The 72089-nt window shown below is 41.3% G+C and overlaps 1 protein-coding gene and 1 pseudogene across 1 annotated transcript; both read right to left on the bottom strand.

Annotated features, from left to right (window-relative positions):
* Positions 1-15492: 15492 nt before the first annotated feature.
* Positions 15493-53819, bottom strand: LOC149233937 (beta-phenylalanine coenzyme A ligase pseudogene; annotated as a pseudogene).
* Positions 53820-55708: 1889 nt separating this feature from the next.
* On the bottom strand, positions 55709-57217 carry LOC149233936 (uncharacterized). The gene has a single exon (XM_089368101.1). The coding sequence runs from the start codon at positions 57215-57217 to the stop codon at positions 55709-55711; it is 1509 nt and encodes a 502-aa protein (XP_089224227.1).
* Positions 57218-72089: the final 14872 nt, after the last annotated feature.

Here is a 72089-nt window from a genome sequence, read left to right as displayed (position 1 = left end):
CACACCTAGGTATGTAATGTGTAGGAAGGAGAAATCATGGTACATGAGGTGCCCTTATCTTGATTTTTACACCCTTCTTTATATTCCTTTTTCATTTTATGAATTTCTTTAATTAACTGCTCCGGGCTCAAAGGACAAGAGCATGATATGTAAGATATAACAATGATTACCACCTTTTAGGTAGGGTGGTTCATTGCCCTCAAGGGGTTGGAACAATCATGGGTTCCTGAATGATAAAGGAGGTTCATCTAGGTCCTATGGAACTAGGGTGATGGCCATGGATTGGGGTAGAGCTCATGCATTGGCTTTTGCCCACCTGCTGATTATTTTGTCCTGACCATATTTTGCATTTTGTGGTACAATTTATTGTTAAATGTGGCCAATTATGCTTTTCACCTTTTCTTTTAATTGCTTCAACCTTTGGGGCATCATTCTAGGCCTTACCTAAGGTGGGGGCAAGGGGATAGGGAGGTTGGCCCTTTATGGACCCAAAATAGAAATGCAGACCCAGGTGGGAGAAAAGATGAATGAGGGTATAATGAGTGGAAATGGAGTAATATGCGACGCACCCAAAGTTGGGGTTTCCCAAGTAGTACCACCCTAGAACCAAATGGTTAATAAAGAAGATCCCACGAGACTAAGATCCAAGTGTAGAAACCAAAAGAGATCAAGGGGAAAAGAGCACAAACTAAGCCTACTCTTTTCGCCAAATCCCCCCATCAAACCATACCCAGAAGTACCCATGATAAGTAATCCCAATACTCAATTACCAAATGAAAAGATATACCTTTAGATTCGAGAGGCTCACCTTTAAATATATGATCAATACAGGTGGGTGAAGGACCACATGGCTGTCTCAAGTGGCAGAGAAATGGCACAATGAGCTAGTAGGAGGCATCAAGGGGTTGTTGGCTACCAATTGAGGTCCATCATGGAGAAAAAATTCTCCTACGGATATCACCCACAAAGTGGTGGGTAACATATGGCTCCAACTGGGATGTGATCTCTCGAAGAAGTGGATGAGGCTACTCGAATGGGAGGTCACGAGAACTCCAACAATCTCTTGGTTGTTATAGACCTATTATCTGCACATGTCAAAGATCAAAGCCACATGGCAACATGTTTTTCATGATGTCTTATGATCACCCATGCTTAATGTCAACCCATAAACCAACAAGAAATATAATATGCAATTTATTATTATTATTTAATCTAAATGCAATCTAATCTATCATGAGAAACATCATATGTTGTTAGTTCTAATGCAAAAATCATCATGCACTGCATTCTACCCTAACATGCATATAACAATTTTACTACTAAGTGTAATCATAAATCAAGTGCAACTAACATATCACCACATCAATATACATATGACTACCAATATGATTACTCATGTAGTAACTCCCAAGTTGAATGTGGAGATAGTCACATGGCAGATGAAGCAGGTGGGAGGTAGGTAAATATGGTCTCCATCTGAGATAAAGGGAAGTCCTAGGGGAAAAAAAACAGGTCAATCTAGAGGTCCCGACCTTTCCTTCTAGGTACATAAAGGTGGAACGAACGATCACTCTGAAGAAATCTTCATCACAATCACTATTTGAAATATCATGCTTCGAAGATGTCAAACGATTGTCATGAGGGGAACAAAGGATGAGAGAAAGAAGTAGTGCAACAAACAAGTCGCTCAATGTGATGGTCACATAGAAGAGGGGAGGTCGTGGAGTGATCATAATCCTAAGGATGGTTCAAAGGGGATAAAGTATATTCAATTTAGGGCTCTTTCTTGACACCAATTTCAGAAAAGGGAAAAGGCGCACGGTCAATCGAGGGGATATCAAAAGGGATGAGGCACTTAATTGAGGAAGACTCAAGGTGATGAACAAGAGGGAAAGTCAAAGGGGAGGGTAAAGTGTCATATTCAACGAGTTTTCCTTCCCCACAATATAAAGGATCAAGTGATTTGAATACATAATCGTAAGGTGGGTAGGTAAGAGCCTTGTTGCTTTCTTCATTATAAGTATCAAATATTGGGCCTTCATTAAAAGGAGAGTCAATCACTTCCATCAAATATTTCCCTTCTTTATGCAAGGGAGAATAATTATCCTTCCTAAGGGTATCAATGGGTAGGTCATCATAAATAGCGTGTGAGGGGAAGGGAAGACCAATCTCATCCTCATCTTCCTTATCGGTGTCATAAATGGGAGCATAATCAAATTGAGGACTAACAATTTCCCATTTCTCCTTTTCAATGTGTAAATAATCTTTCATATCATTTTTCAAGGGGCTAATGGCATCGCCTCTCTCAAGGTTTTCAAAATAGGATTCATCGGGAGTAATATCCTTAAGAAAGGTAGTGTTGGTCTCAATTTCACTTTCCATAAATTCATCCTTCCCAGCACATGTGTCCTCAAAATCATCATTTTTGTCATGTGGGCCCAAGGAGGACTTGTCTTCTTTCTCATTACCTAAATTCTCAATGTCTTGCTGATTGTCAATGAAAGCTTCCTCCTGGATGCTTAATGCAGGGTGTACTTGAAAATGTCTAAGAAAGCCCTCAATGAAATCTTCAATAGATGAAATGCTCCTAGGTTCATGATCATGTAGCCATGAGTTATGACCACCAAGCGACTCCATGGACAAAAACATAAGGACATCTTGGTGGACAAGCTTCTCTCTTGAAGCACGTGCATTAAATATTTCTACGTGGTTAATTATGGAGAATGGATCACCATCAAACAAGAGCATCCCACGTAACATCGTTCCTGTGACATATTAGGATGTCCAGGGATACTAGAAATGTCCATAGCGGGAAATTTAAGAAATAATGACAACCTATTGGAGGTATACATGAAACATATGTAGGAGTTTCCAGGGTAAAATTAAAGATGCCTAGAAAAATGCTTGTTTCACACTACAAGCATTGACCTTAGAGTTCAATGAAGAACTAGGGCTTTGTTCTTCCAATGGAGTCGCCAATAATGATACGTCAATATGTCGTATGGGGAACAAAACACACACTTCGGTCCCCAGCAGCGACGCCATAAATGTTACCACTCAAAACAGCGGGGGACCTAAAAGGAGTTCCTAAGAGGGACACTGCTAGGTTAAGGGCAACGGGGGAGGGTTAGCCCACTGTCACCACAGCTAAGTCTCCCTTCTATTTACATACTTTCACCTATGGGAAGAGTCCCAATAGTGTAGGGATCACTTGTAAAGTATATGTTAGTGGATAGGTGAGAAGTGACCTTGGAAACCCTTAGCCAAGCATGGAGTGAAGAATGGAATTTGTTTGCTATTTAAGCAAGTGAATTGGTCCACTAGGGGTAAGGGGTGAGGTTTGGATGGTTGAGGGAGAAGGAATGGGCTTATAAATGAGGTTCTCAATCCCTATAATCCTTGGGAAACTTGGATTCCCAAATGGTCCTTGACAAATAATCTTTATTGAGAAGTGGGACCACACGGGGCCAAGTTAACCCAACCCAAGTTCGGGGATGGAATGCATCAACCAATGATGTTCCTATCCTGGACAAGGTGAAGGGAAAGGACCAAACAAGAATATTTACTTCAAAAGATTAAATTGATCCTATTACGGTCTAGCCTTGGGGACGCCTATGCAAAATTTGATCCTACAACTATGGCTTGGGATTCCTAGAGATTCCATGGTTAGAATTGCCTTAAATTTGGAGGAGAGGGAGGGGACCCACCAACACAGTAGCCTACAGGAGATTGAAATTTTGCCTTAGGTGAATTCCTTGGAAATTGATGCCCTATGTGACCTAATGGGGCTAGACCTAGGGAAAAAGGTAAAAAGAGGGTTAAAATAATCACCCTTTTGAGGGATCAATGCATAGTTCACTTGGGGATATGGAGTCAAGGATAATGATGAGTAAGAATTTGGTTTCTTGATCAAGGAGACCTGAAAAGTCAACTTCATCCAATGTTGAGAAAAAGAAAAGAAAAGTGACCTTCAAGCATATATACTTCGAATAAAATGATGCAAGCTTCTTGAGATAAATAATCTCTAGGACATTTCATTCATATAACATTGGCTCATACATTAAATTAGCTAAAACATGCTCAATTCACATTTCAATAATGCAACAACTAGCCCTAATTTTAGAAGTATGCAACAACAAATATAATAACATTAAAAATTATTTACAATGTTATAGAGTATATCCAACAAGAGAAATGACCCTAATCCATACATCAATATTCATCCATCTCCAAAAAATATCCACCAAGGAAAAATTGTGAGATTCTCTATGATTATAGAGATCCCAAGTCAAGTGATGATACATATGAATGTATCTAACATCAATATATAGCCTCCTAAGGAGTTCGAATTAACCTATGGGCCTATATTAGCCCCTAATGACAAAATAATGTGCAAATAAAATTCCTATTGGTGACAAGCCCACCAAAATAGCTCACAAGTGTAAAAATAAGCCTCACAAGGGGCCAAATAATAATAATAGGTGCATCCCGTAGGGCCCTCGAAAGGCTCAATAATATTCGGAAGTGCCATATCAAGGAACAAATTCCTCAGAATGTGATGGACAAGGGGGTGGCCCCTTGTTCTCCAAGTAGTCGACATGTGGTGCTCCCAGTGTGTGTGAGGGCACATAAATGACCCCATGGGTCTCCATATGAATTAGAGATGCCAATAGATCCTACGCAAAGGGCTAAGTGGTGGAATGAATGATTCCATGACATCATACAAGTCTTGGGACACCTACCAAGAGTGTGGAGCTCCTGTGGGAGCCTGCTGGGCATAATGTACCAAGCATATCACCATCATCCCAAAAGTGGATCGCTAGTAGTTTTTGAGCATCCATGACGATCCGTGGAGTGCGGTCTGTGGCTGTGGATGCCCATGGCTCTCTATGGACACTCTACATGTGCCAATGTAGACCTCTGGGGTTAGGATCCCATATAGGGAGACCAAACCCGATTGGAAACCACCTATAATATTGCATAAGATCCAATGCATCCCCTAGGCTTCTAGTATGACCAGTCATTAAAATAATTGGGTAAAAGAGCTTACAAATCATGGATAACAAAGTGGCCACTTCATATTGGAATTCCCTTTTGTAGTGGGCTTTGGCATGTACTAGTGTCTCCAAGCTCCAAAGGGGGTGAGCCAAGTACCTTATTAGGTGATTTCAGCCCTTAAAGGGGATTGTATGTTCAAGATACATCCCTCTAATGGGGGTGGCAAGTGACAAATAAGTGGAATGGAATATGGAATGAGAGGGGCAATCCTGGGCCACATAATGGGGCATAGGGGTAGATAGATAAGAGGAAGCCCACACTTGGGTATGTAATGTGTAGGAGGGAGCAATCATGGTACATGAGGTGCCCCAACCTTGATTTTTTCACCCTTATTTATACACCTTTTTCCTTTTATGAATTTCGTTAATTAATTGCTCGAGGCTGAAAGGACAAGAGCATGATATGTAAGATATAGCAATGATTACCCCCTTTTAGGTAGGGCGGTTCATTGCCTTCCAGGGGTTGGGATAATCATGGGTTCCTGAATGATAAATGAGGCTCATCTAGAGCCTATGGAACCAAGGTGATGACCATGGATTGGGGTAGAGCTCATGCATTGGCTTTTGCCCATTTGTTGATTATTTTGTCTTGACCATCTTTTGCATTTTGTGGTACAATTTCCTGTTAAATGTGGCCAATTATGATTTTCAAATTTTCTTTTAATTGCTTCAACCTTCGGGGCATCATTTTAAGCCTAACCCAGGTGGGGGCAAGGGGATAGGGAGGCTAGCCCTATGTGGACCAAAAATGTAAATGTGGACCCAAGTGGGAGAAAAGATGAATGGGGTTATAGTGAGTTGAAAGGGAGTAATATGTGCGAGTAAAGGAGCAGGACCACACACCCAAAGTCAGGGTTTCCCAAGTAGTACCACCTTATAACCAAATGATCAATAAAGGAGATCCCACGAGTCTAAGGTCCAAGTGTAACGAACAAAAGAGATGAAGGGGACAAGAGCACAAACTAAGCCCACTCTTTCCGCCAAATCCCCCCATCAATCCATACCCAAAAGTATCCATGATAAGTAAACCCAATACTCAATTACCAAATGACAAGACATACCTTTAGATTTAGGAGGCCCACCTTCAAACATATGATCAATACAGGTGGGTGAGGGACCACATAGCTGGCTCAAGTGCTAGAGAAATGGCACAACCAGCTAGTAGGAGGCATCATTGGGCTGTTGGTTGCCGGATGAGGTTCATCATTGAGAAAAATTTCCCCTGGTGATATCACCCACAAAGTGGTGGGTAACAGGGCCCAAGGGTGTTGTTGCTTGATATGCTTGCGTAGGAGAGGGAGCAAAAAAGTTCTCGACGGTAATCATTTTCACCGATAATAATCACAGTTCACTCATAGTTAGAGTTCTTGAGAGGTGAGGGTTTATTTTGTGGCCAGTGTGAATAGGTTGACAACCAATACACCACTGTTAAGTGGCGGTGAGGGGATGAAAAGGACAACCACCTGGGCACCACATGGCAGGCTGGTGTTGTTACAATACCACGGTACGATACCATGTCTTATGAATATCACATGCGTAATAATGACATGTTTTGATATGATATTTTGTTCAATTAATTAATTTGAACAAAATTATTTAAAAGAGCTTAACTAACTTGGAGATAAATCTTAAACCCTTGGTTTGTGGATACTACTATGAATATTCTATGCATTCTATGAGGGGGCCGACAAGGACAACCACCTGGGTGCCATGTAGTGGCGAGGGAGCCGACAAGGAAAACCACCTGGGCACCACATGGTGTGTTGATGTTGTTACGATACCATGACTTATCAATATCACATGCGTAACATGACACATGTTCATATTATATTTTGTTCAATTAATTAATTTAAACAAAATTTATTAAAAGAGCATAACTAACTTTGAGATAAAACTTAAACCCTTGGTTTGTGGATACTACTATGAATATTCCAAGTATTCTATGGAGTTTAAATCTCTATCATCCACCTAATAATTACTAATAATTAAATTATAATTATGCTGATAGGCCTGTCTATTTCATGGAGTTTAAATCTCTATCATCCACCTAATAATTACTAATAATTAAATTAAAATTCTGGAAGCCCTATATTTTGAAATAAAGATGCCTATCAACGTAATTATAATTTAATTAATATGTAACATATTCAATTTTCTAGGTTATTTTAAAGATGTGGGTATTATAGTAAATTTGCTTTCTTTACTCAATTTACATTCCATTTTCAAGGCCATTATCCTATTTTGCTCATTAGAAGTTTTATGACAATACAAATTTCATCTCAATATGAGCTTGAGGCACAAAGTTATAACCCTTGTAAGATTTTGTGACAGTTCCACATCAACATGCCTACACAACTAACATGTTGTTGATAACACAACACCCTAAGACCACTTGTCATTTTTGGGGTGGTGCTTAATTGTGTCTAACATATCCATAAGTTCAAATCCATTTAACTTCATGATTATTTAATTAGCATTCATTCTACGCTAATTAACCTTTATATATATATATGAATGTTATTATGTGTGGTTATTATGGGCCTAATGATTAAGAACATGTGTTTCCTCATAAGAGGTCACAAGTACTCCAAAGCGGGGTAGAGTATGTACACCTTCGTATACTTTACCTTGGTAAATTTTAGAAATCAAATCAATACACGAAGGTGAGTCCCTTGTCCCATAAACTAAAGAGTAATCTATAGTAGAAATCAAGACACTTCATGATACATTTTTTTTTAATTAAATTGAAAAAAAATGGCATAACTACCTTTGAGATAAATCTCAACCATCTACTCTCGCTACTAAAAATATTCCATGAAGGTTAAATTCTTACCATCCATCTAATAACTATTGATAATTGAATTAAAATTCATGTCAATTGAGTTTAGCTTAGGTGGTTGGGTGGAATAGTTTTTATCCTCCCCACCCAAGTTCAAGTCTTGTATGCTGACATGTTTATGCTTTGAAATAGAGTAACTTATTGTGCTCTTAAGTGAGTCTAAATTGATTCACTGACGCCCAACAATTTTTGAGCCCTAAAAGTTAGCTCAAGTGATACCAAATCAAAATAACTCCGAGAGTTATTGTTGAGATTGCAATAAGATGATGGAGCTTAGTGAAAAGAGTCGCCTTCACTAAGTGGGCCCGCAGGCAAATTATGGCGCAAGTTCTATTTTTGATCACAGTGTGGATGATCACAGTGTGGGTGACCACAGTGTGAGTGATCACAGTGTGAGTGATCACAATGTGTGTGACCAAAGTGTGGGTGACCACAGTGTGGGTGATCAAAGTCTATTTTTAGACTGGCTGTCAAAAATAGAAAAGTCAAATATTATTGTCTCATAATAATATTTGGACTATAAACTTGATCTTATTCTCTTGGAGCACTTCAGTTTGAGCTACAGATGTGGCCCATGCAGCTGTCAGAAGGAAGTACGCTTTTCTTATGAGTCAGTTGAGTTGTTGCATGCATGACTTCAGTTAGAACTCAATCAGTTGAGTTTGGTGCAGTTGATTGTGTAGTTGATGGAGTTGTGTTCAGTTTGACTTGGTTAAACTAGTTGTAGTTAGTCTAACTGCAAATAGACTAATGATGAGTTTTTAAACTAATTATTAACTCATAATACAACTATAGAATACATCAGTTAACTCATTTGCATGTCAGTGCATGTTCAGTTCAGCAGGGACAGGTGTTAGAGAATCAAATTGCTATCAGTTGTGACTATAGTTGTGCATCAGATCTTGCACAATCAAGGGATTGAGTATGCCAATGAGTTTTCTCATGTATTTGCCCAGTTTGTAGCTTCTGCTCACGTCTTACACATTGTGAGTGATTCTTTGGAGGTGAAATACGAGTTTGGTAGACCATTCTCATTCATTCTTGAGCAGGTATTGAGCAGTGGAGGCAGGCAAGCGATGGAATAGATTTGGAGATCAGATCTTAGCTGTATTGTGTGTAACAGGTGGAGCTGGTACTGGATTGCTTGTGATAAGCATTGTACTTTGTAATGTTACATGGTCTCAATCATTAATATACAATAGTGTGGGGTTTTTAGTGAGATGCTTTCCCCGGGTTACATACTGTGTTAATGTGTGAATGCTCTTGATGTTTTATTGTTATTGATGTTGCTATATTGATGATCAACGTATAGGAGCTTATGTATTGTGTATGTATTCCGCAATAGTACATGATCAGGATAATCTCTGTTGAATATGTGTTAAATTATTAAAAATTTCTACATGGTATCAGAGCTGCTTGATTTGTAGAAGAGATTTTTACAGGATATCAGGCGAGGATTGATCATCAGATCTACTATTCAGGAAGTGTTTACATTCTATTTCTTCAGGCAGAGCCTGTAATCGGGCCAGGTAGCCTCTGGATTCATCCTTCCTTTGGAAGGTGAGATATCCGGTGAATGACCATACAGTCAATCTCTGTACGAGAAATATTGTGTTCTCACGAATCTTAGATCCGAGGCGGTTGAGTTGGTTGCTGGTGGAATTCGAATTTGCAGCAGTGTTTTCTTGGTGACAACGCAGTAATGTCTTTCAACGGATTGTGATTGGAGTATGCTCTTGAGGGTAGCTCAAACTATATTGCATGGAAGGATAGGATGGAGGCAGTATTGGATGATAACGGGCTGAAGGAGTTCATAGAGACGGATGTCCCAAAGCCTACTGATGCTACTCAAGCTGATGCTTGGCAAAAGAAGACCGCAAAATGTCGAAGGATTCTGTTGGAGGGCGTGAAGGATCACATCGTGTCCAGCCTCCATGGAAAGGATACTCCATATTTGATGTGGAAATCATTAACATAATTATTCCAAAGCAAGAGCGATCAGAGGAAGCTGGCGCTCAAAGATAAACTCAGAAACATCAAATGCGAGAAGGGTGACAGTATTCCCAAGTATCTCACGAAGTTCATTCAATGTCGAGATGAGCTGGGAAGTGTGGGGGTTACTGTCGATGATGAGGACTTGGTGAGCTTGGCTCTCCTTGGTCTTCCGAAGAGTTGGAATTCCTATCAGGACTCTGTCAATGGTCGGGAGAAATTGCCAGGATGGGAAAGACTATGGTCAGATCTTGTGCAGGAGGAGATCAGGCGGAGTACCAGGGATGGATCTTCGTCAAAGGGAGCTGATGAAGAGAATTGTGCCTTGGCTACCAAAGCAAAGAAAGGGAAGAGCAAGAAAGCTTCTCAGTCTGGTGCGAAAGGCAAGAAGCAGGACATGTCCAAGGTGAAGTGTTTTCACTGTCACCAGCACAGACACTATGCCACTAATTGTCCGCAGAAGAAGAAAGACAAGCAGGCTGCTAGATCTTCAGCAGGAGAGGCTCTAGCCTCATAGTTTGAGCTTGATTTTTCATTGATCGCATGCTTGGTTTCAAGTGTGATGGGATCAATGTGGTTCTTGGACAGTGGTGTGTCTTTTCACATGACGGGAGATAGAGATTTGTTCTCTGATCTGGAGGACAAAGATCTTGGAGTGCACATCGAGATGGGCGATGATGGTAGATACAGCGCGACCGGTATCGGTACCATTTCCTTTGAGAGGGAGTCTGGTAAACCCTTCGTATTGAAGGAAGTCATGCATGTTCCAGGATTGATGAAGAATCTCATCTCAGTGGCGATGTTAGAAGACAAGGGGTATGATGTTGTTTTCAGCGAGGGAAAGGATTTCCTGCGTAGCAAGACAACTGGTGAGATCCGAAAGATAGGGGTTCGAGTGAGGAACCTTTATCAGTTGCATGTAGATGGATGCGCAACAATGGTGGGCAAGGCAGAAGGATTGGTGAGCCGGGATGATGGCGAGTTGTGGCACAGGAGATTGGGTCACCTTCACCATGGAGCCTTGAAGATACTGCAATAGATCACTATAGGGCTTCCCAAAGGCACACTTGCGCAGTCAGATCAGTGAAAGGGGTGTACTTTGGGGAAGTTTGTGAAAGCCACCTTTCACGAGAAGGATAATCGCGCCACGACGATCCTTGAGGGAATTCACACAGAAGTGTGTGGACCTTTCTCAGTTGCTTCGACAACAAAACATAGGTATTATGTGATCTTTGTTGATGATTTCTCTCGTAAGTGCTGGATCTTCTTCATGCAAAAGAAGAGTGAGACATATTCAAAGTTCTGTGAATTCAAAGCACTAGTCGAGAAGGAGTCGGGGAAGAAGGTGAAGGCTCTTAGGAGCGATAATGGTGGTGAATACATCTCGGACGAGTTCAAGTATTTCTGCAAGGCAGAATGGATTCGTAGAGAGCTCATAGCTCCCCATAACCCACAGTAGAACGGGGTAGCTGAGCGGAAGAACAGAACGATTGTGGGTGCTGCACGAGCAATGTTGCGTGATCAGGGCCTACCCCTTCACTTGTGGGTGGAAGCATGCAATACAACAGTTTATGTGCAGAACCGTTGTCCTCATAGGATACTTGGCATGAGTACACCTGAGGAGACTTATTCTGGTAAGAAGCCTGATCTTTTTCATTTGAGGATTTTTGGTGCTAACGTTTACATGCATGTGACGAAGGATGCTAGGAAGAAGTTGGAGCCGACCGCAGAGGTTGGGATATTTGTGGGGTACACTAATACGCCCCACAACTATTGTGTGTATTTTCCAGACAGTGGTAAAACTTTTGTGCGACGGGATAAAATTTCAGGAGGAGAAAGCCATGAAGTGTTCGCTTGAGAGGGAGCTACACTTGCATGTAGATGAGGAGCTATTAGTTCCTAAGGATGAGCTTCAGGACGTGGATCAGCCACAGGACGAGGTTCATGGAGTGGAAGAGACCACTCATGCAGTGCCAACCATCAGAGGGCGAAAGCGCTTGACAGAAGCTGAGCGACTGGCTCAAGATGCAGAGAAAGTTGTAGGACCACCTACAGCCCAATGCAGGCAGAGATAGTCACCTGATCGGTACACTAGATACATGGCTCTGATGAGCAAGTGTGTTGTGACTGAGCCATCCTCTTTTGAGGAAGCTATGGAGGATCCCGCATGGGTAGACGCCATGGTGGAAGAGTATGATTCTATTGTCAGAAACAATGCATGGGAGATTGTTCCTAGACCGGAAGGGAAATCAATGGTGGGTTCGAGATGGATCTACAAGGTCAAGCAGGCAGCTGACGGGAGTGTGGAGAAGTACAAGGCAAGATTTGTTGCCTGAGGCTTTTCACAGATAGAGGGGATCGATTATGAGGAGACCTTTGCACCTGTCGCAAGGTATTCTTCCATACGGACGATTCTTGCTCTCTCAGCGCAGATGGGATGGCACTTTCATCAGATGGATGTGAAGACTTCGTTCCTCAATGGAGTCATTGAGGATGAGGTGTACATTGAACAGCCCGAAGGCTTTGAGGTCTTCAACAGCGAGTCGCATGTGTGCAGGCTCAAGAGAGCGATGTATGGGTTGAAGCAAGCACCACGTGCTTGGTACACACGGATAGACAGCTATTTCACAAGACTTGGATTCTCCAAGAGCGAGGCAGATCCTAACCTATACCAGATTGTGGTGGAGGGTAAGTTGCTTATCATTGTACTGTATGTTGATGATTTGATTCTAACGGGTGATGAGTTGTTGATACTATCATGCAAGAAGGATCTTGCTACAGAGTTTGAGATGAAGGACTTGGGCCTCCTTCACTATTTCCTAGGATTGGAAATATGGCAGCGCAGTGGTGGACTGTTTGTTTCTCAGGGCAAGTATGCTCGGGAGATACTGGAGAAGTTCAACATGCATGGCTGCAAGCCTGTTGATACTCCTCTTCCTGGAGGTTGGAGGAAGGAGGATGCTACTTCGGGAGAAGAAGTGGATGCCACTGTTTATTGACAGTTGGTGGGGTCGCTGATGTATTTGGTCAATACATGACCTGATATATGCTATGCAGTTAACCAGCTTTCACAAGCTATGGTTAAGCCTACCAAGATCTTCTGGAAGGCAGGCAAGCATGTATTCCACTACTTGAGAGGCACATCGGGATATGGTTTATGGTACAGACAGGAGGATGAGGTGAAGCTATGTGGCTTCATGGATGCAGATTGGGTAGGGAGCCCAACGGACAGAAAGAGCACATCAGGAGGGGTCTTCAGTATTGGATCGACAACAATTTCTTGGTACAACAGGAAGCAGAGATCCGTGGCACTCAGTTCAGCGGAGGTCGAGTATATGGCAGCAAGTTTGGCTGCATGCGAGGCTATATGGATGAGGAAGATCCTGGTTGGTTTGTTCGGTTCTCATTTGGATCCTACTGTGATTTACTGTGATAACCAGAGTTGCATTAAGCTCTCGGCTAATCCTGTATTTCATGATAGATCTAAGCATATTGACATCAGGTACCATCATATCAGGGATTGCGTGCAGCGGAGGATCATGTTGCTTTCATACATTCCAACGGAGGATCAGGATGTTGATATTCTGACGAAGGCTCTCACCAGGAGCAAATTCGAGTACCACCGAGGCAAGATAGGGGTTGTTGATAATCCATATCTTGTCGAGAGGGAGTGTTGGGATTGCAACAAGATGATGGAGCTTAGTGAAAAGAGTCGCCTTCACTAAGTGGGCTCGCAGGCAAATTATGGCGCAAGTTCTATTTTTGATCACAGTGTGGATGATCACAGTGTGGGTGACCATAGTGTGAGTGACCATAGTGTGAGTGATCACAATGTGGGTGACCAAAGTGTGGGTGATAAAAGTCTATTTTTAGACCGGCTGTCAAAAATAGAAAAGTCAAATATTATTGTCTCATAATAATATTTGGACTATAAACTTGATCTTATTCTCCTGGAGCACTTCAGTTTGAGCTACAGATGTGGCCCATGCAGCTGTCAGAAGGAATTATGCTTTTCTTATGAGTCAGTTGAGTTGTTGCATGCATGACTTCAGTTAGAACTCAATCAGTTGAGTTTGGTGGACTTGATTGTGGAGTTGATGGAGTTGTGTTCAGTTTGACTTGGTTAAACTAGTTGTAGTTAGTCTAACTGCAAATAGACTAATGATGAGTTGTTAAGCTAATTATTAACTCATAATACAACTATAGAATACATCAGTTAACTCAATTGCATGTCAGTGCATGTTCAGTTCAACAGGGACAGGTGTTAGAGAATCAGATTGCTATCAATTGTGACTATAGTTGTGCATCAGATCTTGCACAATCAAGGGATTGAGTATGCCAATGATTTTTCTCATGTATTTGCCCAGTTTGTAGCTTCTTCTCACGTCTTACACATTGTGAGTGATTCTTTGGAGGTGAAATACGAGTTTGGTAGACCATTCTCATTCATTCTTGAGCAGGTATTGAGCAATGGAGGCAGGCAAGCAGTGGAATAGATTTGGAGATCAGATCTTAGCTGTATTGTGTGTAACAGGTGGAGCTGGTACTGGATTTCTTGTGACAAGCATTGTACTTTGTAATGTTACATGGTCTCAATCATTAATATACAGATAGTGTGGGGTTTTTAGCGAGATGATTTCCCCGGGTTACATACTGTGTTAATGTGTGAATGCTTTTGATGTTTTATTGTTATTGATGCTGCTATATTGATGATCAATGTAGAGGAGCTTATGTATTGTGTATGTATTCCGCAATAGTACATGATCAAGATATCTCTATTGAATATGTGTTAAATTATTCAAAATTTCTACAGTTATCTCAAATGGTACCAAATTGTACCAAATCAAAAGAACTTCGACAAGTTAGCTCAAGTGATACCAAATCAAAATAACTCTGAGAGTTATCTCAAATGGTACCAAATCAAAAGAACTTTGAAAAGTGACACGATCTCCATCACATAATGCTTATGTGGTACCAAATCAAATTTTTGAGCCCCAAAAGTTAGCTCAAGTGATACCAAATCAAAATAACTCCGAAAGTTATCTCAAATGGTACCAAATCGAGAGAACTAATTCTCAAGTGGACCAAATCAAAATAACTCCGAAAGTTAACTCAAATGGTACCAAATGAAAATAACTCCGAAAAGTGACATGATCACCATGACATAATGCTCAAGTGCTAACAAATCAAAAGAACTTGAAAAAATGGCATGATCTCCATGACAAAATGCTCAAGTGGTACCAAACTAGCAATTGTCCCAAAAGGTACAAAGAGAATCCGATAGGATTATTTAATTGGAATTTTTGAATTTTTCTAGAAGAGTTAATTGGTTTGTGGAAAACCTTGTTTTCTTGTACTGGATCATTCTGCAATTACTTTTCTTTAGATGTTTTGTTTATATCTATATTACAAGGAACACATTGAATTTCATTTCTACTATCCTTACTATTATCCTTTCCGTGCTTTTCCTTGATCAATTTGATGAAATATTCCATTATCCTTTGGTCAAAGTCCTCACTTGCATATTAGTGTACATCCTGGTAAGTTCAAAGCTCGAAAGCCAACCAAAAAAGTCAATCATAACCACCGTGCACGTATTCAAATTCATAATGTAAAACTGTGCACGTATTCAAATTCATAATGTAAAACTGTCAGACAGAGTTCAGACAGAGTACCTCCAAGATGGGTATCATTGTTTGTAGCCAAAACCTCAAAATCTCTGTTGTCAATAGTCAGAACACTGACATCAAACGTGCCACCGCCCAGATCAAAAACAACGATATTTTCCTCTCCACCCTTCTTGTCCAAGCCATAAGCTATTGCTAAGGAAAAATATTTACAAAGCTAATAGTAAAACTGTACTTGTAGAGTGATAGCTCTACGTGATACAGAATGAAAGTTATACATCATAAAAATTATGAAAGGCAAACCAAACTACAAAAGGCCTGAGACCCAGTACTCTGAAAACCAACCAGATCGATACAACCTGAGACCAAGTACTCTCAATACCAACCAGATCGATACAACCTTTTGTATGAGCTGAATATCCATTTATAAGCAATGAAAGAATAAAGCAAGAACTGTCCAACAAGGCTGCAGTTTTTCTTATAAAAATATCTCCCACTGCAATGAGTTCATAACAAAAATTTAATGGCACTCCCCTGCACTAATAAATTGAGAGGTATGTGGTAAAAACGATACCCCTCATGATTTTTAATTTTTCATTATTAAACATATATAATACAATTAAGTCTGGTACAACCTGCCCCATACAATGAAACTCTCTTCAACTAAAATTGATATGTTGTCCATCAAATTTCTACAATATACAGACAAGTGAACCTTTCACAAAATTATGCAGTTGCATTCACAAGTACACCCTCTAGTTATCCACAGAAATTTCCTAGCTCCTGAGCTCTGGGTAGTTAATATATTCATGGATAATATTTAGCTTCAGAATAAGTGGCAGGACATACCTGAGTTTAATCTGGCCTCAATCATTTGGGATATCTAATTTCTTTTCTAGTTTATAACAAGGGAAACCTCAACACCTACCATACCAGACAAGTAGTAGCCAAAAACAATAGTCGGAGTTGCTAGAATGCCTTAGTGTTCCATTTAAAGAATTAAAGGCTCAGTGAAGGCATTCAAGGTCGTTGGTGTATGTGGGCTGGTCGATGTATGTATACAAATTAATCCCAATTTAACAAGTCCATTTTAACAATTTGGTGTGATATGCAAAAACACTGAAACCCAATAAAGAAATCCATAGAAGACCAAGCTAAATCACCACAATGAAATGTTAAAACTTCAAGCCTAGAAAAATACCAGAGTAATTTATTCAAATTCATAGCACCAGTATGCTTGATTCTATATATAAACCTAGCCCAGAGGAACAGAGTCGTCCATAGTCTCAAGTAGTAGAAGAAACTGCAAATTTGCCAAACCTAGAATCTCCCTACAAAACTCTTATTCCTAAACAGAAAACCAGACTTAACCAAAATCTACACAAAAAATGTTAACCAAACACATTCAAATGTGTGAGCATGTAAAGTCAACACAACAACCAAGGTGAACATTTTGCAAAACAGCCAAATCAAACGTTGATAGTCATCATACACCCATATGGTAACGAATACAAGTGAATAACAACTCATTCCATAAATCTTCAATCTAGAGCAACCCAACAAGTAAATTTTTGTTTCCATCATAACCCAATACAGGAATAAGCATAATTTTGTGATTTTTTTTTTTCACATTTTACTGAAATAAGTTCAAATCAATGTTTGCGATGACCAAGAAAGCTCAAGCCAGAATTTGGAGTGCAAGCCAAGGAAGAGGCAAGGGAAGAGGAATGATGTGGCGTGGGACAATGTCAAGGGGTAGCCGGGGAATGGCAGGATCAAAGGCTTTGGGCTTTCATCCAGGTATGGTTTCTGGTGATACTTATGGCTTTGACAGGATTGGAATGGGCCTTGTGGATGGGTTTGTAATGCCAGATATGTATACTGCTCTAGCGAGTCAAGGCAGAGGATTTCCTCCTTATGGCCAACTAGGTCCCAGATTTGGCCCAGCTTCAGGGATCAATAAGAATTATCAATTCCCTACACCCTTTGAAAGAAAAGTGACATACAGAAGATCGTTCCATGTATCAAGGACGCCTGGTAAACACCAATGGCTACAATTTGCAAACTGCTTAGGATGCTGCTTCTCATCACTAGTAACGGTACTACTGTAAATTGAAGGGTGACCATCTTTGCGAAATTGGGATAGTCCTGTGATATCCAGTAGAGTAACAGGAAAAATCATAGTCCCTATAACTTCCTTCACTATGGGCACCTGAGGAATCACCGGAGGCGAGTATCCTTCAAATTGCACTGGTTCAGTCTGACCATAGCATTTCTGCCCGTTCTTCTAATTCCAATAAATTGGGCTGCACATTTACATCAATTTTATGAGGAAAACCATTTCGTATACCTAGAATAAGAGCCATAACTACTTGAATAGATTTCATGAATATCTTGGAATTTGATCTATCATAAGAACAGTTATATTTTTTTAAAGCTTAAACTTCCAATTCCAAAATATTCATGAAAACTGCAATCCACATAAAAAATGCCCTATAATATACACAATGTGTGTTTGTATAACGATTTACCTATAATGTGTAGGGGACAAGGTGCTAAAGAAGACAAGTGATTTTTTGGGATCGATATTTGTAGGTATCCAGTTTGCCCACGTCGTCAATGCCCTCTTGTAAGCCACAAGTGGATCCATGTTTGTGTAAAGATGATTGTTAGCCATGATTAGGTCCCATCTGTCCAACCACATTCCAAACTATTACATTTTTAATATCATTTACAACACTAAATTTGGCTGTGTTACACAAAAATATCGTCATCATGATTATTTGCAGTCAGTATGGGTCTATCATCACTTGTACTGTCCTCCTAAGCAAGTCTCAGACCTCAGCTCTTCAAATCAAGCTTTGGAAATGAGAGAAAGACATTAAAAAACAATGTAACTCCGGTTCCGCACTTTCTCTCATGGTCACCTGCGGTCCCGCACCTTCTGTGTACAAAAACTGCGGACCTGCCCGCCCTGTCCCTAACGGTGTAGGTGCGGACCCCTGTGAAATTCAAAAGGCGCAAGTTTTATCTTAAAAAACTCACTTTGGGTTAATTCTAGAGGTTTCTAGAAGGAATTTTGAAGTGGATTGTTCGCTCTGAGGTGGTTCATGCATCCCAAAAGAGAAGGAGCTAATCCCTTGATGAGAGGAGCTATCCCTTTGAAGGAGGACCTAGTAACCTACCTCCATTGCACTATAAATATAGGCATTGGGCTGGTTGCTGGGGAGGTTAGAAGCTGAACATTTTTGAGGGTAAATGCTGGTGAAATCAAGACTTCCTAGTTGAGCTTAAGAGGAGAGATCACACATCTTTTTGGCTTCATTGGGGAGTGAGTGAAACTTGTCAAAGTAGAGAAGACTTCTTGCTGGACCCTAGGAGGAGCTTGTACAACGTCAAGGCAAAGGTTGTAAAGTTCTTCTTCTTTTGAATTAATACAATCAAACTCATTTTTCTCAACAAGTATCTCATGTTATTTGTTTCATAGACTCCTTGACTTTCATGTTAAATATGTTTTATGCAATTGGCTTTTCAGGTGCTATTTAATTTGTTTGCCTTGTTTGTGTTTGCAGATTTGTGAAAAGGAGCTCATTTGGTTCGAAGGAGCGAGGGCATCCACAAGCTTGCGTTGGACCTAAGGTAGGCCGTAAAAACACTTGTTTGCCATTGTTTATAAAAACATATTTAGAGAAAGATAGTGTCTGGTTGGTTTGCTTGTCATTAGGTCTTCTTTAGATTCTAGGAAGGTCTATCTTGTCTGCAAGATCGACTTATTCCGTGTGACAAAATGGCGACTCCATTGGGGACTTGATTGTTTTCCTTGTTTTTACTTTGACCTAAGAAACTCTATTTTTGTTTCTCTTTTTGGCTTGTTGTGTGTAAAAGTGGGTAGAGTTTGTAGATCTAGGGTTATTTTTCGTTTTTCATAGCTTTGGGAGAGGACCGCACCCTAGCCGTTTGACACAGTGCGTACCTACCCGCAGCTTGGCTTTTAGCACAGAGCGGGACTGTACCTGTGCCAACAGTGGGCCTGCGGACTCTGTCAAAATTTTGAAAACCCTAAGATTTCCTCTGTTAGTCAACTTAGTTTGTGTTTAGAAATTGTTATCCACTACCCAGACCTGCATATAACTTGTCAGAAGCTTTCCTTGGATTGATTTCGTTAGTGTTAGGGTTTTACGTGAAATTCCTAGGAGTTTTGCTTGTTGGGTTTGTTTTTCATTGTGGTTGTGTAGTGGATTTGAGCTTAGAAGCTGTAGGGACTTCAGATCACCTTAGTGTCTACCAGCCTTCTTATGAGTCTGACCATTGATGAAATCTCCCCTTGTTTGAGGAATCCACTTTGAGTTTTCTCTTTACAAAACTTCGAAAAGCTTGTGTTTTAAAGTTTGGATTTTCATTTTCAAAAAGAAAACAAAATTGGTTGTTCTTGACTTATTTGTGATTCTGCATAAATTGGTCCTTAGCTTACATCTAGCTAAGTAAAACATCCTTAAAAAAGACTTTTAGTAGGCTTTGACTTCGAATAGGTTTTTATAGTTTGTAGATCTCAAAGTTAGTCATTTTCATAGTTTTGAGTGTTTTATTAAAAAATATAAAAATCTCTTTTGGAAAAAGTGTGTTTTGTAGTGATTGAATGCTTTGAAACGAAAAAGGAAATTTTTTGTGAAATAACTAGTTGTCTCGTTTTGAGTGCTTTGGAAAGGAAAAATCTCTTCTTTTAATTTGTTTAATTGAGAAAGATTTGTGTTTACAAAGTATTTGCATTCTCAAACTCTTTCTTAGTTTAGAAGTTCATAGAAGAGAAAAATATTGTTTAGATCATCTTAGGTGCATTTTTAGTGATTTTGAGTCGAGTCTTCATACCACGAGTTTCATCTCCGCACCTTTGGACTTAAACAAAAACCACTAAAATTAATGCTTAAAGTAAAATTCACTTAGTAAAATTTTTATTTCTAGGGCTCTGATACACCAACTTAGCTTAGGCTAGTGTCTTGGAGTAAGAGATTAATTAACTCTTCAAGACAGTAAAAACAAACAAGTAGCTGTATCTTGTGGTAGGGAAGAAATCCAATTTTTGCATTTATGCTCTGGGAAAGCTCCTCTTAAAGGAGAAGCACGAGATCGTGTCCGAACCAGTGTGGGAATCAATCCTTCCTCATTGGGAACAACGCCAGATATTCACGTATTAAAAATGGTAAACCTCGGATTAACCATTGTCGAGGAGCATGGGGTCACTTGTTGGTAAACCTTGGATTATGTCAAGGAGCCTTCAAGGGGATTGAGCTTGCTACTCTGCCCTTGCATGCGTATCGGATCGTAGACTGTTCCCCTAGGTATATTTGTCTCAGTTGGTAACCTTAGTGGCCATATTCTTTAGGACTCTTCCTAAGGTGACAGTGGTGGGAAGATCCCACTGTACCTGGAGCAGACATTGGCTAGACTCACTTGGATTTTCTGGGGGGTTCACTTCACTCGAGATGGTTAAGTGGAGGAACTTGTGCCAGTCTATTCATTAAGCAAGTTGCCGGGGTAATTGTTCCAACCGCCATTTCTATATTGAACTCTGCGACATTGGATTTCATCACCAACTAGTGTTTTCAGTCCGGAAAGTTACTGTTTGTGTGTGTTTGATCTCCTAGATTTTTTAGGCGTGTGATTCAAATTTGTTTGGTTCTTTAGAGACTTTAGGTGCTTTTCATTGAGATTTTACTTTGTTTGCGTGTGAAGTAGTTAAAAGTTTTCAACTGTGGCTGAATTACCAAGAGAGTCCCATAGACTTCGGGGCCAGTCTCCTGAGTTTGTAAACGTGGCTGAGTTACTGAGGAAGTCCCACAGACTTCGAGGCCAACCTCCTGAGGAAGTACTGAGCCAGCTCGAAGGTTTGAAAGTCCTCGTAACTCCTAGAGATAGTAGAGTTGGGTCACCTGAGGAAGGAGAATCTTCTTTGATAGTACATCCTGATTTTCAACCGTTAGTAGCAGAGTATAATCCACAGTCAGTGTCTGTTTCCAAAATTGCTGGTAGATTTTCATCTACTAGTGATATAGGTGAAGAACCCGAAATATCCGAGCTTGAAAGTGAATTTGCTGCTACTCCGACATCGGGGTTTGTTTCTCCAACTTCTAGTGGTCCTGGTTCACCTAGGGTAGAAAGAATAATCACCCAAGATCTTCCTTCTGGACTTATTAAAATTGAAGAACTTGCTCCAGAAGAAGAAGTAGGCATCCCTATCTGTGAAAATCAACCTGTTATTGAACTAAGGGAGCGTGAATCAATTTTTTACAGTCCACCTAGGAGTAGTTCTTGGTATCTTTCTTTGACTAATTTTCTAGAAAACTCAGGGTTAAGTTTTTCACCACCTTGTGCTCCTTATCACCCAACACCTAGAGGTTTTTATACTCCTATCAATATGGCAGGACAGTCATCCATGTTTACTCAATCGCCTGAATCTTTTTTGTACGGCGGTCCTTCTGTTCCCTCCGGGTATCAGTCACTTTCTGGTACTTTTTCGGGAGCATCTCCTCAACCCATTGAGCAAGGGTTATTAACTGGAAACAATGGTACTAAGACATTGAGCGTAGAAGACATTCTTATGATGTCAGGTTCTATTCCCAATCCTCAACCTCAAGGTGGCCAGTTACCGCCTGGGGGGCAGCCTCAATTAACGCCTGGGGGCAACCTCAAGGTACAAAATTTGCATCTGGGGGCAACCTCAAGGACAATACATACCTATGGTACAATACGTTTCTCAAGGTCAACCCCAGACTCAATATGTACCCCAAGGTCAACCCCAGTATCAATTTATACCTCAAGGTCAACCCTAGTATTAGTATGTGCCTCAAGGGTATCAACCCCAAGGTCAGTACTCGAACCAAGGTTTCCAACCACCCCAAGGTCAAACGTATGTTTAAGGAATGGGAAATGTACCTTTCAATTATCAATCCTACCCTCAACCCGGTTATGGTCCTCAATATTCTCATCCTGTTATGGGTCAGTACCCCAGAATGAATATAGTGTGGGATCCATCGCAAACTCAACAGGTGTTGCAGCGAAGTGTACAGTTGTCATCTCAAACTGGACAACCCTTAGTTTCTGGTACACCCCAGCAACCAGACCAGTCTAACATTCAAACTTCTGTACCTTCGGCAGTTTCTCAGCCTGGGCCTAGTACACCTCATACTCCACCCCAAACGACTGCTACAACTGCCGCAACATATGTTCAATCTACCCCACCTACTTCTGGAGTATCGATAGCTCTAGTTTCTACTGTTCCTGTATCTACTCCTCAGACATATTTACCACCGTTTGGATCTACGATTCAAACTTCGGTTCAGATGCCTGTAGGACAACCTAGTTTAAGTACGGTTGTCACAAGTCAACCAAAATTCACTTATCAACCGTACCAGGGACAGTACCAATTCGGTCCTGCTGTGTAGCAGCCAGTCTATCAGTATCAACTGACAACCGTACCCTGGGTACACTTATCAACAACCTCAACAACCCCAGTACGATCCGATTAATCCTGGTTTTCCGGGAGGATACAATATTCCGAACGCAATTCCTATTCCTAGTTATCCTGGATATCCTCCTCCTGGGGCTAGTCTCATGACCCAGAGTTTTAGGGATCCTAATCGGCAGTTACTGTTTATCGCAACTTTGGACTTGCCTGACTTGTCGCACCTAACGAACGATCCCATTAATTATCTTCCGTTTTGGCCGTCAATGCCGAATAAGTTGCCCAGTGACATTCCCAAGTTCGAAGGTAAATCAGGAGAGGACCCATCGAACCATGTGATGACTTACCACCTCTGGTGTGCGTCTAACTCCATTACAGATGATTCAATCCGTCTTAGACTTTTCCAGCGCACTCTAATTGGTATCGCGGCCAAATGGTACATTGAGTTATGGCGAGGCACTTTTTATAATTTTAGTCAGTTAGCTACCTCGTTTTTGACTCATTTTTAGTTTCCAGTCTGATATGACAATGGCACGGAATTGTTAACTTCGCTAAAACAATCGACATCCACTTACATTTTAGATCATATTCATGAGTGGAGACGTCGATGACATTTAGTTAAGGTATTTATTCTGGATCAGATTTTGGCTGAGTGGTTTGTAAAATCTTTGTTTCCAAAGATCACTAAAGATGTTGCTAAAGCCAGATTTGTTACTGAGGAGCAAGTCATTGCTCAAGCACAGTACCTTGACTTGGTCTATACTTAGTCGGGTATGTTATACGAAAAAATCCCTGATCTTCCCAAGCAAAATCAAATCACTGCAGCTCCTTCGAGATCTCATGCCGCTGATGGTATGATTGGCACAGTTAACACTAAAAGTAAGAAGAAGTATTCCAAGAATTCTTCCCCTATCATAACCTTGCCTGATTCCCCAACAGGAGATTCTTCTGCAGATATTTCCGCCAATATTCACGTTGTAGAGTCATCTACAGCCAAATCAAAATCTGGTGGGAAGAAGAAAGGAAAGAAGAAGAATAAAATGGACAAAAGTTCAAAGGAGAAACCTGAAAAGGCGGAATCCAATGATGAAAAGTGCAAACCTCTTTATCCTTGTCTCATTTGTGACGATGAACATTTTACAAGAGACTGCCCTCATCGTGCAGAGGTTGCGAATATTTTCAAGGGTTCCCAAACTCCTGCTGTTTTGAAGGATCCTTTTCCGGCTCAAGATAGTAAGATGATAGGTTCATCCTCGAATGCCAATGAAGAAACCATACTGATGATGTCCCATGTTCGGATTGCGACTCGATCGCAAGATTATGGTAGTAAAAGTCCTGTTGATGGTAAAGAAACAAAATCTTCTCATTCTAATCCATCAACCTCAGCTCTCGGTTCTGATCCACTACAGATCGAGAAACCTAATCCAGACTTGGTAATCAAACCACCTTCCAAGGGTATACTTCGAAAGTCAGCTTTCAATCCACATGCGAGAGCGGCTTAGAATTATAACATTGTTGAGGATTTAGCTGTTTCACCCTCAGCAATGTCGGCTTTGGAAGTGCTGCAATCATGTCCAGTACAATGTGAATTACTTTTGTCGGCTATAGGAGCTGTTGATGTTCAGGACCCAAACCTAATAATCTTCGATCTAGAAAATAGTACACCGCGTTTGCCTCATCAAATGGCTTTCCAGATTCCTGTGATAGTCAAAAACAGGCCTATTCATCGGACTGTAATTCATGAGGGAGCCTCAACATGTATCATGTTGATACAGTGTTGGAGATCGCTTGGTTCTCCTTCGCTAAATCAATCCCCGACGATTCTAAAGGCCTTTGATGGCCGTGGGTTTCATCCTTTTGGCATTCTACAGGATTTACCTATAGGGATTGAAGGAAAAACCGTTAGTCTAGATGTGGAGGTGGTTGATGCCCCTCTAGATTACAACCTTCTCTTGGGTCGAAGTTGGTCTTACGTTATGACAGCAGTCGTTTCATCAGTCTTTCGAGTAATAAAGTTTCCACACAATGGAAATATTGTAACAATAGACCAGTTGGCTTACTTTTCATCTGACCAGCCTCTTCGGAGAGTATTCAACATGTTGGTAAAACGACTATCCCATATAAGGATGTTGGAGTAGGATTAGTTAAAGATGTCAGTTTACTGGGAACTTTTCCTGTTCCTCCAATCAACGCATCATCTTCATTTGCAACCATTCATATGATTACATCAAACACCATTATTTATGATGATCCTTGGATTGTCCCTTCTGAATATGAGATAGACTCATTTGGTAATGCCATGCCTTTGAGTCCATATGAAATTGCCTATGAAGCCGTGCAATCTTTTGCCGACCCATGTTCAACCGAAAATGACTTAATGAATGTGGTCCGTGAGGAATAATTTTTCACATCAACGTCAGATTTAATTACGTTTTCTGAACTTGTTCACTCTGATGAGCAAATTCGTGAAATCCTATGTGTAGATGATTTACCATGGGAAGATCTCCATCACAGATCTTCATTTTTACCTGAGGATGATCGTTTTGAAAATGATTTCTCATCAATTTTTACAACTGAATATGTCAAGGAACCTCAGAATCCAATGAAACATCCTGATTCAGAGTTAAATTTGGGAAACATATCTTGAACTATTCCTATTGACATTTCAGTTAAGCTCGGAATTGTTGAGAACATTCATATAGGTGCCTCGTGTACAAATGACGAAATTCAATTATATAAGGCCCTATTTCAAGAATTTCGCGACGTGTTTGCCTGGTCCTATGAGGAAATGCCACGAATTGATCCTACGATTGTTGTTCATGAAATCAAGACTTACCCGGATGCTAAACCCGTCCGACAACGTTTGCGTCAGATTCACCCACGAAAAGTTGTTGCAATTAAATCAGAAGTTGAAAAATTATTGAAAGCAGGTTTCATTTATCCAATCCCATCAACGGATTGGGTATCAAATATTGTTCCGGTTAACAAAAAGCAGGGAACAATAAGAATATGCATCGACTATAGGGACATTAATCGAGCCTGTCCAAAGGATAATTACCCAACTCCCTATATCGATCAAATCATTGATGATTGTGCCGGTACCGAAATATTTTCCTTCATGGATGGTTTTTACAGATACAATCAAATCAATATTCTACCTGTCGATCAACCAAAAACGACCTTCATTTGTCCATGGGGGACATTTGCTTATTTCAAGTTACCTTTTGGGCTTAGGAATTCCGGAGCAACTTTTCAAAGGGCGATGTCTTATGCATTTCATGACATCAAACATATTGTGCAACCGTATCTCGATGACTTGCCTGCTCATTCCTTACATCGAGCTGATCACCTCGTCCATTTAGGAGAAATTTTTATGAGGTGTAGGCATTATCGGATTCAGTTGAACCCACACAAATGTGTCTTCTGTATGGAAACGGGTCGATTACTAGGATTTGTAGTTTCGAAAGCCGGCATTCACGTTGATCCCTCGAAGGTCGAAGCTATCATCAAATTTCCTCCTCCTTCGAGTCTTCGCCAACTCCAAAGTTTGCAGGGGAAAGCAAACTTTTTACGACGATTCATTCCTAACTACGCCGAGGTTACAAAGGGTTTTACCTGGTTGTTGAAGCAAAACACTCCGTTCTATTGGGATGAGATAGCTCAGAAATCTTTTGATGCACTCAAACACGCGTTGACCCATGCACCATTGTTGCATCCTCCCAATTACGACTAGGATTACTTCTTGTATCTCGCCGCCTCCCATTCCACCATTGGAATGGTCTTAGTTCAGGAAGATGAATTCAGAACTGAACATGTGATATATTACCTTAGTCAAACTTTAAATCCAACTGAGCTAAATATTCACATGTGGAGAAATTGGCATTGGCAGCCGTTCAAGCTGTCCAACGTTTTCGTCACTACATTCTACTACGCAAAACTACGGTAATTTTGGATTGCAACCCTATGATCTACATTTTGACCAAGCAATTGCTAGGGGGTGTTGTGAGGAAAAATGCCTATGCAGGACGATCCTATCCACCTAAGGTGTGACAACGCCTTAGCAACAAACGAATACAGCTATTATGATTTCTTCCTTTATGAAATGTGAAAGAGGGGAGATCGGCAGACTTACCGTTGTCTTCTGGTTGTCCCTCGAACTAGATCCTCTTCTCTTTGTGTGTCCACAGCTACTTGCCTCCTCGCTTGATCAAGAGAACAGCTACTTGAATCCCACGGGATCACAAGAGAACAACTACCTGTGACAAGAGAACAACTACTTGCGACAAGAGAAGAACACAATACAAAGGAAAATATACATATTCATAAATGATTCAGGATTAGAAGTAAATCAAATACACTAATGCAATCATATAAAATACACCAGCATATAGGAAAGAATCAAGATAGCTTTATTAATAAGTAACAGGGTTCAAGAAGAGATACAACCCATGGGGCTCCAATCCAGCATCTCCTTCCCAGCAAAATGGAATTCCTTCTTCAGCTCCCTTCAAAGCATTACACACCCAATGTTTCCAGCCACAAACCAACAGCAATTCTTTGCAATTACCAAATTCCAGCCTCTGGATCTCATGGAGGAGAGATCCATATATAGATGTTTGGAGAGAGGATGAGTTAGCTTGAGATCTGATTAGTGTCCTCTCCCTCTCTCAGTTCTTGAGTCCACTTGGAGGTTCTTGCTTCCACTTGGAGATTTGGAACCTCTTACTCATCACCAGTCGAATTCCTTGATGCAAGTGTCATTTTGGAAGCTTCCCGGGCATTGACACCTTGAGGAATGACTCTGCCACATGTCCAAACTCGCTCAACGCAGGTAGCTAGTGTTGGAGTTGACATTCAACGCAGGTAGCCAGTGTAGCAGTTGACATTCAGCGCAGATGCTCAGTGGAGCAATTGACATGATCCAGAATTGGCTTGTTTTTTAGTGTTTTCAGGTGGAGAACTTCTGTGAATTGCTGTGGTTAGTTGGCCTTGTTCCTCTAGGGGTAGGAACAACATGTTTAGGGACTTTGGATCCCTTAGTTTATGGACATTTCATGCTCAATGCTGTAAGGCACAAAAATGTCTATAACAGTTGCCCCCTAAAGTATGAGGCCGTTTATCGGGTGAAATGCTTTATCCAGGAGGGTCCGAAGTTCATCCATCTGCTGGGAGGAGACCTGTAATAAAATACAATACAATACATTATGATTCATACTTCTTTCATGATCTAGCTGAGGCGGGCATTCCCATGCTCAGCTTTATAAATTCATTTTTGTACATAGAAAAGACGATCGTCTGATGGTAGACTGATAATTTTGGTGAAATTATCATCCTTTGAGTAGGATGATCATCTGCTGCAATGATGTACATGTCAAATGTCTTTATCTTTCCTGAATATATATATCGCAGCCCGGATGGATGAAACTAGATCCGGGGTCTTCAAACTCATTTGATCTTCACTCTAAGTACAAGTCGATCCATGTGAGAATTGCGCTGAAGTCGAACATGGAAAGACATCGCTTGATTACCGGTAAATGATGTAAACCGTTAACAAGCGCGAGAGGAATCACCGATAATGATAATGACCCTCAAGGTACTGCAGTACAATTCATGTGGTGTGAATAAAGGACTTGGCTTCGAACACCATGCAAAATCTTCTGGTCGAAGGTCATTGATGTATACCTGTCGCCGGAAGTGAGAAACTCGCCATTGAGGCATGCAAGCTTCAAAGTACTGAAGGGGTTGTTGTTGTGGGGAAAAGTATCCGATGCGGATGACCCTATCCCTACTCTAAAGGTGACAGTCTTTAGCAATAACTGAAGGTAAAGCTTTGATGTTTTCCTTTATGAAAGTACAGAGAGAAGGATGAAAAGATTAACCAACCTGGTGTCTTTCGCTTAGTCGATCCTTGTCCCCTCTCTTTGTCTCTTGTTCCCAGCTCTTTGCTCTCTTTGCCGGTCCAGCTACACACAGATCCTGCACAAAACAAGAGAGCAAACTACAAGATACATGTACTCATAACTGAAGCATGGATTAGGATGAATCAAATATACATGTAAATACAATACATCAATGCAATACAAGTATATAGGAGAACATGCAAAACTTTATTGATAGAAGTAACAGGGTTCTGAGAAGGTTACAACCAATGATGGCTCCAATCCAGCAGCACCTCCCCAGCAGCAAGAACTCTCCTCTTCACCTCTAGTAAAACAATCACCCAATAGCTCTAACTGTAATCCAACAGCACCTCCTTGCTTTACACAAAATTCCAGCCTCCTTAGACCTCATAGAAGAGCTCTATATATAGGATAGAAGAAGAGAGGATGAGTCAGCTTGAGACTGACATGAAGCTGCCTTGTGTCCTCTCCCTCTTCAGTTAATCTTCAGTTCTTGAGTCCACTTGGAGATCCTTGGTTACACATGGTGATCAAGTACCTCTTACTCATCACAAGGCGAATCTGATGAACCAAGTGTCAGTTTGGAAGCTTCCTGGGCAGTTGACACCTTGCAGGATGACTGTGCCACTTGGCCAATCTCGCCCAGCACAGGTAGCCTTCATTAAATTTGACTTCCAGCGCAGGTACAAGGAGGGACAATTGCATTCCAGCGCAGAAGCTCAGTGGAGCAGCTGACATGATCCAAAATAAGCCTGTTTTGAAGTGTGTTCAGGTGGAGAACTGATTGGAAGTGTTGTTGTTTGATGACCTTGTTCTTTTAGGGGTAAGAACAACATGTTTAGGGACTGAGGATCCCTGTAATTATCGACATTTCATGCTCCATGATGCGAGGCACAAAAATGTCTATAACAGTTGCCCCCTAAAGTATGAGGCCGTTTATCGGGTGAAATGCTTTATCTAGAGGGTCCGAAGTTCGTTCCAGTGCTGAGGAGGAGCCCTGTAATACAATACAATACAATACATTATTTTTCATTCTATTTTCATGATCTAGCCGAGGCGGGCATTCCCATGCTCAGCTTTTATAAATACATTTTGGTACATATGACAGACGATCGTCTGAAGGTAGACTGATAATTTTCTGCTGAAATTATCATCCTTTGAATAGGATGATCATCTGCTGCAATGATGTACATGGCAAATGCTTTTATATTTCCTGAATATATGTCGCAGCTCGGATGGATGAAACTAGATCCGGGGTCTTCAAACTCGTTCGATCTTCACTCTAGGTACAAGTCGATCCATGTGAGAATTACGTTGAAGTCGAACATGGAAAGACATTGCTTGATTACCGGTCAATAATGAAAACCGTTAACAAGCGCGAGAGGAATCACCAATAATGACGATGACCCTCAAGGTACTGCAGTACAATTCACGTGGCGTGAATAAAGGACTTGGAGTCGAATGCCACGCAAAATCTTCTGGTCGAAGGTCATTGATGTATATCTGTCGCCGGAAGTGAGAAACTTGCCATTGAGGCATGCAAGCTTCAAAGTACTGATGGGGGTGTTCCTAGATCAACTTCTTGGATAATGAGCTGAAGTCGACAAGAAGCGATCCGTCAAAGGAGGGCCTTAATGAATCCCACATCAATGACACGGAACGGAGCTAATGACTTTAGTGGAGGTGAAAACAAACTGTGACATATGATTCAGGGTGGCGATCATGAATGGATGAAGGATAATGTATGGCAGTGGATGGGACACGGTTGACACTTTCAGAATGACCCCTCTTGAACATATAACGACACTGATGCGATGGATCGGTAGCATTACCCCAAATGTGGATGGTTTGGCGAGGACCATGGTGATGAGACCGGTGAATGAGACAACCCAACCCGATGTGGTACGGAGGAAAAGTGTCATGTTCAAGAGTGACTTGCTACCATTAAATTTTGATGTTCTCCCAATTTTTCCCCAGTCATTTCTGACCAGTACCTCTTTATTTTTGTCAAGCTCGAGGAGGATAACATATGCTTGTTCTATAACCTGCCCTTCGGGCAAGCCCATCGCTATGATTTAACGAGCCTAGCGATAGGGAAACTCGTTCTCGTCTAAAGACAAGTTTGTCGCTATTTAATCATTTTAACGAGTCTAACGACAAAGAAAACTCGGTCCTTTTCATTTTTAGAGAGTCTGAAAAGGTACAGAAAGTCAACTCCATGATTCCTTTTTCGTCATCTAATCCCTTAAGTCCGAAAAAGTATAAAACAATACAGAAGGGATGGCTGTTCGGTACTTTTACGAGCCGAACAAGACAAGCGCTCGATCTTTTTGTGCAATAATTCCTCAGGTCCAAAAAGATTAAAATCTAGAGGAGGGATAGCTTTCGGTCGTTTAACGAGCTAGAAGGCCAAAAACTCGGCAAACTTTTCATATTTTACGAGTCAGTGAAAAGAGCTCAAAGAAGACTCGTCTTTTGAGGAACGAGTGATAAACAGGGATAGCAACTGATTCAAGGTACAAATTGGAATTTTCCAATCACGGTAATGTCACGAGGATGGCTAGGTGAAATCACTCTTCGCAGCTGTTCCTCAAAATAGGTAAACACACATATGGGGGTGAATGATCGGCCAAATGAAATGGAGGTGATGGATGAAAACACGACCAAGGCTTTTAAGGCTTATAAATTTACGATCGCAATGGTTATTTACCGAGATAGGTTCATTTTTTAATGAGCTTGAACTTTGGCGGAAAAACTCTGCTCACACTTTTCTATTTTTTAACGAGCATAAATTCCGTGGTAAAACTGCTCGATGATAAGTTTGCATGCCCCCAGCATAATAATGCAAATCGAGGTGCATGCCCCCCAAGCTTCATTGCATTCAACTTCGTTGATTGGAATGAAGGTTTACCATTGAGATCTGGAAAGGGGATTGTTTCATTTTTTAATGAGGTTGACATTGTAAAAGAACTATCCTCATGGTTTTTCATTTTTTAACGAGGTTGACCTGAGATAGGAACTATCCTCGAAACTTTAGATCCATTAGACACAGAAGGTTTCATATTCCACTGTGGCCACTTCCGCCAGATTACTCGGAGGCGGTAGGGCAAAAGTACCCATTAAGGTAGGGTCTTTTAGGAGACCTACTCCGATATTTTGGAGCGAATGATTGCTTCCATGGATCATCGGAACGCTTCCCATAACTTGTGAACTGTTGGGGAGAAATGCCTGTTGGTCGACGATTGTAATTCCTCCTTGGAAGGGAAATGCAATCTTCCTAAAGTAGGTCGACACAACTGCGGCCATGGCATATATCCAGGGCCTTCCTAGCAGGATGTTGTAATCAAGATTTCCTTCGATTACTTCAACATCAATTTCTACTGTTTTGCCCCCCAGTTCAACCTTCAAGTTATTTAGGATGCCGTATGGGGTGTACATCCTTCCGTCGAATGCTTTTAGTGCCGTCGAAGATCGCGATAAGGTTGGAGATCCGAGAGTTTTCCAGCAACTCATCGACATGATACATGTAGATGCCCCCTCATCAATAATTGTTCGGTGAACAGTCTTGTTGAGGGCTTTCACTTGAATGAGGAAAGCTAGTTGAGCTGGTAACTGAGGATCATATCCTTTGTGATCAAAGGATACAAGATTGGAATCCTTAGGATCCACTCCACCAATTGCTGATAACAACGCCTGCTTTTGGGATGGGCAATTTTGTAGTGCCTCAAGGGTCGACATAGCAGATGGCGATTGGGCCAAATCCTCCACTATATTATAGTGTTGCGCCACTCTGGCGCGAGGGTTGAATGTCGACTTGTGGACTACTCCCTTAGGCGGCTTTATTGTTAATTCATGCGTGAGGGGGGGTACAACTTCTGCCGAAGTCGTTGTCGAACTACTGGGTTGATCTTTCCCTTTATCGTTCGACACCCGTGGATTCCCGTAATCTTTGTTCCTTGTCGAAATCAAAGCATCATTCTGTTGCTTCAATATCGATAACATAAGCACTTGCGACGGTGAAGCATTTCCACTACCAACCAGATTTTTTCCTCGATCGGGAAACGGATCAGTTAACACAGCTGGAGTTTGCGAACTCTTTAAGAATCTTTTTAGATCAGCTTTGTATGGACATTCTCTCGTCCAGTGATCCTCATCACATATCTGACACCCATAAGGTGGTTTCCTATCTCGAGGAGGGCTTGAAGAAGTTTTTCGAGGAGATGACTCTCCTTGTTTATTCTTCCTCCCTTTGTTTTGATTCTTCTTGCTTCCTGGTTGATTGGAGTTTTTGCCTTTATCCGTAGATACAGCATTTACCTCCGAAGCAAGAATCTCTTGATTTGCTTTTTGATTCGAAGTCTTACGGGCTTTCTTATTCGAATCCCTTGTCGACTTAGCGTTTGCAGTTCCAATCACACCGTCACCGGCATGAGAGTCACTATTCGATCCGGGAGGAGGAGGGATTGAAAATTCCGGTCTGGGGGCATCAGGTATCTTATCATAGAGCGTGCCCGACTGAGTATACACTAAGTCCAAATATTGAGCACGAGCAATAACTTGCTCCTCTGTTACGACGCCTCCCTTGGCCACATCTTCTGTAATTGCCGGCAGAAGCGACTTTATAAACCACTCAGCTAATAGCTGATCCGGAACATAGGTTTTTACCATTCTGCGACGACGACGCCACTCATGTATATGATCAGATATATGTGTGGCTGTTGTCTGCTTGAAATTGGTCAAGATCTCTGTCCCAGTTTCGTACCTTATAGGTAACTGAAAGTGTGTTAAGAAAGTCGTGGCTAGGGAACTAAAATTGTCGAAAGAGGCTCTAGGTAATTCAATATACCATTTGGCCGCCGGACCAGTCAATGTCCTCTGGAAAAGACGAAGCCTTATCGAATCATCATTCAAGGTATTCGACGAACACCATAGATGGAATGTCATCACATGATTCGACGGGTCTTCGCCCGGATTTCCATTGAATTTAGGAATGTCCGAAGGAAGTTTGTGAGGAATCGCTGGCCACCAATGGGCATAGGCGATTGGATCGTTCGTCAATCGATGTAAATCTGGTAATTCTAAGGTCGCCACGAATGGCAACTGCTGATTCAGGTTTGGCGAGGCGTACCCAGGATATGATGGAATCGCCTGAGCAGTAGGCCTTTGCACACCAGCATAATGCAACTGATGTTGATATGACTGATATGGTTGGTGGGCTTGGCCACTGTAAAGTGGTTGGTTTAACCCGTTCTGAATATAGGGTTGCCCACTATTTGCAAAGATCTGTTGCTCAGATCCCTGGTACACCTGTTGAAACTGAGGTTGTTGGTATTGCACCATCCATGGTTGTGAAGCCATGTTTTTCTGTGCGACACTAACCGACGGACCAAGATGCGGGGTTATGGTTCCCGTTTGTATCTGTGTCGTCCCGGCAGTTGGCGATTGTGGTTGTGTTGCAGGGTCAATAGGCTGTTGCATTACAACTTGGGGTTGACATACAACAAGCATCGATTGAACTTGCGACACGGTTACAATTGCTGGCGTCATCGGGATACTAGACATAGGTACACATTGTTGCATGGAATATACAACTCTTGGCTGTTGGGGTAACATAGGTACCCAACCACTCGTCGTTACTTCAGTCAAACCTGAATGTGGTTGAAAACTGCCGTATGGGTATCCCCCCGGAAGGGGAAGTGAAAAGGCATATTGCCCCCCATACGGTAACAATCCGGAGCTCAAGGGTATATAGATGGCCTTTGAGGACTGGATGGCCCAAACTGATTCCCAAAGGGATCAATTTGTCTAGTTTCAACATAAGAATTACCGGGTACTATACCGGAAGAACAAACTGGAACAGACCAAGTTGTCATAATAGTCCCTGGGTGGACTCCTTCTAGCTGATGAGAGCTAGTCGGGACAGTTGGTATGCCGGCAAACATCGTTGGATTGGCAGCAGGAGCTTCTGCTGTCGCTGTGTCGTTTGGCACAGTCCTAGATGTCGACGGTTGTTCAGACATTTTAAGTCTATCCAATAAACTTCCTAACGATTCTTCAGGAACTTCCAGTGGCGATGGACAAACTTCTGATGCAGAAGGAAAAAGAGTGGTACCTACTCCAAAATGAATTGGAGTATTTGCTTGCTGGTCCTCTACGATTTCCTCTATTGCAATCAGACCAGGAGGAAGAGGAAGACCGTCAGGTCCGTAAAAGATTTCTGGTGCCGAAGAAGGGGTTGCTTCGACAGCGACAGTCGTTTGAACAACAAGACTCTGTGGACCGGTTTCAGATGGAACTGGTTCAGTTATGCAAGTACTTGTCTTCAGACTAGGATCAGTACAACTGTCCTTCTGTTGCTGTTGAACTTCTTCAATAGAGGCAGGGATTCCAGAAATGTTGGGAGTGACTAGAATCTCAGATGTTGTTGGAACTTCCGTTCTAACTTTAAAAGGAGATTTTGACCTGGTCAAGCGAGTTCGCTTCGTCCGTACTACTCTCGGTTCCGGAGACAAAGGCGGTTGACTCGCAAGCCTCCCTGAACGACGGGGTTTTAATTGACTTTCCTCCACGGTTGCGGATTACTTGATCAACTAAAATACAAAAAGGGGAATTATGTTTCCGTATTGAATGAATTTTATTAGACGCTTTTAGACACAACTTTGCTTTTTCATGTTTTAAGAGTCGAGAAAAAGCTAAAGATGACTCTAGTCGCCTTCGATGTATTAACGAGCCCGAAGTGACAAATGCTCGGTTGGACCTTTTCAGTTATAGAGTTTGAAAAAGGCCAAAAGAAACTGCTCTGGAGATCTAGGCAGAGGGTGTGCCAAACCTTTCGCGAAACCACAGAATACGTTTTACGGTACGGGTGGTCGATCTTCGTGAATGCTATGTTCATTGCATCGCGATCAGTAGGGCGGTCGACACGGCTTCCTAAGGATAAAGGATAAAAGCCTATAGGGGTCTCCCAATATACGCGACGGTACGCGGGAGCACAAGTCCGTATTAGTGCTATCGTCCCTCAGGAGGAATCACCCACCTTCGTAGAGATCGACAGTCACTACGTTTAACGACGCCGGAACACGTCTCTACCTAGACCTCTATTGTGAGCGTTATGTTACAATGCGTTTTTAGATTCATTCAATATATTTTAAGTTGATCTTGTTTATCAGTTTGTCTTTCAGGATCACCACGAGATGTATTGGTACAAATTCCTAAATGCAGCTAAAATGATAAGCAAGCTTTCACAATCCTTTTAGCTTTGAAAATCCTAACTACTGAGGGGAGAGAAAAACAATATCTTTCCACACAGAGCACCAAGCACAAACTAATGCACTTTCTCCTAGATCAGACACCCAAACTTATCAAAATGCAAATGCAAGATGCATGTATTTCTTTTCTTTTCCTTTAATGTTGATGTAGACAAAAGGAAAACTGTTGTATGACTTTCGAATTCAATTTGAAGCGTAAACAAACAAGCTTTGTCTAAATGAAAAGACGCTTTACAAGTACTTGTTTCAACACTCAAAATATATGAATTCAAACCATGAAATGAAAAACAAACAAACTCAAACAGCCATGAACAGTAATAAAACTAGCTCATAAGATCACAAAGACACTTTTACAGCTCAGGATCTAAGAGGTCACATCTATACTGGTTCGCTTTTCACAATGGGAAACTGTAACTGCAACAAGAAATACTGAAAGAACATTCACAGTTTCATCACACAACTGAGGCGGAATAATGTCAAGGAGAAGTGGCTTACAGCAAGTACAATAACCAGCAAGCAATCAGCCAAAAACAAGTGCAAACAGGGCCAAGACACAATAGGAAGACTGAGCAAGACAAGGGCTAACTGGACCAGCGCAGGTTCTAGTTTGCCAATTTCACTCTCAGCGCAGTTCCCCAAGGGAGCACCTGCGCTGTAATGCAGACTGCCTGTGGACAGCCTGCACTGACTCACGAGAGTTTCGTCTACAAAGTTTTCCGGGTCATAAAAAGCTAAAAAATGCACTGTTTTTGATGAAATAAAAAGCTATAGGTCAAGTACAGGCTAAGGGATGATCAAGAGGATGAAGATCTATCACAAAGAGTAAAGAGTCTTTTGTAGATAAGCTCTTCAAATCTTGAATTTTCTCAACAAATGAGCAAGAGTAGCAGTCCCTCTACTTCGCTTTTGATATAGTCAAAAGCTTTTCGATTTGGTACTCTTTTCTTCAAGAAATGAATAGCAAAATACTACAAACACCAACAAGATACTAGGCTCCCCAGCGGAGTCGCCAGTTTGTTGTGGGGAAAAGTATCCGATGCGGATGACCCTATCCCTACTCTAAAGGTGACAGTCTTTAGCAACAACTGAAAGTAAAGCTTTGATGTTTTCCTTTATGAAAGTACAGAGAGAAGGATGAAAAGATTAACCAACCTGGTGTCTTTCGCTTAGTCGATCCTTGTCCCCTCTCTTTGTCTCTTGTTCCCAGCTCTTTGCTCTCTTTGCCGGTCCAGCTACACACAGATCCTGCACAAAACAAGAGAGCAAACTACAAGATACATGTACTCATAACTGAAGCATGGATTAGGATGAATCAAATATACATGTAAATACAATACATCAATGCAATACAAGTATATAGGAGAACATGCAAAACTTTATTGATAGAAGTAACAGGGTTCTGAGAAGGTTACAACCAATGATGGCTCCAATCCAGCAGCACCTCCCCAGCAGCAAGAACTCTCCTCTTCACCTCTAGTAAAACAATCACCCAATAGCTCTAACTGTAATCCAACAGCACCTCCTTGCTTTACACAAAATTCCAGCCTCCTTAGACCTCATAGAAGAGCTCTATATATAGGATAGAAGAAGAGAGGATGAGTCAGCTTGAGACTGACATGAAGCTGCCTTGTGTCCTCTCCCTCTTCAGTTAATCTTCAGTTCTTGAGTCCACTTGGAGATCCTTGGTTACACATGGTGATCAAGTACCTCTTACTCATCACAAGGCGAATCTGATGAACCAAGTGTCAGTTTGGAAGCTTCCTGGGCAGTTGACACCTTGCAGGATGACTGTGCCACTTGGCCAATCTCGCCCAGCGCAGGTAGCCTTCATTAACTTTGACTTCCAGCGCAGGTACAAGGAGGGACAGTTGCATTCCAGCGCAGAAGCTCAGTGGAGCAGCTGACATGATCCAAAATAAGCCTGTTTTGAAGTGTGTTCAGGTGGAGAACTGATTGGAAGTGTTGTTGTTTGATGACCTTGTTCTTTTAGGGGTAAGAACAACATGTTTAGGGACTGAGGATCCCTGTAATTATCGACATTTCATGCTCCATGATGCGAGGCACAAAAATGTCTATAACAGTTGTTCCTAGATCAACTTCTTGGATAATGAGCTGATGTCGACAAGAAACGATCCGTGAAAGGAGGGCCTTAATGAATCCCACATCAGTGACACGGAACGGAGCTAATGATTTTAATGGAGGTGAAAACGATCTGTGACATATGATTCAGGGTGGCGGTCATGAATGGATGAAGGATAATGTATGGCAGTGGATGGGACCCGGTTGACTCTTTCTGAACGACTTCTCTTGAACATATGGCGACACTGATGCGATGGATCGGTAGCATTACCCCAAATATGGATGGTATGGCGAGACCATGGTGATGTGACCGGTGAATGAAACAACCCAACCCGAATGTGGTACGGAGGAAAAGTGTCATGTTCAAGAGCGACCTGCTACCATCAAAGTTTTCTTGATTTTTCCCAATTTTTCCCCAGTAATTGCTGACCAGTACCTCTTTATTTTTGTCAAGCTTGAGGAGGATAACATATGCTTGTTCTATAACTTGCCCTTTGGGCAAGCCCATCGCTATGTTTTAACGAGCCTAGCGATAGTGAAACTCGTTCTCGTCTAAAGACAAGTTTGTCGCTATTTATCATTTTAATGAGTCTAACGACAAGGATAACTCGGTCCTTTTCATTTTTAGAGAGTCTGAAAAGGTACATAAAGTTAACTCCAAAATTCCTTTTTCGTCATCTAATCCCTTAAGTCCGAAAAAGTATAAAACAATACAGAAGGGATGAGTTTTCGATAATTTTAACGAGCCGAACAAAACAAGCGCTCGATCTTTTTGTGCAATAATCCCTCAAGTCCAAAAAGATTAAAATCTAGAGGAGGGATAGCTCTTCTTGTCCTTTAACGAGCTGGAAGGCCAAAACTCGGCAATCTTTTCATATTTTACGAGTCAGTTGAAAAGAGCTTAAAGAAGACTCGTCTTTTGAGGAACGAGTGATAAACATGGATATCAACTGATTCCAGGTACAGGTTGGAATTTTCCAATCACGGCAGTGTCACAAGGATGGCTAAGTGAAATCACTCTTCGCAGCTGTTCCTCAAAATGGGTAAACAATCATATGGAGGTGAACGATCGGCCAAATGAAAAGTGGAGGTGGCAGGTGCAAACACGACCAAGGCTTTAACGGCTGATAAAATTACATTCACAGTGGTTATTTACCGGGATAGGTTCATTTTTTAGTTAAAAATGAGCTTAAACACTGGAGGAAACTCTGCTCACTGCTTATATTTATTTTTTAACGAGCATGAAGACCGCGTTAAAACTGCTCGGATCTTGCGTTTATTTTTTAACGAGCATGAACTTTATGCTAAAACTGCTCGATTACCCAGTCATTTGATAAGAGTGTCTCATGAAAGATCCCATTTTTTATCGAGCTTGCGCCTTACCAAAGCTATGCTCCCTCTCCTTTCTTTATGCAAGTTCGGAAACGGCTAATCCTACGAGTTTAAAGGGTTAGACCTACAGGTTTAAAGGGAGGACCTAAAAATTTAAAAAATAAATAATCGCCCCTTGGTTGCACTCCAAAAGGTTTGCATGCCCCCAGGTATAACGTACGATTTCAAGGTTACCCCTCAATTTGCAGATAAAACATTTGTTTTACCGGGAGAGGCCTACCTCTTTCAGGTTACCCAAAGATTGTCTTGTTATTCTTTCAACAAAACACTTCCTCAGCAATGTCTACCGAAATAGACAGGGGTGGGCGAAAAACATATTATTTCACCCACATAACTTTGACAAAAGAATCTTATTCCAGAACAAGCCCTCTTCCAACCACGGACGGGGTAGGGACTAGTCATATTCTCCCGCAGAAACCTACCCTATACCCAAAGTTTTCCTGCCGAAGCAGGCCAGGACGCATGCCCCCTGGGTTCCAGTCATATCCTCCCGGATTACTCATGCTCATCAGGAGGACAGACCATGGGTTGAGACACTTCTTGCATGAATATACCATTTAGAGATGGTACATGACTATTTGCGATGCGTGATCCGGGAAACGAAAGTTGGTCTACGAGCTTGACCATTCTTCCTTCATGCGGAAAACACATTACTCTAAAGAGTGAGGAGACCACAACTCCCATGCAATATATATAGTCTCGTCCAAGGAGTAGGTTATAATCCAAGGGTCCTTGAACGACCATCACGTTCATTTGAACGGTCTTCCCTTTCAATGTTATAGGCACATTGGGGAGGATCCCTAAAGGTCGACTGGTTCCTTTATCAAAACCTGATAGATTTCTCATCTCAGGTAAAAGCGCTGGCGAACCAAGCGCTTTCCAAGAAATAGAGGAAAGGATACTCACAGATGCCCCCTCATCAATGATAGTGCCAACTATTACCATTCTGTATATTTGACAAATAATTCTGAATGGTATACTGGCTGGCAATCGGGGTCTGCCTAGCTGGTTCCAATCAAAGGGCACAACCAAGGTGCTTGGTGGTGGGACCGAATATACGGCCGGATATCGCTCCGACGAACTTCCTTCCTGCGATAAAGGAATGGTGGCATTGCCCCCTTGATCATCAGAGTCGGTGCTGATGAAGAGAATCTGGACGGTGTCGTGTTTATTCTCCTCTGTCATGGTGTCATTCGAAGATGGAGCCTCTGAAGGCAAAACCGGGTCAATTGCCGTATCAACCTTTTGACTTTCATTAGGCATGGATCCAGACGGTTCTTCTTCAATGACAGATGCTTCGGCTGACCACCTAAGTGGCTCAACCAGATTCTCAACTAGTGAGGGACTTGGCAGGAGTCTTTGATATCCAGGAGGGAGATGCACTCGTAAAATCGGGCGATCTTCCAGAACTCTGTTTGCCTCGTCTAAGAAGGGACAACGGTGGAGGGCGTGATCGCCTTCACACAGTCTGCAGGGAAATTTAGCTCTCCCACTCTGTCCTGGAGCTTCACTCCCACTAGTTGACGGTGAGAAGTCGACATGGCTATCAGAGGTCGATGCTCCCGAATTGTGCAAACGGGGGGACCAGTCTCTTAGTATCCATGGGATACAGGGACAATCTCTATGGAAGTGGTCTCCCCTGCAGATGACGCATGGCGATTTAGGCCTTACGAGTGCGGTGTGTGGATTTTTGTTAGATGATATTTGTTTGCCCCCAGTCGCCTTAGGCTCCTTCTTCTTCTTCTCTTTCTTCTTCTTCTCCTTGGGAACCTAGTTTTTAATTCGACCGGTCCCTTCAAGCGAAGAGGAAGGAGGGGAGGAATATGAAGTTGAAGGTTGGGAGGCAACTCTTGTCTGATCTAACTGTTGACTCGACTGTTCAGGAATGGTGGTATTCTGAATGACATTGGTTGAAAAGAGCCAAACTGGTAGGCCAATTGTCAGTCCTGGAAGCGACAATGTGGCCATGTGGGGCGCACCAACATCTCCCCAAGAGGAGAAGGGACTAGGATTTCCACCCAAGGGAACTCCTTGGTTGGTGTGCTCCATCTTTTCAACCTAAAGATCAACGCAGGATTAAAGGGTGATTGTTCTGTTTAAAATAAATTGTTAACGACGCTTTTAGACACAACTTGCTTTTTCACTTTTAAAGAGTCGATAAAAAGCTAAAGATGACTCTAGTCTCCTTCGATGTTTTAACGAGCCCGAAGTGACAAATGCTCAGATGGACTTTTTCTGTTATAGAGTCTGAAAAAGGCCAAAAGAAACTGCTCTGGTGATCTAGGTAGAGGGTGTGCCAAACTTTTCGCAAAACCACAGAATACTTTTTACGGTACGGGTGGTCGATCTTCGTGAATGTTGTGTTCACTGCATTGCGATCAGTAGGGCGGCCGACACGGCTTCCTAAGGATAAAAGATATATGCCTATAGGGGTCTCCCAATATATACGCGACGGTACGTGGGAGCACAATCCGTACTAGCGCTACCGTCTCTCAGGAGGAATCACCCACCTTCTTCGAGATCGACAGTCACTAGGCTTAACGACGCCGGAACACGTCTCTAGCCTAGACCTCTATGTTGTGCGTTATGTTACAAAGCGTTGTTAGGTTCATTCAGTTTATTTTAGGTTGATCTTTTTAAAGTTTGCCTTTCAAGGTTCACCACGAGATGTATGATACAAATTCCTAAATGCAGTCTAAGATGATAAGCAAGCTTTATTATCTTTCAACTTTGAAAATCCTAGCTATTAAGGGAAAAGAATAGCACTATCTTTTCTCAAAGAGCAATCAGCACACTCTAATGCACTTTCCCTAAATCCAACATGCAAACTATCAAATGAAAAATGCACAATGCAGGTGTTTGTTTTCCACTTTCTTAGTATAAATGCCTACAAAGAAAGCTTTTTGCACAATTTTGAATTTGCTTTTAAGATGATCAATACAAACAAGTTCACTTTCTTCGAAATCAACAAGGGTAGAAGAGATTACAATCACTTTGCGATTTTCGAAATAAAGACTTGTTTTGACACTTTGAAAGAGACAAATTCAAACCAATAAGCAAAAGTAAAACTATAATCAATCTGAAAAACAGCCAATGAACTCTCTTCTAAGATCACTATCAATCAGATCTGAATCAAAGGCTACAGGATGATTACTTTACTCATGCAAAGGAAGATTGTAAATGACGCCACAAACACATAAAAACATTCACAATCTTTTTGTACAAAAATGAGGCGGAATTCAAACAAAGGAAAGCGTTATCAGACTGGTACCTATGCTGGTTAAAGGCTGCAAAAACAGAGATCAAAACAGGGCAACAGAGGACAAAGAACCCCAGCTGCACAAGGCCACACTGGTTCAACGCAGGTCTAACACTGTCAGTTTGACATTCAGCGCAGGTAGTCCCTTCGGGACCTGCGTTGAAATGCAGACTGCCTTCACAGTGCCTGCGCTGAAAGAAGAAACTCTCGTTTCCCTTGGTTTCTGGGTCACAAAATGCTCAAAAATCAACTGTTTCAGGCCAAATCAGAAACACAAGCAAGGTATAAATAGAGGGATGCTTTGATAGGGTACTAAAGACTATCACAAGTATCATCAAATCATTTGTGGATCTAGTTTAGATCATAGACAAGTCCAACAAACTGGATCAAAGCAACAACTTTTACTTTGCATCCGGGAAAGATGTAGTTCAATAGTTGTTGTCAAGTCTATGAAGTAAACAAATGATGGAAACACAAATGAAATGAATAAACAAGTTCTCCCCAGCGGAGTCGCTAATTTGTTGTGAGGAAAAATGCCTATGCAGGACGATCCTATCCACCTAAGGTGTGACAGTGCCTTAGCAACAAACGAATACAGCTATTATGATTTCTTCCTTTATGAAATGTGAAATAGGGGAGATCGGCAGACTTACCGTTGTCTTCCAGTTGTCCCTCAAACTAGATCCTCTTCTCTTTGTGTGTCCACAGCTACTTGCCTCCTCGCTTGATCAAGAGAACAGCTACTTGAATCCCACGGGATCACAAGAGAACAGCTACCTGTGACAAGAGAACAACTACTTGCGACAAGAGAAGAACACAATACAAAGGAAAATATACATATTCATAAATGATTTAGGATTAGAAGTAAATCAAATACACTAATGCAATCATATAAAATACACCAGCATATAGGAAAGAATCAAGATAGCTTTATTAATAAGTAACAGGGTTCAGGAAGAGATACAACCCATGGGGCTCCAATCCAGCATCTCCTTCCCAACAGAATGAAATTCCTTCTTCAACTCCCTTCAAAGCATTACACACCCAATGTTTCCAGCCACAAACCAACAGCAATTCTTTGCAATTACCAAATTCCAGCCTCTGGATCTCATGGAGGAGAGATCCATATATAGATGTTTGGAGAGAGGATGAGTTAGCTTGAGATCTGATTAGTGTCCTCTCCCTCTCTCAGTTCTTGAGTCCACTTGGAGGTTCTTGCTTCCACTTGGAGATTTGGAACCTCTTACTCATCACCAGTCGAATTCCTTGATGCAAGTGTCATTTTGGAAGCTTCCTGGGCATTGACACCTCGAGGAATGACTCTGCCACATGTCCAAACTCGCTCAGCGTAGGTAGCTAGTGTTGGAGTCGACATTCAACGCAGGTAGCCAGTGTAGCAGTTGACATTCAACGCAGATGCTCAGTGGAGCAGTTGACATGATCCAGAATTGGCTTGTTTTTGAGTGTTTTCAGGTGGAGAACTTCTGTGAATTGTTGTGGTTAGTTGGCCTTGTTCCTCTAGGGGTAGGAACAACATGTTTAGGGACTTTGGATCCCTTAGTTTATGGACATTTCATGCTCAATGCTGTAAGGCACAAAAATGTCTATAACAGGGGGAAAGTACTCTAAATGGATCGTTATCCTGCAGGAGTTCGACTTGGAATTTGAGAAATCTAAGTCTAAGAAATCTTTAGTTTTTGCGGAGTTAATGTGTGACTTCCCACGTGCTGACATGGAAACTGTGGCGGAGGAGCCCATTGCGGATGAATCCTTGTTTCTAATCAGCACTTTAGATCCGTGGTATGGGGATATCATTGTTTATCTCTAGACCCAATCCTTTCTGCCAGAAATTTCAAGGTCAGAACGTTGAAAAATTTGTTTCCAGTCCCAACAATTCAGGATTATTGGAGATACTCTTTATCACCGTGGGGCGGATTCTGTTTTTCGACGTTGCTTAACTCACGAGGAAGCTGAAAGGGTTCTAAATGACTATCACTTTGGAGCATGTGGCAGTCATATGTCTAGGTTTGCCACATCCCAAAAGATATTGCACGCTGGCTACTTCTGGCCATATTTATTTAAAGATTGTATTATGGCGGTTCGAAAATGCCACAACTGCCAGATTTTTTATCGTAAGATGCGCGCTCCACCTGCTCCTCTCCACCCTATAATTGCCATTCGTCCTTTTGCAAATGGGGTATCGATTTTATTACATGTAACCCTCACTCGGCCGGGGGGCATGCTTATATCATCCTTGCGATAGATTATTTTACTAAGTGGGCCAAGGTGATGCCTACATTTAAGGCAGATGGCAAGACAACTGCAATTTTCGTGTTCAATCATATAATTGCTAGGTTTGGTGTCCCACAAGCGATAATCACTGATCATGGGCATCATTTTTGAAACGTTATGATGACCAAACTTACAGGCCAGCTTGGTTTACATCACGATAGTTCAACCCCTTACTATCCACAAGCGAATGGTTTGGTTGAATCCATCAAAAAAGTTTTAGTCATCATGATCCGATGAATCATTGGGATTCATTGGTCGAATTGGCACAACATGCTATTTTCAGCGCTTTGGGCGTACCGAACTTAAGTAAAAACATCAACAGGGTTCACTCCTTTCCAACTAGTCTACGGTTTGGAAGCTGTGTTACCCATTGAATGCGAAATCCCGTCACTGCAAATGGCCATCGAGCTACTTCCAGCCACTTCCAAAGAGGAAAAGCGTTGGTTATACTTGGCTCAATTAGATTAGAATCGACGTGATGTTGCATTGGCGATCGAGACTCACGCAAAATGAATGAAAGCTCAGTATGATCGAAATGTGAACCCTCGAAATTTTTCGGAAAGAGATCTAGTCTTAGTTTACGATCAAGCTAATGATAAATTAGGTGCTGGAAAATTCGTTCCTATGTGGCATGGTCCCTATGTTGTCAAGCGAAAGCTAGCCAAAGGGGCCTATGAATTGGTAGACTTTGACAGGGACTCTTTGGGTAAACCCAGAAATGGCCTTTACTTGAAGAGGTATTATGCTTAAAAGAATGGGTATGGAGATTTAGTTAGGATAGTTTTTCATTCTAGCTGCTGTGTTTTAGTTTAAACAATGTGCTTAGCTTAGAGAGTGTTTTTCGTCATTATTCCTGCTTATCTTGGTTTTACTCTTGATATTGCAGATGTCGATGCCTCTCCAAACATACATTGGTTTCGCTGATGGTGCTTGTCGTAATACACGAAACATCTCTTCCGCAGCTTGGGTTATCTATTCGCCCTTTGACGAGTTAGTATCTATGCATGGGGTAAGCCTCGGTCAAACAGCGAACAACATTGCCGAGTATAGTGCAGTGATTGAGTTATTATCTGAATCTATTTCATTTGGGATTCAGAGTTTGATAGTGAGGTTAGATTCTGAACTTGTTGTATTACAACTTAATAGAGTGTATGCCATTAGAAATCCAATGTTATTAAGATTATTTTTGAGAGTGCGTCTCTTGGAACGTGAATTTGATTATATTGAATATCAGCATATTCCAAGGTCTTTAAATACATTAGCAGATGCAATTGCTTCTCGAATGTTAAATAGACATTTGCAATAATCATACATGTAAATTTAAAACCATTCCATAACATGATTTACAAGATAAGCCGGTAATAGTGATATATATATATATATATATATATATAGGAGTGTGTCAAAAAATACATCATCCTCGATCATAGGTTGAAAAACACCTTATGATCGGCAAAAATGATAAGTACAAAAAACAAAAATGTCACATGTGCCCACAATAGGCGATCATCCTATCACTGGTGATGATCTCTATAAGAAACCACTGCACGGGCCACCTTACAAAGGAACCTCCTAAAAGGTCTCGGGACCCCAATCACATAGCGCTGAAGTCAACGAGGAATTTCATCTATAGTGGTCTCAGGAATATCTCCTATCAAGTGCTCGAGATGACCCTCCAACTCGGCCAAAACCTCTGCTGATTCGTCCTGTGGGGCTGGCGCGGGTGCAACTGGTTGCCTCCTCTCGTAAGGCCGGAGAGCGGCTGGTCGCTGTGGACCCACATCTGCATTTGAAATTTTTACTATCAGTTTTGAGACAATGAAAAAATAACAAAAAAAATAAAATAGAAAAATGTTGAAAAGGATTTTACCTGACTCGTCCCACTGCTCTCCTAGTGGAAGAACCATGTCTGGGTCACCATGAAAATCTATCCTAGCGTAAGGGAAGTCCTGAATGGAAAAAACCTGGTTTTCCAACCATTGGAAATACTCAGGTTTGAATCGAGCAACCTCTATCCTCTCGTCCGGGTGACGGGCCATGACTGCGACCCATCGCATCAGTTTGGGCTCTCGAGGAAGCCCAGCTCCAACAGTAAGGTGCTGTGGGATCAACATAGGAACCCTCTCCAGGCCAAAACTCACAACCAAAGCCCCATAACCAAAGGTCTTTAGTTGTTCGTTTTTGGCCCTAGTCAGTTGGCCTTTCAGATTGGCCAACACAGCATCACACCAGTTGAAGATGGTGCCTCGAAAGCAATCAACTGCCATACGCATCTAGGATCCGGTGGCAATATGTAATGTGGCAGCTCTGCAAAGTCTGGTGACAGTGAACGCAATCACCATGAGCTCAGGACGGGATATGGTCTTTATGTCTATCCCTTTGTCTCTAGCCTGGATGTTGCAGTACTCTAGCCTGAGGCTATTGACAGACTGGCCACCTGGCCTAGCCCCAAACAGAGTCAAGTCTTCGCCTCTCTTAGGCAAACCAGTCAAGAAATATATGTTCGCCGGCTCGATTTCGAGCTGGTGGCCACCATTGAAGAATCACTGGTCCTGTATGCTCCATCTGTCAACCAACCACTGTAAGAAATCCACCTGAGCCCTCATGCTAGGAATGGCCCAGTATTTGTACAATCCACACGCCCTCAAAGCATCAAGTGAAGGCTGATGATTCCATGCGACAGCGTCCACGTCCTCATGCTCTCGTTCACGCCAATCTAGCATGATGTACTCTTTGCATCAAGTATAAAGACAAATTAAAATACTAGAAAATATTTTGTGTGGTCCATTTTTGAGAATTTTTGGGTTAAAAACCCTTATGGCGGGGATCGCACCCTCCAGGTTAGACACAGTGCGTGGGACCGCACTTTGTCTACACGGAAGGTGCGGAGCCCGAGCTTTTTCCCAATGGAGAAAAAGTCGGGGTCCGCAAGCTCGCAATGGTAAACCTGCGGGTCCCCGCGCGCGGGTTTTGTGCCTAAAAACCCTCCCAAAAATGAAATAAATGGCTAAAACAAAAAATTAAACGGTTAAAGTTGAAGAGTGGGATGATGTGGATTACCTGTAGAAGACGACGTTCGATTCCGACGGTTGGATTTTCCGCAATCTTCACGGGAAGTTTTTTGAGCAAAAGCACTATTTTCTCACCCAAACTCAAACGGTAAAAATGAATTGACAAAGGCCCTTTTTATAAGTTTTTTGAGTAAATAAATTGCAAATTTGTTTATTTTCACTTTGAAAAGGTATTTTGCGACATTTTTATCCATTTCAAACAGGTATGAGTAATGTTTGTGTTTTGTGCAGAATAAAGGATTATTCAGGCGAAATCTATCATTTTCGACGAAAAAACATGTAGAGTCATCTTTAAGCTCTTTTCTGACTCCTAAAACATGAAAAGATTGCCGAGTGTTTCTTTTAAACTCGTTAAAACGGAATTAAAAGATGGTCCACTTACAACTCTTTTCCGACCGTAAAAAACATGAAAAGATTGCTAGATTTTTGTCGTTTCAAATTCGATATCGGTCATAAAACGACGTGTCATTGATTGCTTTTTTACTTTTTCAGGTCAAAGGCAATAATGACGAAAAGTACTCCTTGGTCGTAAAAGATCAAGCGGTTCTCTCAAGTATTATTTTATAGTTTTTTGGGCTTGGGAGACACAAATTTATGAAAAAGGTGAACCCTGGAGTCTTCTTAAGTTTTCAGACTCTCTAAAATTGAAAAACGCCGAGTTTCTCCTATACTGGACTCGTTAAAATTTCACGGTAAAGGACCTGTTCAATTACAAATGGGAACGAACCACTCCTTCTTAGGGTTCGAATTTAAACTAAGTTGGACTCATCCGAAGGATGAGCTTATAATCAAGCAAATGTTATCCTCCTCAAGCTTGTCAAAAATAAAGAGGTACTTGCCAGAAATGGTGGGGGAAAAGAGAGAAAATGAGCCTGTTTGTCATACTTTGTAACCACTCTTGAACACGACCCTTTCATTCACCTGGGTTGGGAAATCCTTTTGCCTAACAGTTGATCAAACCACATTGAAAGTCTTCAGCCGATTTCTGGGTATTAACTTTGGATCAATTGTCACCAAGCCATCTGTCGTGTCGTTATGTGTTCAAGAGGTCACTGCCAATAAGCCATTCATTTGCAAAATATCTGTCATCCATCTTGACCATCCATGAGTCAGTCCTTGCAACTAAATTTCTTCAACTTGATCTATGATTTCGTGTTGTGGGCTTGCCTACGACGGATTTCTTATTATCGACATCAGCTCATTATCTAGAAAGATGATCTAGGAATCGTCAATACCTTGGGATCTGCATGCCTCAATGGTAGGTTTCTCGCCTTTGACGACAGTTTACATCATTGACTTTCGATTAAAGGATTCCGTGACATGTTCGACATCAGCACATTTATTCGCATCTCATGGATTGTACTGGGTACTTTGAGAGCCATTGACATCACTGGTGGTTTCTCTCACACTTGTTAACAGTTTACATCATTGACTGGTAATCAAGTGGTTTCTACCATGTTCGACATCAACACATTCATTCACATGGATAGAATCGTACTGTTTCAGGAAGTAGAAATGAAGACCCTGGATCTGGTTTCCACAATCCAAGCTGCGAGGACTTTTGTATTCATTATATAATGGACTATTCATAAACAGATGGTTGCGTCCATACTGTGTCCACATGAGTCTTTACTTGTGATGTTTTACGAGATCATTCCTATATCAGAGCAGTAGTTAGTTTTTCTAGTCAGTTTTGGTCTAAGTATGGGAATACCTACCTCAGCGATGATATGATCTCATATATATATCTTGCATTGAATGTTTTTACAGGTTCCAACCGGGCCCTCCACAAGATGATCCTCGAAATGATAAAGTACTTCAATCTTCCTAAATGATAAGAAATCCTCATCTACTACAGACTTCGCACTTTAGGGGGCAATCTGTTACACAAAAATATCATCACCATGATTATTTGCAGTAAGTATGGGTCTATCATCACTTGTACTGTCCTCCTAAGCAAGTCTCAGACCTCATCTCTACAAATCAAGCTTTGGAAATGAGAGAAAGAAATTAAAAATCAATGTAACTCTGGTTCTGCACTTTCTCTCATGGTCACCTGCGGTCTCGCACCTTCTGTGTACAAAAACTGCGGACCTGCCCGCCCTGTCCCTAACGGTGTAGGTGCGGACCCTTGTGAAAGTCAAAAGGCGCAAGTTTTATCTTAAAAAACTCACTCTGGGTTAATTCTAGAGGTTTCTAGAAGAAATTTTGACGTGGATTGTTCGCTCTGAGGTGGTTCATGCATCCCAAAAGAGAAGGAGCTAATCCCTTGATGAGAGGAGCTATCCCTTTGAAGGAGGGCTTTATCGCTTTGAAGGAGGACCTAGTAACCTCCCTCCATTGCACTATAAATACAGGCATTGGGCTGGTTGCTGGGGAGGTTAGAAGCTGAACATTTTTTAGGGTAAATGCTGGTGAAATCAAGACTTCCTAGTTGAGCTTAAGAGGAGAGATCACACATATTTTTGGCTTCATTGGGGAGTGAGTGAAACTTGTCAAAGTAGAGGAGACTTCTTGCTAGACCCTGGGAGGAGCTTGTACAGCGTCAAGGCAAAGGTTGTAAAGTTATTCTTCTTTTGAATTAATACAATCAAACTCATTTTTCTCAACAAGTATCTTATGTTATTTGTTTCATGGACTCCTTGACTTTCATGTTAAATTTGTTTTATGCAATTGGCTTTTCAGGTGCTATTTAATTTGTTTGCCTTGTTTGTGTTTGCAGATTCGTGAAAAAGAGCTCATTTGGATCGAAGGAGTGAGGGCATCCACAAGCTTGCGTTGGACCTAAGGTAGGCCCTAAAAACACTTGTTTGCCATTGTTTATAAAAGCATATTTAGAGAAAGATAGTGTCTGGTTGGTTTGCTTGTCATTAGGTCTTCTTTAGATTCTAGGAAGGTCTATCTTGTCCGCAAGATCGACTTATTCCATGTGACAGGCTGCCCCTTGTTGAAAATTTTAATCAGAAAGTTCAGAGTTTTGATACTTCCCACCTTTGATCTTGCCACCAATGGGATGACTCAAAAACCAATACATCAACTCCTTTCCAGTAAATACCATTATCCGCAAGAGTGTCCAGATTGAGAATTCTTTGGTTCTGACTGTTATTGTGCAGATCAACCAGAAGTGGAGCCCTGAAAAACTCCACAGAAGCATCATAATCCTTTTCAGAGAAAGAAGATTGTAATACTTCATTACTCACCATATAATCAAATGCACAACTATCCATGGAAACTACATTTATCAGCTTACCAGGGCCTTGAATATTGAAGCTTGTTGACTAACAATTTTCTTATTGATAGGAATCACTGCTTGAAGCATGCAGACCATGGATTCCCATTGGTTTTGACTTATTGAGTCTCCAACAAACATTAATCGCTTTCCTCTTAACCGCTCTAGTATATTTTTGGCGTTGAAACTGAAACACCATATATAGAAAATTCCAAATCCTTTTATTCTCATATACAATATCACCCTGTTTTTTATCCATTTATTTTCATTAGCAATATCACCCTATTTTTTTGCATTTCATTTCCTTTTAGCATAAATGCAATGCAAAAGAGAACACACTTCAGTGTCGTTCCTTTTGCTTTATGACACCTGTTTTTGTGATTTGTCTTCAGAACAATGAAACATCCCTATAGGCTCTGTTCGCATTGGTTTTGGGCATGTTCACCATTATGTGTAGAATTCAGTGACAGAGGAAATCTGGAAGCACTCGCAACAACCGTCTCTTTTCGCTGTAAAGAACTTCACATTTTGAGCCTACTTGTGTTATTACAATCAAATGCCTCTGAAAGAAGAGCAAGTTCCATCAAACTTTCTATTTTCCTCAGGGAAATATGGTCTTATTGAGTACTCAGAGTCTACACTTATTAGATGCCCACCTTCTTTCCAGAACCTAAGTAAATTAACCTACCTAGAAGTATGTTCAAGGTTCTTTAAGGCGAATTTTAAATTCTCCTTAAAGAATCTCTAACATATTTCTAGGTAGGCTAATTTGTTTAAGGCAAAATCTTAAGAAAAGATTTGATTCATCAGGCTCTGTCCACCTCCAGAAGTGACTCCCATAGTCAAACCATTAATCTTTGTGATTCTTTAAGGCAAATTTTAGCTTGGGGTACAACATGTTTACTATGCACCCATTGTCTCATTGTGCATGGGGAGTTTAGCACTTGCTGCTTATGGTTTTTTTATCATCCTCACTTAACTGTTTAAGATTTTTCTCATACGATCTAGGTTTTCAAGGTGATCAGGGCATTATCCAAATCACCCTCTCAAAACTAAAAAAATCGAAAAACATACTCGAAATCAGCAAGGTCTGCAAATTTGTTAAATTTTTGCAGAAATTAGTCTCCAATGGAAAATGACATAGCGACTAAGGAGTACCTTTCATGATTGTAGGTCCCTGCAACCAGAGCTCCCCTTTGTGGTTGGGAGGCATAACTTTGCCAGTAGTTGTGTCAACCACTTTAGCTTGCACATGAGCTGCAAGCAATCTCGTTGTTCCATAATGTCTGTTTTCTTCATTGGTTATAGTCGAGGATACTGTCCCGTTAGACTCTGTCAATCCATAACCCTACATAATAATAACTTCCTTCAATTAGCCTTCTGCTCAAAACAGAAAGACATTCATATCGCTAAACATGGAATACAGTAAGTTTTGATCTTTCGTCATTTGGGGTAATTCGAAAGTTGGAACAGAATCAAGCCTGCTATGTCTTTCAGAGCTGGGAGACAGTTTTGCTGGGACTATGAACAAGAAAAACATAAATAATAAACATAGGTGTGCCTTATAACTGAGGCTTAGGTTTTCTTCAAGATATATGAAGTGCTATTAATAAACCTTTATATCATTTAACCATGGGAGATTGACTTAAACATGAGATGATAAAAACTATATAAAGAGGGCAGATGTTGAAATGGACGACTGAAAGTCTTATGTGATAAACAGGAAGTTACAATTTCAGCCCTGCTCAAAAGCAACTTAAAATCAAATTGATAAGAGGAAATTTGCGAATTAGGGCTGAATACGACCTGTATAATTTGAATAGTTGGAAATCGAGCAGCGAAGTTGTCAATGATGTCTTTGCCAATTGGTGCTCCACCGCAGCTGATCGTGTGAAGCGAAGCCAAATCGTAATTGGCAATAATAGAAGACTTATTTAAAGCGACCAAAATAGGCGGAGCAGCAGGCAGGGACTTCACTCTGTACTTCTGTATGGCCGAAAGCATTTCAGCCAAATCGAATTTGGGTAGGACCACAATAGTACTCCCAGCTGCAATACAGGAAAGTGTACAGAAAAATCCGAAAACATGAAACAACGGGATGATTAATAAACATATCTTCTCCCCTCCCTCCATCTCGTCTCGTCTGCTCAGAGCTCCAGATATCATCGCAATGAGATTTCTATGGGTGGAGATGACTCCCTTGCTATTTCCCATTGTACTCGATGAGTATAGAAGCGTCGCAATGTCTTCCTGTTTGATGTCCACTGCAGGGAGGCCGCTAATGTCAGACTGCAAGAGGAGGTTTAAAGTAGAAATACAGCCCCTGCTAGAGGAGGATATTTCTACCAGCTTCATGTAGTGGGTGAAGATTCGATACCGCCATCATTATGGAGAAAGGCGTTGGCATAACAGTTTTCCGTTGAGGTTTTGCGAGACCCGGGCAATAGAACTCGCGCCAGCTGCAAAGATTCTCGGTTGAGACCATGACAAGTAATTGAAGGAGACGTTGAATGCCCGCTGAAAAATATTAAAAAGAGGCCTAATACGAAAACTGTTTGCCCGCTGAATGTGGACGACACGTGTCAACCGTAGAGACAAAAGGACGACGAAAGTCTCTTTCAAAGGAAGGACTATTGGCCTAATAAAAAAAACTCTGACAAGTGGCATGATCGGCTACCAAATCAAAAAAACTCGGACAAGTATCTCCTTGATAAAACACTCAAGTGGTACCAAATCAAAAGAACTCTGACATGATCTGCTACCAAATCGAAAGAACTCGAACAAGTGACATGATCTCATGACAAAACACTCAAGTGACACTAAATCAAAAGAACTCACAGGTGGCATGATCTACAAAACCATGGCTCACACACCAGCCTACCCACATATCATCATGTTATCAACCTGGCACATCACATGAGATTTGATGGTCGACATTTAATTGAAGTTGGTCGGAGGGTGTTTGGATGTTATGGTGAGAGAGAGTTAATTTTTTCCAACAATCCAAAAACCATAAACCATCAGAAAAAACTTAATGTCCCTGAAAACTGCCATTGGATGCTAAGGTGGTTTTCATCCATGCTTACATATCAATTCAACGCACTCCTTGCAATGTCCTATTACTGTCCAAGTAAGCTAGCACGCCTTTCTCGATTTCCATCTGAAATTTCAATCAGACGAGGATTTGATGGTTGCATTTTCATGGGTCTAACAGGGCCACAAATTCAGTGTACCTCTGAGATATTTCGGCCCTCTCATCCTTAATGTGAGGGAACCCACTCAATTGGAAAGCTGCAGTACCTCTCCTCGATGGATCCATGACACATATAGGTTCTGCATTCATACATACAATGGTCTGGTATAGATTCCGCACTTGCACGAAGTATATTTATACCTATGGATATAGAAAGAAGAAAGAAAGAAAGAAATTATTTTAATGTCCACAAGGTTAAAGATAGCTTATGGGACAGATTGCATCATACAATGACAGGGAAATTTACACATGGAGGTGGTTACTCGTGGTGTCCAGAGGTGTTTTAGAGGGTACATGTATACCTTACATTTAAAAATAATAAGATAATATTTTTTTTTTTTTTTTTCCGAAGAAAAAATCAAAAACTTTTCATTAGCATAATAAAAAGTTTTACATTCTGCTGGATCACTGTCAAAATATTTGGCTCGACTAGAGCTATCACCGGCTGGCTGTAGACAGTTTGTACATCAAAACACCATAACATTCTGACTCAGACAAGTGTGACTGTCCGTCACTATCACTCATCCTGAGCTTTTGAAACAGAGAGAACAATTTTCAACACAAACCGGCTTGAGGCCTCCTTCTAAGAAGGAAAACAACCCCATATATCACTCCAGCATATATAAAGTATCGACTGAGTGATGAGACATAAGTTTTTCAGACAGTTTTTAGTAGGCCGAAACAGAAAAACCAATATTTATACGGTGACAGAGTCTTTTTTGTGAAACTGTAATAAAAACATAGTACTGTATATGAAAGAAAAGAGGAGAGGAATCCCCATTCAAAATGGTGGTGCAAGAGGGGGCTGATTGTATGTAGATTGTTGCCCCTGGAAGACTTCCTCTATCGACCATCTGCCCAAAACCTGTTGTAAGCCAGCTTTAGAAAGCTGATCGGCTTCTTCATTATTCTCCCTGTAGATATGACAAATATGAAAACTATTAAATGAGGATTTTAATAACACAATTTCTTCTAACAAGGGCCTTAAAATCTAATTATGACATGATGCATTCCCATTGACCCAATTGATGACATTTTGAGAGTCGCCAAAGATCTGTATAGTGAAGATGTTCCTCTGAAGAAGCCAGCAAAGCAGAAGATGAAGAGCAGACAACTCGGAAAAGTTATTAGTCCCGGAGCCCAAACCAACAGAAGCTTTAAGGTAAAGTTCAGCGGATATGTGGATGCTCATCCCGGCGCCAGCCATATTGTTCTGGGATGCTCCATCAAAAAAATCCCAAGGGATGCCTTCCTTGATAATAAAAGGCTTGTTGCAAATTGGGGGATTTTTCACTTCAGGAGCTGGGATAGCTAAGTAGATTGCCGCGCAGTTAGAAGCAGTGACAGATGAAGGGGTGGTATTATCTTGAAAAATGATTTTATTTCTAGCAAGCCATACACCCCAGAAGAAAATGAGAGGCAGGTTTCTCAAATTTCCATCCGGGTGCTTCTGCCACCAGTTTCTCCATGCATCTTCCAGAGGTTCAGACCCCCATTGAGCTTTGATATTAAGCAGACCAGTTAGTTCATCCCAAATCTTTAAAGAGACAGTGCAAGAGGTAAAGAGATGTCTAATGGATTCCCCATCTGATTTGCATAAAGGACATCTTCCTGGATCGATAAGGTATCTAGCTTGTAGTCTATCCCAGGTTGGGATTTTTCCTTCCAGCAAACACCATAGGAAAAGCTTTGCCTTTGCTGGACTTGACAGTTTCCAAATGCTTTTAGACCACCACTTAGGGATATCCCATCCTTTCTGTTTCATTAGGTATGAGTACCCTTCTTTGGGGTAGTAATCTCTAGTTTTACCCAGAGCCCATATCAACTTATCAGGTTCGTTTTTTAGTCTGACATGTGAGCGGTGGAGTTCTTGGATAAAGGACGCCCATTCATTCTTCCATCTGATATTTAAACCGAGTTCTTCATCACTCTTCCATGCCTGACCCCATATGGTGGAATGGCCGACTTTCTCCACCTGATTTAGAGTGACTATTCCTTTATTATCAAGGTGTCTAAGGAGACCTGGAGACAGTGCAAATGCTTCATTGCAACCCACCCAAGGGTCTCTTCCAATTCTGATGTGACTACCATCTCCCACTTTCCAGGCAAGACCCTGTTCGATCACAGAGAAAGCTTCCAGCGTAGCCTTCCAAATGACATATATATTCCTCTGTTTCTTTTGCTGACTGCGAATCCAATCTTCTAAGGGAATTGGGTCTATGTACTTCCTTTTGACTACCTTTGTCCATAGATTCTCCATCGAGATTAATCTCCACCCTGACTTTGCTGCCAGGGACAAACTGAACTCGGGGAGTCTTTTGATTCCCCATCCTCCCCATTCTTTAGGTCTTGCAATCTTATCCCATGCCACCCAAGGAAGAACCGATGAGTCCTTTGCAGAACCTGCCCATAAGAATCTACAACAAATCTTCCTGATTTTCTCCAGCACTCCTTTAGGGACCCAAGTTAGAGCAGCCCAGTAAACTGGGATGGCTAACATGACTGATTTAAGGAGTGTCAATCTGCCTGCTCTAGAGAGCCACCTGAAGCTCCAATGATTTATTCTGGCTTCAATCTTTGCAATGAGCCAGTGCCAATCCTCTTTCTTATATGCCACTGGCTTTAACCAGAACCCCAAATATTTAAAGGGAATGTCCAGAGGCTGAAGAGGAAAAGCAATAATAAGATAATATTTACATTAATAAATTAAAAAATATATTGATATTATTTTAAAATCAATATAAATAAAATATTTCAATTTTTATCTTAATTTGATATCAATTTTGGATCGAGAGAAAGAAAAAAATCTAATTTCATTTATGATTATTTTTTAAGATGTATAGTTTCTTAGTTTCTTATAAAAAATTGAAGTTGACACATAACATCTAAAATTGATATTATATATATATATATATATATATATATATATTTGATTACAGAGGAATCGGCAACTGGGACAGCCTCGCAACTCACGTAACACGGGGTCGATTATGGCCACCGCCACTATAACCCCTGGGATCCGCGCCTGCCCGCTATAACGCATCTCCAAGGTAAGTCCGGGGATTTGAACTCGTGACTTCAAATACGGAGTCCGCTTTACAAACGAACTACACCGCAGTGAGATTACCAACTCGCCTACCCTATGGGGCTCTCTAAAATTGATATTATAACTATGTGATTCATTTTATGTTAAATGGATATTAAAAAAACTATATTGATAATAAAACAAAATTTAGTGTCAATCATAAATAAAATATTTGAATACTCACATTAAGTAAAATAATTTTATATTAACTTTATATATAAAGATATTCAAAAATTGAAATTATTTTTTGTATGTGTAATTTATTCAATTTTTAATATTTCAATTTCATATGTAGAGAGAGAACTCGGGCTCTTATTGCATTAATGTCTGTTTTCTAATTCAGTGTATGACTTGAAAGGGCGTGACAATGTAGTAGTTGATGCTTTATCACACCAATTTGAGGATAAAAGTACCCTGTTATCAATCTCTCTTCCCACACAAGATTGGATTGAAGAGGCCCACAATGAATGGTTCTCACACCTCTCTCTCTCCCAACTTATTAATAACTTGAGAGAAGATCCTAATTTCTCAGCCCACTACTCTTGGAAGGATGATATTCTTCGCTACAAGGACCGAGTAGTTATATCACCGACATCCACCCTCAAAACCCACATTTTGGAAGAATGACACTCATCTCCAACTGTAGGGCATTTAGGCTTTCATAAGACTTATGGTCATGCTCGTCGTTCCTTTTTTTTTTGGACTGGCTTGAAAAACAACATTCTTAATTTTGTAGCCGAATGTGATGTGTGTCAACGCAACAAAGGAGAAACAATCAAATTACTCGGAACCTTACAACCATTTCCACTCCCTGCATCTATCTGGATGCATGTTTCCATGGATTTCATCATTGGTCTCCCAAAGTTGGGCAAACAATCCGTCAACATGGTGATTGTGGAAAATTTTTCTAAATACGCTCATTTTTGCGCTCTACCCCACCCATTTACCCCCACTTTGGTGGCTCAAGCTTTCATCGACTAGATCTTCAAACTGCATGGCATGTCGAATTCCATTATGTCTGATCACAACCCCACTTTCACCAACAAATTTTGGCAAGAAATTTTCAAGCTACAAGGCATGCAACTCCAACTAAGTACCGCATATCATCCCCAGACCGATGGTCAAACAAAAGAAATCAACAAATGTTTGAAGGCATATCTAAAGTGCTTCACTTCAAACAAGAAGCATCAATGGGTATAGTGACTACCTTTAGCTGAATGGTGGTATAATACTAACTATCATGAAGCCAACAAGATTACTCCATACTAGGCAGTGTATGGACAACTCCCACCTTCACCTATTTCTTATATCCCTGGATGTTCTAAGGTGCAGGTAGTTGATCAACTCCTACAAAACTGTGCTGCCATGATAGCTTATCTTAAGGATAATTCACATCAAGCTGAGAATCGAATGAAGCAACATGCAGACCAACATCATTCCGAGCGCACATTTCAAGAAGGGGATTAGGTATTCCTACGACTGCAACCATATAAGAAAACATCTCTAAAAGAAAAGGGCTACCAGAAACTAGCACCAAAATTCTGTGGACCTTATTAGATACTTCAGTGCATTGGAGCAATCGCCTACAAATTGGCCTTGCCACCAACTTCAAAAATCCATCCGATATTCCATGTATCATGCCTCAAGAAAGTGGTGGGGAACAATTGGAGAATTCAAACTAGTCTACCTAAATTGGATAAGGAAGGCTCACTCTGGCTCCAACCAAAACAGGCCTTCGATACCCGTGAAAGACATCTCTACGGCCAATACATCTCTGTGGCCGCATGATCAAGGAAGTCCTCGTCAAGTGGAAAGAATGCGACCTGGGAACCAAACACTATTCTTTAGCAATTTTCGTAGCTTCATCCTTGAGGACAAGGCTTCTTTTGATGAGGGAGGGAATGGTAGGGTCCAACCCAAACCCCTTTATTTATGTAATAAGCCCAATGGGTTGAGTCATAGTTATAGTTAGTTAGAGAGTAAATAAATCCCACATTAATAATTGTAAGTGGTTGACCTGCATTAGATAAAAGGGACCACAATTAGTTGTAAACGGATCATAGTTAATAAATAAAGTGGTTAACCCGTGTTATGCAAGGGACGACTAATAGTTAGGGTTTTGGATGTTATTTAGCTATAAATAGTGTTAGTTAGTAAAGGAAAGATCACCAAGTTTTATTGTAATCGAGCTCTGATCTGCTGGAGGTTGTCCCCTCAAAGAGGCAAGTAAACATTGAATCTATTTCTGAATAATAAAAAACTTGCTATTTTTCTCATTTTATTATGTGTTCTGGGTTATATTTATTTGCATTTCTGGTATTCTGGAATTTCTCACAGGTCAAGAGCATAACACTTCTTTTGTATGCTCGATTTCTCTTTTAGGAGGCATCTTCATCAGAATGTCTTGGAAACTTTTTCGTGCTTTTGAATTAGCTCTTGGACTTCTGGTGCTTCTTCATTGACCATATTTGAAGTTAACATTTATAATTGATGACATTGTACTACATAAGCTGACGCTCCCTTTCGAATCATTTTCATCATCTGTGATGATGATACAATTTGGTTCTTAGGTGGCTGGAACCCATATAATTTTTATTTATTCCCTTCCCATTTAAATTTATAAATTTCTTTTGATGGTTGGCAGAGTAAGTACCAAGGGTTTGTAGCCATTGGATACCTAAGACCACATCCACTCCACCTAATGGTACAATGTAGAATAGGGATTCTAAATTAAAGTTATGAATCTGCAATTTGACTTTATGGCATTTCCCTATCTTTTCAATTTTCTTACCATCAACTACCATAACCTTCATGTTGGGCACAGGAAATGTGAAAATGTTGAGTCTTTTCGCCATGGTTGAGTCCAAAAAATTATGGGTGCTACCGGTATCAATAAGAACCTTTACATTATTCTTCTTGATATGTCCTTTTAATTTTAATGTCTGGGGCTGTGATATACCTGTCATAGCCAATAATGATACTTGTGGGATGCTCTCGTCAACTAGTTTTGGACAGAATTTTAGGGAATCTTCGATTTCTTCTATGTTTGATTCATCGTTGTGTTTGGCCAATTTAATGTCTTTAAATTGTCAATCATAAATTGTCAACCAGGGTATGTGTACTGATGAAGTACAAGTGCACTATATGTGCTAGAAGTTATTCCTTATGTCGTTATGTTCTTGTTAGGGTCTAAACTTAAGATTAGTATGGAGATGGTGTCGTTAATTATATTAATGTATCAATCCCTAAAGTTATCAACTAATTTCTTAGGAGTTATTTTCTATTGAATTAGTTTATGGATGATATGAGAGTGATTCTATTATATTTGTATTAGATTATTTTTTTATTTTTGTCTTGAATCTTTATGCTGCAACTCTAATTGACTAAGTGCAAGAGAAATCTATTCTACCAAACTGTAAAGAAGCACTGTCTGAATTCAATTTTTAAGGAGAAGACTCTCACACTTTTACTTATTCAATTTCATTCAAACAAGATATTCTGAACAACATCTACACTATGAAGTAAACACAATTGGACTACTCTAGATAAAAAGAAAATGAAAGAACCATGTTGTACCAGGTAAAAATCAATTCAAATAGCAGATTAAACTAGGTATAAAGTAGATGGAAGTACTCATGCATATAATGATTCACTGGCGAACTCATCATACTGCATTTCTCACACAAAAATAGAGTATTCAAAGGAATGAAAAGAAATCTAATTGCATTTGGTTAAAGATGTGTCATTGGTCATAGGGGGCCCTCCATAGATCAATCCAAAATATCCAATCAACACAGCACATACACACACAAAACTAGTTCTATTGCTTGCAAACGAAATTTAACAAACTGTTTCAAAATTACATCATCTGGCGCACACCAAATCACAGTGCGGCCATAGTTTTTATAACAAGTCTTTGGCATAACAGTCATGAGTAATTTAAGCCTAAATATCTTTATTCTAACTAACTATATTGCTAAACCTTCGATTTTCTATTCCGAAAGCAAATCGATAAGGTTTTGATGAAACTCGGATTTCGTTCCAGTGACAATCCTGTGGTTGACTTTGGAGTTTTACCGTGATATCCTGCTCTCATATTGATGAAATGGTTCAAGGGGATAGGAAGGGATACATGAGGGGACAATTCCTTATCCATCCGTATACTTCGTCGCTGACTTGGAGCTTCTAAACCTTGCAAACAATGGAGACAACTGCAGAAATCTGGATTAGCTGCGAAACGGACCAATTCTGTAGCTAATCACATTATTTAACAAAAAAATAGGGTATATATTCTTATTCAAGCTTCTGTGATCCATAACTTGTTAAATACCTCGTGAACCCTATGGATTTGAAAGGTGTTTATGTCATCCCGTGTTCATGTGGGACCTCATACATTGGCGAAATAGGTCGGTCTATTAACCAAAGGATTAAGGAACATGCTGTTGATATCAAGCATGGGAGGACCAAATCTTCTGCTTTGGCGGAGCATGCAGTGAAGACCAAGCATCATATATGCATTGAGGAGGCTAAGGTCGTCGCAAAGATTTCTCATTTTCATCACCGCAAGTTTAGGGAAGCCATCGAAATTGAGAGGTCCTCTAATAATATTAATAGGGATGACGGCTGGAAAATTAGTAGCTGTTGGATTCTCGCCCTCTCTTCTTAGTTTTTCTCCTCTCCTCTTTGTCTGACCTTTTTATCCCCTTTAATTCCCTCTTTATTCTTCCTTTTATTGATTTTCATTAGAGAGGATTACCCTCTCTTTTTATTCATTTTATTAATTTTTATTAGTAATATTATTCATGTATTCATTATTAGTTTTTATCATCAATATTGTTAATTTTTATACTTTTTATTATTATTATTTTAGAACCCCCCTCTTGTTATATATTTTAGTATATTTTTTGGTACTATTATTTATTTATTCTTTTTTAATATATATATTTTTAAATTTATTATCCTTGCTTTTTTCCTAGTCAGTTAATCAATTAAATAATTAAATAATAATAATAGGTAAATAAAGAAGGGAAGGAATAGATAAATAAATAATTATTAATTATTAATTATTTGGACATTTTAAATAATTCCCTCCCCTAGTAAAAATAACTATTTAGTCATATTATAATAATAATATTTTATAAACAAACAAATAAATAAATTAATAAACAATATCATTCTCCTTCCCTGGTCAAAAATAGTTGTTCTTATCTAACCATTAGGTTGACCTTTCTTCTTATTTAGCCTGCTTGTGAGATATATCTCTTCATCTTGTCCTGAAGATGAACCACACTGGCTGGTTCGAAATGCATCGACCAAATATATTCATTGTGAGTAATTTTTTATTTTTATTTTTATATATATATATATATATATATATATATATATATATATATATATATATATATATATATATATATATATATTTTTTATTTTTTTTATTTTTTTTTCCCCTGGGAAAAAGTCGTAATTTTCATTAATGGTTAAGAAAATTACATTTTGCAGATGCCGTAGCATATTCAAAAGCAGGTTGTGTGCCTGTCGAGTTCACTGGTAGCTAAATATATCTCCACGCAGGGAGCATGATGTTAAGTCAGTTCAAAAGATCAAAATTTATGTCTTGCTCTTCGCAGAGAGCAATATATACTATATATAATCAAAAAGATGTACAGTAAAGTCTGTATCTACATACTGAAAATATAGCAAAAGTATCTGCATATGTATGGGCTGTATAGCCCATCATTCAAGATGTTCTTCAAAAGGGCGATGATAGTACTGATAATATGTGCCATCGGTGTCCTCCTGTATCCACCAGTCCTCTCCTATTCTGTGCGCTGCCTCTTTGGAGAGCTGATCTGCAATGGTGTTCTGTTCCCTGTAGATATGGTGACAGACAAAAGATTCAAAAGACGTAGTCAATCTCTTAGCTTCCTCCAGAATATGTCTTAAAGCAAATGCATGGCAATGAGATGCACTGTTAAGCCAATTGCAAACAACTTTTGAATCACCAAATAGCTGTAAGTGTCTGCATTGTTTAAGAATAGCAAAATGTATAATGTGTTTGGCTGTAATGAGTTCAGCATAATTATTAGTGCCTCTTCCAAGGTTAATTTGAATCTTATAACAGTGTCTGTCATTTAAATGAAGAGTGGCGCCCCCCCCACAGCCATCATTTTGGGCCGATCCATCAAAAAATGCCCAAGGCTTAGAGTGATCAATGGGAATCGGGGAGAAAGTTCTTGGAGTAGAGTCAGTATCCTCGTCAGGTAACAAGTTGTAATCCGCTACAGTGGAGAGGATGACCGAAGGCCAGTGAGGTCTCTTCAATTGAAAAATGGATAAGTTGCGGGCTATCCATATAGCCCAACAGATCAACAAAGGGAGGTTTTTGGCTTTGCCCGAATGTTCAGAGCACCAGGTGGACCAAGCCTCCTGAAGGGATTCCCCGTGCCAATGCTTCAGCTGCGGGATGAGAGGAGTAATGGATTGCCAGATATGTGAGGTCGTGCTGCAAGTGAGAAAGAGGTGCTCCGTTGTCTCTTCAGCGTTTAAACAGAGATGACAGCGATACGGCCCAAAGAAAGATCGTTTCATAAGGTTGGAGCCTGTCGGGACTTTATCAAATATGATATTCCACATCAGAAGTCTTGTCCTGGGAGCAGCCTTTAATTTCCAAATCGTCTTCCAAGTGCTAAGAATTTCAGGTGGCTTATATGCCTCCATGAGCTTAAGATATCCCAGCTTGGGTGTGTACGCTCCATGCTTGGCATGTGCCCATATAATTTCATCAGGACCTTCCATGAGTCTGATATTGGCTTGTACGAGAGCAGAGATAAAGTCCTTCCAATCATCAAGCCATTGAGGTGGCAGGTTCAAAGCTCTGTCAGATAGCCAAGCCTGCTGGAGGAAGGTGGTGTTAGCTTGGTCCCCGATGTGTTTAATATAAAAGATGCCTCTGTCATTGAGATAGCGCACAAGCTCCGCCGGGAGTCTGTGTGCATTCCCACAGCCAACCCAGGGGTCCACTCCTATTCGAACAACATTCCCTTCTTTGATCCGCCAAGTAATGCCTTCCCTCAGCAGTGGTATAGAGTCAATGACAGCTTTCCAGATGTTAGAATATTGTGTGTTATGCCTAGGTCTGATACAGAGCCAATCTAGAATAGATAGTGGTTTGATATATTTAGAGTAAGCCACCCTGGTCCAGAGACTGTCAGCAGTAAGTAGGCTCCAACCGAGCTTGGCTGCCAGCGCTTTAGAGAATATAGCCAATCTCTTGATTCCCCATCCTCCCCATCTCTTAGGTTTCGTGATAGTCTCCCATTTAACCCATGCAAATATGCGTCCTGGCTGGTGCCCTTTCCATAGGAATCTGCAGCATATACTCTGTAGTCGATTCAGGATACCTCTAGGGATCCATGCCAGGGCCATCCAATACACCGGAGTAGCCTCTATGACAGCCTTGATGAGAACAAGTCTGCCTGCTCTCGAGAGATATTTGTGGTACCAGACTTGGAGCCTTTTTTCTACCTTGGAGATGAGCCATAACCAATCTGCTATTTTATAGCCCGCTGGCTTCAGTCTGAATCCCAGATACTTAATGCCATCCGACAGTTCCATGATGGCAAATGGGAAGCGCTGTGAGGCAAAATTGACTTCATGTGCCGAGCATCCAACAGTAGTGATGGTAGATTTATTATTGTTAATCTGCATACCAGTAGCCTGTTGGAAAAGATGGAAGGAGTTATGAAGGGAGGAGGAGTCACCAATACTGCCATTAAGGAAGATGAGGATATCATCCACGAATAAGAGGTGAGTAAGGTAGAATTCATCCACTATTTTGATGCCTGAGAGTTGTCGACGTGCTCTGGTGGATGAGATAATCCTACTCAGCCCTTCCATAATCAGAAGGAACAGCAGCGGAGAGAGAGGGCATCCCTGTCTAAGCCCTCTCTCTGCAGTGAAGAAAGGTGTCGCTTCTCCATTGAGGAGGACGCTGTAGGAGACATCCAAGATGCAGCTCATCATCCATTTGATAAAATCAAATGGGAAGCCAAGATGAGTGAGCAGCAGCCTAAGGTACAACCAGTTAGTTCTGTCGAAAGCCTTAGAGAGGTCAACTTTGAGAATCATACCTTTCTGTTTCTTGATATGCAGGGTATGCATGAGTTCCTGGGCCGAAGCAATGGCTTCATGAATCTGCCTGTGGTGTAGGAATGCGAACTGTTCTGATGAAATATGCTGCGAGAGTATAGGCTTGATCCGGTTGGCAATTATCTTAGCAATAATCTTATAAAGACAGTTGCATAAAGATATGGGTCTGAAGTCGTCAAAGGAGGCAGGGTTATCAGTCTTAGGTATGAGGGCGATGAATGTAGATTTAATGGCTGATGATATTCTGCCTCTTTTCCTACTGTCCTCCACAATACTCAATAAGTCCTGACCCAGAATGTCAAAAAAGGAGATGTAAAATTCAATTGTCCACCCATCTGGTCCAGGGCTTTTGTCCTTTTTGAACCATTTCAGGGTTGCTTCAAGTTCCTCCATGGTCACCTCCTTTAGAATCTCTTCCGAACTGTCCTGATCCACAAATCTGGGGAATAGCTCTGCAATACGCATGATCTCCAGAATATTAACATTCCTTGGAGCCTTGTAGATGCCTCGGAAGTGTTCAGTAGCCAGCCTTGCCAAATTTTGCTGATCTGAGATGGTGTGGCCATGTTCATCTTTAAGTTCCCAAATAGTGTTGATAGCTTTCCGACCATTGGCAAATTTGTGGTAGAACTTAGTGTTGTTATCACCCTCAGTGAGCCAAATAGCCCTGCTTCTCAGCCTCATACTTTCTTCTCTTTCCTTCAGGATTTGTGTACGTTGAGCTATCAATAGATTATACTGCTCCTTGTTCTCAGGCGTGTTGAAGTTCCCTGTAGAAGAGTTTTCATACTCAGAGATGAATCTTTCTGCCTCCATGAGAGTATGGTTATCTTGTATCCTCTTCTAATGAGCCCACCTTTTTGTAGCCAGCTTGAGTTCAGTTAATTTTCGGACAAAACCCGAAGGCAGGTCCTCTTCATCCCGAATTGGGTTATTTTGCCAGAATTCATGGACCAGGTGAATATAAGAAGGATCTTGTAGCCATGCAGCATTGAATTTGTAAGGACTCTTGATCTTGTGGGTAAGGCCATCAATCTCTAGGTAGATGGGTCTGTGATCCGATAGTCCACCGGAGCCTACCCATTGTCTAGCCCTGGGAAGTTCATTATATAACTGCTCTTTGATAAGGAAGCGATCAAGTCTCCTAGCCAAACTCTGTTCCCCACTTCTATTATTGGACCAGGTATACTGGAGTCTAGCTGAGGGGATGTCGACCTAGTGATGGTCTTCCAATAGGGAGGAAAAGGAGTCTGAGAGGGAGTCCACTTGAGCCATATGCCCCCATGATTCACAATAGCCCAAGGAGAAATTAAGGTCCCCTCCCAGAACAATGTTATCTGCTTGCAGAAGCTCTCTCTCAAATAAGGATCTCCAGAAAGTGAGTCGATCAGAGCAGGGTCCATAGACATTTATCAGTCGGAGGTCCCTATCCAGTGTATGAACATGAATGTCGATACCAATGAATCCCTTGCCCCCCCAATAATTACAGATATCAATGGATTTATGGCAGACACCAATGGCTAGACCCCCTGATCGGCCAGTAGCGTCCAGCGCATGGAAAGTCCAATGCAGATGCCAAGAGGATAGGGTGCGTACAAGTAGGTCCACAGGGCAGAGGGTCTCCTGAAGGAAGATAATATCCAGTTGATTCGAGGTAATAAGCCTCCTGAGTGCTAGTTTTTTGGCGGAACTAGCAAACCCTCTACAATTGAAGGAGAGGATTTTCATAAGGAAGGAGGGGGAGGGCCATCCTTCGCTCTAAGGGCCCCAAAAATAGTGTGCTGTCGCCCGAGGGCAACCTCCTCATCCGCCGTCTTCCTGGCTTTAGTAATGCGGGAAGGGCGACCATGACCGATCTTAAGGTGAGAGGGTGGATTAACGGGGTCAAGACCAATCACGTCGGGTCCCCTGTCCTTGATCCGGGGTCGGAGGGAATAACGGGGTGATTGCTTGATTAATGCAGAAGTCGATGTGATCAGGGGAGGGGGAGCCAGGGGAGGGGGTGGAGGAATCGAACAAGTGAGAGATGAATGTGCCAGTGATAGTGAGGTGTGAGTTACAGGCGGATCAGAGAGTGAATTGATAGATGAAATACAGGATGCATGCAAATTCAAAGAGATAGATGAAGATGACATACCCGTAACCGCAGTGTCCTTTGGAGGGTTCAGTGAGTGCTCCTGAGCCTCTGAGGACGAAGGCGGTGCCGGGGATGGAGGATCATGAGATAAGTGAGCGTGTCCAGAACCTTCTGGTGGCGCAGCATCCCCTGTAGTGCGTTGAGGGGCTTCAGGAGGCTGATCCGGCTGCTGATTCAAAGGAGTCGAGTTGTCTATCTCCGCAGCTTCTTCTTGTGCTTGCCGATGAGATTTCCGAAGGAGTGGGCAGTCTCTGTAGAGGTGCCCAACTTTGTGGCATCTGCGACAACGGTATGGGATGCCCTCATAGTCAATGATTTGCCTTCGCGCTGAATCTCGCCACTGTATTGTGATATATTCATATAGTCCTCCTCGTGTATCCATATATATGAGAATCCTGGCATAGGCCATCATACCAGTCTGGAGATAAGATTTGTCATATCCCATATAGGAGCCCAGAGCGTTGCCAATGCGCTTGAAAATTTCCTCGGACCAATATTGTAGGGGGAGTCCAGGGAGCCGAATCCAAATAGGGCCAACCCCAATCTGCTCCGTCTCAGGATCGAATAACGGAGTCCACCGTTTGAGAAGCACAGGTGCATGGTCAAAATGCCAGTGTGAGGACAAAACCCAGTTTGTGTGGTCGGCACGCGCGAACCGAAGTGCAAACCATCCCCTCACAAATGTCTGCACAAACGGAAGATCAACCAAATGATGCCCCCAGACCTCAGAAGCCCATGCCTTCAAGCGTGCCACCGTATAATTACGTCCCCTGATGCGCCCTACCAAGACCCGGTCCGCGAAATCCATAGCTTCGCCCCACTGAATGTCCTCTTCCAGTCTGAGGAAATAATCAGCTTCTCGTGACTTGAAACATTTAGATTTTATTCTAGGACCTCCAGAGTGAGAAGGATTCCGCTGAGAGTGAGATGCCGAAGGAGGGGGATGTGCAGGTATCGATGGTTGTAAAGATACAGGGATACCAGCAAAAGGAGCGTGAGGAATACCAGATAGGGGATCCGAAAGAGGGGGTACGGATGAGAAGCTGCCGGACGAGGGACCAAAGTAACCCACAGGGCCGGAGGTGGCAAGAGCCAGGTTAGGGTTATGCGGGAAGTGAGACGAACCGATAGTCGGTGGAGTTAACCCGAGGGAGGGGTTTAAGGTACCAGCAACAAACCCTAGGGTCGCCGGGGAGTGAGGAGGCGTCGAGAGGGCCGGCCAGGTGGGGGGGTCGTCCGGAAGAACCACGGGCAAGGATCTGGAGGATTCTCCATGCGTATACTGTGAGTAAACCCCAGAATAATCACCATAAAACATACCTTCTGAGCTGGCATTGGGGGTACGCCAGATGGAGACCCCTTCCAAGGGGTCCGCAGAGTAGTCCACGCTCTCCAAGTCTTCCATGGTAACAGCTCCTCGAAACGGTGAGAAATAAGCGGTGCAGAAAGTCCCGGCGATAACGACAAGTCGCAGTTGAAAGTAAAAACCACCGCAAGGTAAATGTTAAACAAATAGCTGGTATGCAGGTTAACGCCCGTGAATGATACCTGGATGGAGACGGAAAACAGCTTCAGGTTAACGGGTGTCCAGGTGACGAGAATCCGAACGGCGACAAGCGTGGATGGGCATCGAACGGCGGATGCACAGGCTAGGGTAACGGAGGGAATAAACCAGCGACAGGATGCAGCAAAAGGAGATGCGGTGCGGGAAACAGAGCCTGAAGGGTTTCTGAAACCCTAGCCAAACCCTGACCGCACGGAAAACCCTCGCGAGAGCCGCTCCATCCGAAACCTCATCTCTCGAACTTGGGTGGGGGGTGATATATAATTTTATTTTATTTTATTTTTCCGAAAATCTTCATATATTAATAGGGTATATAGTCAAACATGGAGAAGAAGACATATTATTACTTACCTTTATCAAAACTTGGTGGATATGGCATTATTTAGGTGGTAAATTGTTGAAGCCCCGAAAATCGTGTCGACAACAAGTGGGATACCCACCCGGTCCAGACCTTGGTTGGCAGCTCCTTATCCGTTTGGTATAGCGGGTCCAACTGGGGATAATGGGACCAGTTTCCAAATCTAAGGGTGTGTGTGTGTGCCGAGTTGGATGTTGCTGATCTAAGAATACTTAAAGCTAATCTGATTCAAACTTTTAAACTAAATCTATGCTATTGTAATCTAATGAAAAACAACACATCTAATCTATGCTAACCCGAGGTGTATTTCTTCTATTATGCGATCTAAAAAGATTTCAAACAATAACTGGTAATAAAGATCATTCAGCTATCATAAGAATAGAAATCAATTAAGATGAACTACTTTACATAAAAAGTTAGGCAAAACAGTTGTGAACAGCATATCGCATAATAAGTTATTCATATATCAGACATAAATAAATGGCTCCACCATACAAAAGTGCCAAATGGTAACTCACACATTCATGCAATAACATATAAACAACTAAAACTGTATATCACTTTCAGAATATAAGCAGAAAGCCAAGAGATAAAAGTACCATTTATGACTGATCCTACTTATAAGCTTCAAGCAAAAATGATTTATCTCTACTTGTTCTAACATCTACTAAGAGTACAAAAGTGCAACATCAGTAGCAGACATCAAATGCAAACATTAATAAACCTCGATCCATCCATTAATCAAAACCTCCTCTGAGGGTGCAGAAGTGCATGTTCTGAGGACAAGTTTTTGACAAATTTCTGGACCCTCCTCCAAATGCAATGAGAAGGGTTAAAATACTACTTCCTAATTCTAATAATAGTTTATTTACAAAATTTTAGGATGCGGTTTTCAAATGACCGTCCCTTTTCTAATCTAATTCTAAAAGAAAAAACAACATTCTAAACAAGGCTATTTTTGAATCTGATCTTTAAAGCTACAAGTGTTCATCATGGGCTTGAGGAGAGTCAGCTGGTTGATTTCTGCTCTGAGCTGGGCTGCGAAAACGGAATCTATGAGAGCTGGCACTACTTTTTCGGCCGCGTTTATGATGCATTTCACAGTCATCCATTGACTATGCGGCTTGACCAAGTATGCCCAGTAACACTCCCAATTTAATCTATTTAGTGCTTGGATCGCTTTTCCCTTCTCCTGCGCCTTCTGCTTCCATTCTGCTTCCAGTCGTAGTTTATTTGGTAGATACCCCGGGGTGGTCTCTTCGATTAAATTTTCTTTGTGCAAATTTTCATTTACACAGTCGATAAGAATGCTTACCTGCGTGGCCGCTGTCTCCGCTGCTTGTTCCGCCTGCCTGATTTGATCGTCCCATTTATCAAAGAGCAATTCTTTATGATTCTCGTTTATTCTGGGTGCACTTGCTCTTTTCCCTTCATCTTCATCCTGCCAAATCAAGTACTCCGTCACTCGTTTGTCACTCTGATCATAGTCACTCCGCAAGTCTACCACTTGATTGGTGATTTTATCACTCAGTTCGCAATAATGACTCCACTGTGATATCTTACATCTCAACTCTTCCTGTTGCTGCAGTAGTTGTTCATTTAAGCCAATAGACTCTGAAATAAATTTTGTAAGCTTAGGCTCATCTTTATGCATTTCTTGGAAAATTTGTAATTGTTTTCCTTTCTCGTCTAGACTTCTAAAATAGCCTATCTACATCTGCTAAAAGTCTTTCTGCAACTTCTCGAGCTGTTTTTTGGCTTCAATACTAGCATTGGCTTGTTGCAATTGTTGTTGTAGTAGTTGTATTTGATCTTCTTGTTCTTTCAATAATTGTTGAACTTCCGATGCCTTGTCAATAGTTGCAGAAGCATATGCTCCTGCGATCTGAGACAATTTAGTGAGATTTTCAGATGGGTTATTGTTGGGGTCTTTCCATAAGACGTTCAATTGTTCAGCATCTTGTGACAGTGTATTTTCTAGTTTTCTTTTCTTTCTCTGTCTTCTTATTACTGCTTTATGTTGGGGACTATAGAATACGTCCAGTGGAGGAATTTCTTCTACATCAAGTAGAAGCTC

Source organism: Pinus tabuliformis, chromosome 8 (assembly GCF_031772625.1).
Source record: "Pinus tabuliformis cultivar Carrire ecotype Pingquan chromosome 8, CPIR1, whole genome shotgun sequence".
Classification (NCBI taxonomy): domain Eukaryota; kingdom Viridiplantae; phylum Streptophyta; class Pinopsida; order Pinales; family Pinaceae; genus Pinus; species Pinus tabuliformis.
The sequence above is the reverse complement of the archived record's forward strand: the minus strand, read 5'-3'. Positions and strand labels throughout refer to the sequence as shown.

Coding starts and splice junctions, on each gene's coding strand:
- LOC149233936 (XM_089368101.1), bottom strand. CDS start 57,217: ATGTTAGCCATCCCAGTTTACTGGGCTGCTCTAACTTGGGTCCCTAAA.